Source organism: Triticum aestivum, chromosome 3B, assembly GCF_018294505.1.
Source record: "Triticum aestivum cultivar Chinese Spring chromosome 3B, IWGSC CS RefSeq v2.1, whole genome shotgun sequence".
NCBI classification, from domain to species: domain Eukaryota; kingdom Viridiplantae; phylum Streptophyta; class Magnoliopsida; order Poales; family Poaceae; genus Triticum; species Triticum aestivum.
Window position 1 is genome coordinate 157,890,465 of NC_057801.1, and position 72,089 is coordinate 157,962,553.

Genomic DNA, 72,089 nt, shown 5'->3' on the forward strand with positions numbered 1-72,089 from the left:
TGCACCCCCTTCTCTCAAAGGAGGTTGCTCGCCCGATTCCGGAGCCATATGGATCTCCGGAATAACATTCGGTTGGGGGCTGAATTGAGCATGGCCCCCGTCACTGGTCTCCATGGGGGTCGATTTCCCCCTCTTTTGGCAATAGAGGTATTACCCTCCGTCGCCACCGTCACGGCCTCCCGCACCTCCTCGTGACCTGGAGAGGTTCTTTGGGACAACACTTCGGTGTTGTCCATAGCGGTGGGTGGAGAGACCTGCGGAGGCGACTCGCTCTCCATCGCGTTTGGCCCTAGCGAGTTCCCAGATGACGATGATCGTTGGGGGAAATTGCAAGCCAGGCTGCAACACACAATTCAATATGTTAGAACCATAAGGCATGAAACTGGATATATGAACGGTGTCTTTGGATACTTACGATCCGGCCAGGGGCTTTGGCCTGGGGTGCCACTCGGGGATGGCATCAGCATCTGTTTCAGAATCATCCGAAAGGGAGAGTCTCCCCTTCTTGGACGCCTCCGCCTCTAGATCTGCGGAAGCTGACCTTTTCTTCTTTCCCCCCTTAAAGGGAGAGTTGCTCTCTTCCTCCTCTACATCTTCGCCATGAGAGGAGAGAGTCTTGGTGTCTTCAGACACGATGTCTGAAGCGCCCTTACAGCGGAGGCCACCTCTGGCCTCCTTGTTCTTCTTCTTGGCCTTCTTCTCCGGTGCCTGATACGGTGCCGGAACCGGAATCTTCGTCAACAAAGGGATGGCTGGGTCTTCGGGCAGCAAAGCCGGACATTGGATCTGCTCCGCCTTCTTTGTCCATCCCTGTGGGAGTAATGGAAAGTTCATTATACTCCTTGGATTTGCAAATTAAAGTTATCATAAAACTTACGGGAGTGGCCAGATGAGCGCAGTCAAGGCCGCGGTCTTCGGTCGTTTTTGGCCACGACTTCTAAGCCTTGAAAAGCAGCTTCCATATGTCTTCGTGCATCATGCCGAAGAACCGCTGCAGGGTCCAAGGATCGGCCGGGTCGAATTCCCACATATACTGATTCTGGTGTTGGCATGGGAGAATCCGGCCAAAGGGCATCACCTGGATCACGCTGGCAGGACTGGTGTTCTTGTTTATCATACCCTTGATGCGACTCTGCAGTGTCATCACCTCGTCGGGTGACGCCCAATCCAGGCCCTTGTTGAGCCATGAGGTAAACCGCATTGGAGGCCCGGACTTGAACTCCGGAGCGGCAGCCCATGTGGTGTCACGGGGTTCCATGATATAGAACCACCCCTGCTGCCATCCCTTGACAGTCTCCACAAAGGTCCCCTTTGGTCAGGTGACGTTGGGAAGTTTGCTCACCATGGCGCCGCATCACTCTGCGTGTTGACCTTCAACCACCTTCGGCTTCACATTGAAGACCTTGAGCCATAGGCCGAAGTGGGGAGGGATGCGGAGGAATGCCTCACACATGACGATAAACGCTGAAATGGTGAGGAAGGAATTTGGGGCTAGATCGTGGAAATCTAGCCCATAGTAAAACATGAGACCGTGGGCGAAAGGATGGAGGGGAAACCCTAGTCCGCGGAGGAAATGGGGAATGAACACTACCCTCTCATTAGGCTCCATGGTGGGAATGATCTGCTTCTTGGCAGGGAGCCAGTGGACTATGTCTGCGGCCAAGTACCCAGCTTCCCGGAGCTCCTTGATGTTCTCCTCTATAACAGAGGAAGACATCCACCTGCCCTACGCTCCAGATCAGGACATGGCTATGAGTGTTTGGTGGTGATGGAAAAGATTGGAACTTGGGTGCTGGAGCACGAAGGGCAGATGGGCTGAGGGGGAAGAAGGCGTGGGGGTAAGAATACGGATCCTTATCTTCTTATAAAGGCAGTGGATATCAAGCGTCCCCTCATAAGCCTTAAATCTCGCCTATTCCCAAGGGGATGTGTGAACGGCACGGTTGGATTACCCAAACCCCTATTGATGAGAATCCCGTGATAAGGGGACATGGTCTCTACTTTGACAAGACGTGTCAATGACCATGCCTTGAAACACGAAGCGGGGGTTGTAAAACGGTTCAGGATACTAACAAGGCCAGGACATAACGCCTCGCCGAAAAAATCGCCTAGGGACGTGACTTACTTTGTTTTGAGTATTTTTTCCCTTACAGCTCAAAGTTGTAATTATTAAACAGAGCCGGATACAACTATTATGTGTGGAAGACTGCTTTGGAGTATTCGGAGAAGGAACCCGCCTTGCAATGCCGAAGACACTCTACACGTCGGATACATCATCATTGAAGCCCGATTCAGGGGCTACTGAGGGAGTCCTGGACTGTGGGGTCCTTGGGGAGACGGTCTATGTGACATGGCCGGATTGATGGGCCGTGAAGATACGAGATAGAAGGCCTTCTGCCGTGTCTGGATGGGAGTCTCCTTTGCGTGGATGGCAAGCTTGGCATCCGGATGTATAGTTTCCTTCCTCTGTAAACTGACCTTGTACAATCCTAGTCCCCTCCGGTGCCTATATAAACCGGAGGGCGTAGTTCGTAGAGATCATCATAATCATACAGGCTAGACATCTAGGGTTTAGCCATTACGATCTTGAGGTAGATATACTCTTGTAACCCCTATACTCATCAAAGTCAATCAAGCAGGAAGTAGGGTATTACCTCCATTAAGAGGGCCCGAACCTGGGTAAACATCGTGTCCACTGCCTCCTGTTACCTTTGATCCTTAGACGCACAGTTCGGGACCCCCTACCCGAGATCTGCAGGTTTTGACACTGACAATGCCCCCCCCCCTCTTTCATTTTACCCCCTCTCTTCCCTTCTCCCCCTTCCAGTAAAAGGAAAGGGGGCAGGCTGACTTGGACTAGGAGCCCAAGTAGGATTCCTCCTACTTGGGTGCGCCTAGGATTGCCTCCCTCCCCCTCCCTCCTTTATATACATGGGGAGGGGGCACCTAGAACACACATCAACTATTCCTAGCCATGTGTGGAGCCCCCCCTCCATAGTTTATGCCTCCGGTCATATTCTCGCAGTGCTTAGGTGAAGCCCTGCGCAGATCACTTCACCATCATCGTCACCATGTCGTCGTGTTGACGGAACTCGTCTACTTCCTCGACACTCTGCTGGATCAAGAGCTCGAGGGACGTCATCGCGCTGAACATGTGCAGAACTTGGGTCGGAAGAAGAAGAAGTTCGACTACATCAACCGCGTTGGCAAACACTTCCGCTTTCGGTCTACGAGGGTACGTGGACGCACTCTCGTCCTCTTGTTGCTATGCATCTCCTAGATAGATCTTGCATGAGCGTAGGAATTTTTTTGAAATTGCTTGGTACGTTTCCCTACATCCAGTAGGAGAACCAGCCAACACTATGTAAACGGCAACTGCACACAAATAACAAATACTTGCAACCCAACGCGTAAGATGGGTTGTCAGTCCCTCCACGATATTGAGATAGATTAAATTGTATGAGATTGGATAAATAGATCTTGCAAAAACAAAAAATAAAATAAATAAATAAAAAGTGCAGCAAGGTATTTTTGGGTTTTTGGAATAACAGATCTGAAAACAATATGATAGAAAATAGACCTCGTGGTCGTAGATTTCACTAGTGGCTTCTCTCGAGAAAATAGCATACGGTGGGTAAAGAAGTTACTGTTGGGAAATTGATAGAAGAGCAAATAATTATGAAGATATCCAAGGCAATGATCACGTATATAGGCATCACGTCCAAGATTAGTAGACCAACTCCTGCCTGCATTTACTACTATTACTCTACACATCGACCGCTATCCAGCATGCGTATAGTGTATTAAGCTCATGGAGAAACGGAGCAATGCAATAAGAGTAATGGCATGATATAGACAAGATCTATTCATGTAGGAATAGACCCCATCTTTTTATCCTTAATAGAAATGATACATGCGTGCCTTGCTACCCCTTCTGTCACTGGGTGAGAACACTGCAAGATCAAACCCATCACAAAGCACCTCTTCACATTGCAAGAAAAATCAACCTAATTGGCCAAACCAAACCAAACTTTCGGAGAAGAAATACGAGGCTATAATAATCATGCATATAAGAGATCATAGGGACTCAAATAATATTCATAGATAGAACTGATCATAAACTCGCAATTCATTGGATCCCAACAAACACACCGCAAAAAAGTCATTACATCAAATAGATCTTATCGAGGAGAACATTGTATTGAAGATCAAAGAAAGAAGAAGCCATCTAGCTACTACCTACAGACCACGTAGGTCCGTGATAAAGTACTCACACATCATCAGAGGAGCACCAATGCGGATGATGAACCCCTCCGTGATCGTGTTCCCCTCTGGCAAGATGCCGGAATACGGCTCTAGATTGGATCTCATGGTTCTGGAACTTGCGGTGGCTGGAATTGTGTTTCGTCGACTCCCCTAGGGTTTCTGGAATATTTGGGTATTTATAGAGCTGAGAGGCGGTGGAAAGGACCTCCATGGGCCCCACCACCCATCAGGGCGCACCAGGGGCCTCTGGCGCGCCCAGGTGGGTGGTGGTCCCCACGGGCTTTCCCTCGTACACTTCCTGGGCTCCCAAGTTGTTTTCCAGGCAGAAAAAAATCTCAAAAAGTTTCGTGGCATTTGGACTTTGTTTGGTACTGATATTCTGCGAAGTAAAAAATAAACAAAAAATAGCAACTAGCACTAGGCACTAGGTCAATAGGTTAATCCCAAAAATTGATATAAAGTTGCTATAAAATGAATATAAAATATGTAAGAATGATAATATAACATCATGGAACAATCAAAAATTATAGATACGTTCCGGACGTATCAACAGGTTATCAGATCCAAAACCAGACCCGGTAGCTTAACGGCGACCCATTACGGTGGATGCCACATGTCGGTTACCCTTCACGAAAACACTTCCTTGATGCGACATTTATCTTCATGGAAGTGGACACTTCCGTGATGATAATTTGAGTATTGTCATGGAACACTTCTACGACAGCAAAGGTATGACTATGTTGATTCTGTCCTAGAATCATCGCGGATGTACATGCATGACAGAAAACATGGCCTACTGTGACAAACATGTATCATCACATAAGTGTTTTTTTGTAGTGAAGATGGCATTGCATAATTTACATATATGATATAGAAACCAAATAGGTGGCATTCGCGAAAAGCATGTCTAAACTAAGCTGATGACATATACGACGTATAAATTAAGCAATGCAAAGCGCCATATGCATGATATGGCCAACATCAGCATGCCAGGCTAGAGGAAACATCTCGGGGGGGGGGGTAAATAGGAGTGGCTTGCTCCCTTTAAATCCCCCTATGAATAGTAATCTTCCTCTGGGAGGGGGGCTGCCACTGTGTCGACCATGGAGCGACGTTTGCATGACATTATATTCCCATGTAACGCTCTTCTCTTTTTCTCTACATGTTCGGTACAATTGTGTAAAATAACTGACATGCATAATAAAAAACATAGTTAGATTATGTAAGGCTTAAGGGGTGCGTCCAGAAATCTAGACTAATGGTAGCAACCAGTGGATAGGTCCAAAACTAATGGTAGCAGTCAGATGATAGCTTCAGTTAAAAAAGACAAATGAGGGCGGAAAATACTTAGTAAAAAAAGCATCCTTTCACTAATCCCAAGAATCAATACTATTGCGAGGCAAAGAAGAAAACCAAATTTTTGCACGATCCCGCAAGGAGAAAGGAAATAATTCCAACTTCACAATATCATTGTCCACATTTTTTTTATTTTGCATATCACACAATTGTACAAAAATGTTTAGATGGGCGTGACATCCTCATTCGGAGTATCGAAAAATTGATCTTTCATAACAAGATTCAACAAAGCGGCATTAATATCACAAGACTCCGCACTAGTGGAGAGAGGAGCAATCGGAGTACTAAGAAAATCATTATTATTGGTATAGGAAAAATCACACGATTTGGTATTTTCTTGAGTCATCGTGACTATGCAAACAAAATTGTAAGCAAAAAGAGATCTGGCAAGAAAAAGGCGAAAGAAAAAAGGCGAGTAAAAAGAAAAAAAATTGTGAAGTGGGGGAGATGAAAACGAGAGGCAAATGAAAAATAATGTAAATTGCAAGGAGATGAGATTTGTGATTAGGAACCTGATAGATGTTGATGATGTCCCCCGGCAACGGCGCCAGAAATTCCTTTGACGTGGCTTGAAACTGCTTTGGTATTTCCCCAAAGAGGAAGGGATGATGCAGCACAGCTATGGTAAGTATTTTCCTAGTTATGAAACCAAGGTATCAATCTAGTAGGAGAACCAAGCAACACTATGTAAACGATAACTGCACACAAAGGAAAAATACTCACAACCTGACGTGTAAGAGAGGTTGTCAATCTCTCCACGGTAAAAAAGATAGATTGGTCTGTATGAGATTGGATAAATAAATCGCACAAGAACACAAAATAAAATATGCAAATAAAAAGTGCAGCAAGGTATTTTTGGGTTTTTGGAATAAGAGAACTGAAAACAAATAGGACAAAAGATAGATCGAAAAGCAATATGATAAAAGATAGACCCAGGGGCCATAGATTTCACTAGTGGCTTATCTCGAGAAAATAACGCATGGTGGGTAAATAAATTACTATTGGGGAATTGATAGAAGAACAAACAATTATGAGGATATGCAAGGCAATGATCAATATATAGGCATCACACCCAAGATTAGTAGACCGAAACGATTCTACATTGATACGTCTCCAACGTATCTATAATTTATGAAGCATTCATGCTATATTATTATCTGTTTTGCATGTTTATGGGCCTTATTATACACTTTTATATTATTTTTGGGACTAACCTATTAACCGGAGGCCCAGCCCATATTGTTGTTTTCTTGCCTATTTCAGTGTTTCGAAGAAAAGGGATATCAAACGGAGTCCAAACAGAATGAAACCTTCGAGAGCATTATTTTTGGAACGGAAGCAATCCAGGGGACTTGGAGGCACTACTAGGAAAAGGGCTATAGATGAAATGGATACTAATGGCGCAACTGTCATGTGGTGCGCCACTCCTATATAGCAGTGGCGCACCATGTGCAGGTGCGCCATTAGTGCGGAAGACACTAATGGCGCACCAGGCACATGGTGCGCCACTAGTAACAATTTATTTTTATTTTTCCAAACATACTAATGGCGCATCCTGGCATAGTGCGCCATTACTAGTGCTAACTAGTAATGGCGCACCGGACACACAGTGCGCCGCTACTATTTTTTTATTGTTATTTTTTGCAAAACTACTAATGGCGCACCGTGGCACAGTGCGCCATTAGTATATATATATATATTTTTATTATTTTTTGCAAAACTACTAATGGCGCACCACCAGCAGGTGCACCATTAGTAACCAGGGTTACTAATGGCGCATTTGCAGGTGCTGCGCCATTAGTAACCTGGGACCAACAAGATATTTTGGACAGCCACACCTACCCACTCACTTTCCCCACTTCATTCTCTCCACCTCCTCCTCCAAGCTTCTCTCGGCTGCCTCCTCCTCCTCACCTCATTTGCACCATAGATTCATTCAAATTAAGTGGTTAAATTACCTTTTTTGATAAGTAAGTAAGGGGGGAAGCTATCTTTATGGTGTTCTCCCTCTCCAACAATGTGCACATGCACTTTCTGTGGCCTAGCTAGATCTATGTATGTTCGTGGTGTTGCAAATGTTTGTGGTGTTGCATATATGTTTGTGTTTGCAGGTACCGGTATTTGAAATGCGATAGTTGCTAATATTTTGCCGGAATGTTGATTCATTTCCGTTTCAGCGTGAATTTTGGCACTATGTATTCTTTTTGGTCCTATTTTTAGGGAAAGTTATGCCAAAAAAGTTCTTGGTTCTAAAATATCATTTTGCTCTACCCTGCAGGCGACCATGGTCCGCACGATGACCGAAGGCATCGTGAATAGGTTTTTGAGCTCCACGAAGGCCGAGATGCTTCAAAAGAACGAGATGGAGATAAGATGTCCGTGTCGAAGATGCAAGCTGAAGAGCCTTATTGCGGACCCGGATTCCGGGCAGGTGCGGGACCACCTGCTCTTGCGTGGTTTCATGGATGGCTATCGGTGGCAAGGTGATGAAGATGACTATGAAGTCGTCCATGGGGGCCGGGAAAGAAATGAGCAAGACTCGGGCGGGCGAGAAGATGAAGAATCTCCAGGACATGATCATGACGGTGATGCTGTACACAGTCATCATGTAGAAGATGCAGGACATGATGATGAGGAAGATGCCGGAGCAGACAAAGGGCATGATCATGAAGATGAAGATGTCGGCGGAGCAGACGACGATGGACCATCGATGGGCTGGGTGCAGGACCCTCATATTCAAGAGCTGCTTCTCAAACAGACAGATAACGCAAGAGCTGTCGCCCGAGAGAAAGCCAAGCTGGATCAACTGGAGATAGACGCAGTTACTCCATTGTATGAAGGATGCAGGCCCAAGGATACCCGCCTGAAAGTAACGCTCATGGCTCTGGAGATGAAGATAAAAAATAAATGACCGACGCATGCTTCGACGAGAACATGTCATTCTGGCACGAACGTCTTCCCAAGGGGAACAAGTGCCCGACCAGTTTCGAGGAGGCGAAGAAAATCATGTGTCCTCTGGATTTACCGCACGTGAAATACCATGTGTGCATGAAAAATTGCATCATTTATCGGGACGAGCACGCGGAGTCTACCATATGTCCGGTGTGCGGCGTCACTCAATACAAGAAGAGGAAGAAAGCTCCTCGAAAAGTGGTGTGGTATTTTCTGATCACTCCTCGTCTGCAGCGGTATTTTGCGGACCCTAAGGTAGCAAAGCTCCTGCGTTGGCATGCGGATAGGGAGGAGAAGAAGCCAGAAGATGACGCAAATGATCCGGAGATAAATAAAAAAGACAAGATGCGGAGTCACCCTAGGGATGGGAGCCAGTGGCAAGCGTTGAACTTCGAACACCCAAAATTTGGGAAGGATCCAAGGAATCGTGCTGGGCTTGAGCACCGATGGAGTCAATCCGTTTGGCAGCCAGAGAAGCAGACATAGCACCTGGCATGTGTTTGTGTGGATGTACAACCTTCCCCCTGGTTGTGCATGAAGAGGAAGTACATTCACATGAGTATGCTAATTGAAGGGCCGAAACAACCAGGGAACGACATCAATCTGTATCTGGGGCTGCTGAAAGAGGAGCTAGACACACTATGGAAAATGCCAGCCAATACGTGGGACACCGCAGAGAAAGAATATTTCCCTATGAGAGCCGCACTGCTCATGACGGTGCACGACTATCTCGGTTACGGATATCTCACGGGGCAGGTGGTCCACGGATTTTCTGGATGCGTCAGGTGCATGGATGACACAACGTATCGCCAGCTAGATAGAGATCCCGGGTCTTCGAAAACCGTGTTCATGGGACATCTAAGGTGGCTTCGCGATGATGACCCGTGGAGGAAACGCAATGATCTGTTCAATGGTGAAACCGAACCCCGAAGACGCCCGCGTACGAGGAGCGGCAAGGAAATAGACCAGCTGTTGAAAAATTGGAAAGATTGCCCACTGCCGGGAAAGAAGCAAAAGGCGCCAGAGCCGGGAAAGAAGCGAAAGGCGCCAGAGCCGCTGCTGAAGGTATGGAAAACGAGGTCTGTTTTCTCGGACTTGTCGTACTGGAAGATCCACCGTGTGCCTCATAGCCTTGATATCATGCATATCACGAAGAACGTGTGCGAGAGTCTGCTTGGTACCCTGCTCAACATGCCAGAGAGGACCAAAGATGGGTTGGAAGCAAGGGCATACTTGAAATCAATGGGCATCAGGGAGGAGCTTCACGCTAATGATGATGATGATGAGGCGAAGCAGGACACAGAAAGTCGTCGCAAAGGCAAAAAGGCCAAGAAGACCGGAAATGACTACCCTCCCACGTGCTTCACTCTAAGTCAGGAGGAGATGATCATCTTTTCACCTGCCTCGTAGGAGTAAAACTTCCTTACGGTTCCGCGGGGAAGATAAGCAGATACCTACACCCAACAAAGCAGAAGTTCAGCGGGATGAAGTCTCGCGACTGTCACGTGCTGATGACGCAGATACTTCCAGTTGCAATCCGTGGCATCATGGACGCGCACGTCCGTGAAATGCTATTTGGCCTATGCAACTTTTTCGACGTCATCTCTCGGAAGTCGGTTGGCGTGAGGCAACTCAGAAGGCTACAGGAAGAGATCATGGTGATACTATGCAAGCTTGAGATGTACTTCCCGCCCGCATTCTTCGATGTTATGGTGCATCTGCTGGTCCATATCGTGGAGGATATCATCCAACTCGGGCCGACGTTCCTGCACAGCATGATGCCGTTCGAAAGGATGAATGGTGTCATCAAAGGATATGTTCGCAACATGTCACGCCCAGAGGGAAGCATAGCCAGGGGCTTTCTGACCGAAGAGTGCATCTCCTACTACACGAATTATCTAGGCATCGAGGACCCCGTTGGTCTGCCCGTCAACAGGCACCTCGACAGGCTCGCTGGATGGGGTCACCATGAGGGTCGCCACGAAATGCATGTCGACTTCGAGGGTCGACTCGCCGACTTTGAAAGAGCAAACCTAGTCACGCTACAACACATAGACGTGGTCGATCCTTGGGTGGTAGAGCACAAAACCTTTATTGAGAAGACGTACAATGACCGAGGCCAACAGAGGACGAACGAAGATATAATCAAAGAGCACAACTCATGTTTCACGCGTTGGTTCAAGCAGAAGCTTCTGTCGTACCCTTTACATGAGGATTCTTCCGCAGAAGAACAACTCATATTCGCCTTGTCACAGGGCGCCGAGCACAACCTGATGACCTATGAGGCGTACGATATCAACGACTACACATTCTACATCGAGGGAAAGGACATGAAGAGCGATGGTTATCAGAACTCCGGGGTAACGATGGACTCCTACACCGGTAACGACAAGGACAGATACTACGGAAGGATCGAGGAGATCTGGGAGCTGAGCTACGCTGGAGAGAAGGTCCCGATGTTCCGTGTCAGATGGGCCAAGAGCGTCCTAAAAGAAGACCGGTATTTCACCACCATGGTTATACCCGAAGCCAAATCCAAGACCGCGGGCGCAAACATCACCTCGAAAAATGAGCCATGGGTACTGGCTTCCCAAGTGGACCAATGCTTCTTCATTACCGACCCGTCAAATCCCAGTCGTGTTGTCGTGAGGAGAGGTAAAAGGAAGATCATCGGAATGGATGGAGTAGCCAATGAGCAAGACTTCGCCAAGTATGGCGACCCGAAGATTGAACATGACGACGACAATGAAGTAGCAGCATACACCACAAGAAGAAGCAGGACCACCCTACCTAAAGGACGTCTGTTCCACAAAAGAACTCCATTTGCGAAAAAGAAGGGCAAGAAGATTGTGAACAGATAGCTAGCTAAGATCGATTGTATTTAAATTGTAGTCTTCATTTCTCGATTGTATTTCGACATATTCATAAATGTTTTTTCATGGGCACTTTTTGAATTCATGAATATTTTTTCAAATTTGATGATATTTTTTCATATTCATAAATGTTTTACCAATTCACAAATGAATGCAACTAAAAATCCAAAAAAAGACTAGTTGTGCTTGGTTATATGTTACTCCCAAAAGCATATAAAGTTTGTCAAATTTGGAGCTATGGATATTTAGTTATAATTTAAACAAGTTTGAACATATTTAAACACAAATAAATATCAAACAACATTTTAAATATTGTTAACATGGCAACAAACTGCATATTATTTTTCTACATGAAATTCTAAGCATCTAGTATATGTGACATGTTATATTTGGATGCATGGATAAAAAGATATGTGCAAAGAAAAAAATGCATAAAACAAAAATTGGGGAGCCTGGGAATCGAACCCAGGACCTCCTAGTGTGTGTGCTGCGTGCTGACCAGTCGGGCTAGTGTGTGTGTTCTGATGGAGATATGGTTAGGTGGAATATAACCTAAGTGCTCGAACTGTAATCAATTTTTTTTACTAGTGGCGCACCAGGGGAGGTGCACCATCGCTGTCGTCGTACTTATGGCGCACTAGGGGGAGGTGCGCCATTGCTAACACTCCCCTCACTCCACCTATTCCCCTCTGGCCTCTCTCCCTCCCTCGCCAGATCCCCCACTCGACCTAACTCCGCCCCAACCGTATGCCGCCGCCCCGCCTTGCTCCGCTCCCTCCGTCTGCCGCGCTTGCACGCCGTCGGCAATGCCGCCGCCTCTCCTTCCCTGCCTTCTTCTCCCCTCTCCTTCCCTGCGACTGCGACTGCGACCAGCCGCGAAGAAGCCGCCTGTCCAGGCCTAGATCAAGCCCACCCCTGCCGCCCCCGCGCCCCCCACCACCGCAGCCCCCCACCATCGTTACGGCGCCGTCGCCGTTCTCTTCACCGATCTCATCGTCCGCGCGCGACTGCGCCTCCTGGCTATGGTCTTGGTCTGCGCCCCCCTCCACTGCCGACGACCCCGAGCTCCCCTGCTTCCTCTCTGCACCGTCCAAGGTGAGCTCCCCTGCCCCTTCTCCCTCTCTCTCCGTTACATTTCGGACACACCATTGAGGAAGCCCCGCTCGGGCAGCGAGCTCCGGCTGCCATGGCTTCCATGGAAGCAAGCTCCAAGCCGACCCTTTTCCCTGTATTTTTTCTCATCAACTAGTAACCGAGGTAGTATCTTTGTTACTAGAGTACATGCATGCAATGGGCTGAAGATAATAGTTTTTTTCTTAGATACTAATGTGTTGATGAAACATATCATGTGTATACAAATGATACAGTACCTATCTTTGTTATTAGGATTGTGATGCAACACTACAGTGCATGCATACAATGGTATTAAGATATCCAATTGTTAATGATGAGCTAACTTTTAATTAAGTTTTACCTGATTTATGTTCATATGGGCAGCAAAATGGTAAAAAGTAACTTAGAATTTTCCAGCAAAGCCTTGGTCTGGCATTGCTGGTGTTTTTTTATGTTCAGAGTTTAAGCATGTGTAGTGTAGTGTAGTGTAGTGAGCTTGTTCTAGTGTAGTGAGGTCTGAACCATTGCGCGATGTAGTGTAGTGTAGTGAGCTCTGAACCATGTTCAGTGTTGAGTACTTCAAGTTTACTGAACCAATTCATTTTTGTGGACTTAGTGTTGGAGTAAATTCAGTAAATGAGCCTCATCATTCATGAGACTCAAGTTTTGGAGTACTAACACTAACCTGCAAGTATTCATTTTACTGTTAGTGTAGCAACACATTGGCTGAACCTGCAAGTATTCATTTTACTCAAGTGTCATTTAGAGGCCTGTCGTTTCAAATATTCATGCTATTTTATAGTTCAGACTAATTGAACGCTGCAGAAGGGTGCCATGCAAGATTTTTCACTTAAACTTCACTGTAGCAACTTAAATTTTGTACATCTACTGTTTACTCCACTGTACAAACTTGAATTTGTGTGACATGATCTTCTGTTGGTTGATACTCCACTGGATATTCACTGAATAGACTAAACTGTAGGATAGTGGTGATGGTCCATCTAGAACACTACTCCCATTTTTGCTCTGCTCCCATTGTTGATCACAATTATTCAGATAAGGACTACTCCTAGTAACAAAATAGATCATTTACTGAAAATAGCTCTACATTTCTTCTTTCTAATGGTTGTTCCTTTAGCAATAGCTCTACATTTATTCGGAGCAGCAGTTCTCATCAACATGATAAGGCAAGCCAGATGCTCTATTTTTAATTAACAGTAATCCATGATCAGCAACAGTTTCTTTCACTAATTTTTAGTTAACAGCAATCCATGATTTTTTTCACAATGATCAGCAGCAGTTTTTGTATTAAAATTAATGTACTCAATGCATTTTAAGTTAACAACTGAATTTACTCCTTTATTGGCATTGTCATGATTCAGTTAACACTAAATCAACTTCATTAATTTTCAGGTACAGTACTCTGACGGAGTACCTTCTTCAGAGTGCAGAGGAGCAAAATTGTTCTAATCAGTAGCAGCACAGCACAGTCACTTGGATCAGCGGAAGAGGAGCATTAGCAGCACGGGCAGAGGAGCAGCAGCAGCTAGTTCTTCAGGTACAATGGAAAACAAGCAAGCTTATATCTAAAATATGAGTTATCTAGGCTCAGAATTTTGAGTTGGCCCCTTTACATAAGTTTTAGATAAAGTTTCAAGGTTTCTTTAGAGTATTTATTTGTGTCATTTGGATGTATGGTTTGAGAGCAGCTATCAGTTTAGTTTGCTGTCCCGAAATATATGTTCCTGGGTACAATATTTTGATATGGGAGATTAGGCCCTGTTAGAGGTGGTATTAAAATAAAGTTACAACATGAAAATTTTAGAGGTTGTTTTGTAGATACTTAAAACACATATCACTTGTGAGGTTTCGTTCGGTATATTAAATCCTCTGAAATTATCAAAGTGGTTTGTACTATGTTGGACATAATTTTATGTTTGGACTTGGGTGAATGTAACCAGACTTATACTCTCAGATTTTGTCATAGTTGATGGTGTGAGGACTTATAATGTGATAAAGTATATACGTTGTTGCAACACCTATATAATGTGATAAAGTATATACATTGTCATCTAAGTTGAGCTGATTTTGATTTCCGTATGTTATGGGGGGACAACAGATATTGCTATATGTTCATTCTTGAGGGTACAGACTTGCTAAACTATTGATGATTTTTTGTTGGGTGACCTATTAGATCTGGAATGGAAGCTCACATAAGTTGAGCTGATTTTTTTCCATATGAAAGCAGAGGACCATATGGTCTATGGCTTTTTCATACATATGAAAGTAGAGGCACATTGTGGTGCTAGTTTGCTGGGTTTTGTCTCCGACCAATGTGTCGTGATGAATTTGCAGGTACCCTGAGAGGCCCTTGAGTTTGCCGGAATGTCGATTAACTTCCGTTCCGGCAAATTCGGGTACTCCGTATGTCCTATTTTCAGCAAAGGTCATGCTGAAATTTTCCGTGAATTTTAGCATGACTTTGCTAAAAATAGAACATATGGGGTACTTGCGACTAATGCATGGGCTAGGGTATCTTAGTACTTAGTTAAGTAGGATCAACTACCCTGCCATTCTTGCTGCATTAAACCATAGGTGGCAATAGAGCCAAGTGATTAGGCCCAACTTAGAATTCTCCTTAGCATCGATAAACCCTAGATGATAAACCCAACATAGGTGGCAATAGAGCCAGGTGATTAGTGCCAAGTGATTAGGCCCAACCTAGGATGCCTCGGCATCGATAAACCCTAAATGATGAAAACTTAACTTAGCATTTAGGGTGCCTCGGCGTCGACAAACCCTAAATGATGAAACCTTGGCTTCTATAGGGTGCCTCGGTGTCGATGAGAACCTAAATGATGTACGCTTAGGCTTTTAGGGTGCCTCGGCATCGACAAACCCTAAATGATAAAAAGCTTAGCTTTTAGGATGCCTCGGTGTCGATAAACCCTAAATGATGAGACCATGATCTTGTTCCTTGACAATAACCAACTTTTTGACCAAACTTTTTTCCTATTTAGAGCGAAACATGGCCAACAACGATGAGGCCTGCGGTTCGGGCGGCAAGCAATTCTGGGAGCTATCCCAGGAGTTGGAGGAAGAACCTCACTGCTATGAGGACACCGCGGAAGACACCGATCCTCACTACACAACCCCTAGTGGCGTCGGGGATGACACCACTGATGGTGCCGCCGAGGATGCCACCACTGATGATGGTGGCGCACGCACAGATGACAGCCAACTGAAGAGGCAACGGAAGGACCGGCGCCCGAACGTGCTCGGCACCGTCAAGGAGGAATTTACTAAAGTGAACTCCGACGGGCATCCGACGGTGCCCAAAGAAGTAGTCAAGGGGTACTCGGTTCAGCTCGAGTGCATTCTCCGGAGCACCATCTCGATCAACACCGAGAACCTAAGGCATAAGGACCAAGGGAATTTGCGCAGCCTCCTCTTCACGAAGCTGCACGAATGATACAGGTTCCCCACTGAATTTGCAAACACACGCCTCTCAGGGAACAAAGTGAACAGTGCCACCCTCACGAAGATGAGCACGGCCCTGTCTACTTGGAGAAGCACAGTGAAGGCAATGATTGAAAAAGGTGATAGTTATGAGAAGATCAAGGAGAAATATCCTTTGATGAGCGAAGATGACTACAAGGAGTTCAAGATCAAGTGCGAGAGCAGCGCAACCTCCGAATCAAGTCAGTGGGGGAAAGAAATGCGGCAGTTGAACTTAGGGGTCCACCAACTCGGTCCCGACGGTTATAGAGTGGTGGAGCCTATATGGGACAAGGAGGACGAGGAGCGTGCCGAGCAAGGCCTACCACCCCGCTTCGAGAAATACCGTGACAAGCAGACCAGGAACTTTCTCATGGCCCGGTACAAGGAGGACCCGGTAACAAAGGAGCTTACCACGGATCCGAAGACCAGGGCGCTCGAGCTTGTTCTAGTAAGGAATACACCCCCGCGTAATTAGCTCCATATGGTTGCATTCTAATTAATCCCCAATATTTCTAAATGGTTCACGTTCCTTTCGCAGGACACTGAAAGCAGTAGCGCGGGGTCGTCTCAGAGCTCCCCTTTTGACACCACTTTAAACAGGGCGTTGAACGTAATGAAAAACAAGGATAAGCTCAGTAAGCCGACGTTAGCTGGTCGTCTGGCCGGCAAAGGCTTGTCCACAAAATGGTCGTCATACTATACCGCTGGTGGGCGAAAGGAGAAAAAGACCAGCTCGGAAAGCCAGTCGTGCGAGGTTGAAGCACTCAAGGCACAAGTGGCGCGGATTCCGGAGATTATCCAAGAGCAAGTGCAAGTACAACTGGGAACGACGCTCACCGCCATGGTGCCTACGTTGATTCAGGGGCTGACGACGTGGATTGCGGGCGGCCAACAGGGGCCTCCCCCGGTTCCCAGCTTCATGGCCAGCAACTCACACAACGCGCAGGCGGCGCCATTGGTGTCTCCGGCGGCGCCATTGGTGTCTCCGGCGGAGGCAGTATTCGTGTCTCCGGCGCCGGCACGGGCATTGGAGCTTAACGCACCCGGGTGTACGCCGGCCGGCACCTCGCCAGCAAGCGGCCCCTCCATCAGTTGCACGCCCGCCGTTGGTGGTGCCTCGACATTAGCCGAGCTCGACGGCGTCACGGTAACTAAGCCTCTCGGCCGATGACTTCATTTCCTTGCCTTTGACTAGGCATCCCTGACGCCCTACATGTTTTCGCAGGGCGCCGCCGATGTTCCTTGCACTCTCCTGCACTTCGTGGGTGGTGAGATGTCACCAAGGGCAGAATCGTTCAACCGGGCAACCCCGTGTTCGACGGTAATCCGATGCCACCCACAGTGTATAGGGTTGAACTGGTTCGGGTGCTGCCAGGCTGGGGCCGACGAAGAAGATGAGATGACCCTCAGCGCCTGCGTAAACTGGCCCCTGCTTTGGTCGAAGAGCCAGATTCGTTTGGGGGCGGGGGACACCACCCCACAGACAAGACCGCCAGTCGTGCCGGCGCTAAGCCATGGCAAGAATGCCGCAATGCTACCGGACATGCCGGACATCCCTATGGCATAGGATCCGGACATGCATATGGCACAGGATCCGGACGACGAAGACAAGGACGATGGTACATTTACCAACGTCGATAAGTACTTCGCCGAACATGGGTACGGTGACGAGTTTTACGGGCCTCCTTCTCAAGAACCCAACCAAGACGATCGCGATCTAGCTAGTACGGCGGAGAAATCCAATTGCAACAGGCGTCTTCTGGAGTTCAGTTCTCAGGAGATGCCTCCAGCTCCCGCCTTCACCGAGCCTCAGATAGCTAAGGTGCGAAATATTATCAGCCCCAACACGCTCAAGAAGGCGGTCTGTGAGCAGAATTCGGTCCCATTACAGTAGATCAAGAAGAAGGGATGGAAACGGAAAACTAACAAGGGCGCCGGTGCGAGCCAGCTGGCACCGAGTACGATTCGTGCTCAGGACGGGCCACCTTCACCTAAGGATATCTTGAGGAGGGTGCATGTGGCGAGTAGGGCGATGCTACCGACAAATATGCTCAATGCTGCAACCAGTGCTATGCGGAGTCTACATGACAGTGTTCTTTCTTTGGAGAAGCGGCGTCTCTCCCAGAATGATGTGGCATACCCGGTTTTCATGGACAAGGTGCCAGAGGGCAAGGGCTTTGTGGATGGTGCCATCGGGGGTATGATCGTCCTGCGGTTTGATGACATCTTTGCTATGTTTAACCTTCATCTGCTGCACTACACCTTGTTCGGCTGTTTTCGCTGAGTATGGAGATGCGGATCATTCGAGACAAGACCCCGGACATCGTGATAGTCGACCCCTTCTACATGCGTGCCAAGATCTTGGGCAGCGCTGGGGACCGGCAGGTCACGAGTTCACACCTCGAAGGCGTCATTCTGGCAAACCCAGATAAGGATAACTTCCTCGTACCTTACTATCCCGAGTAAGTCAACCCCTCACTACCCCGTAACATATGATTTCTTAGATTTTGATCGTTCTTTTTTTTCTAACATTCCGTGTTCTGTGCAGTGACACACATTGCACACTCATCCTCTTAAGCCCGAAATATTCCACGGCCACGTATTTCGACCCGGACCATGACTCCAAGATAGACTACACAAATATCAAGAAAGTTCTTGATGATGCTCTCCCCGGCTATGCCAAATCTGGAGGCACCTTTAAGAGGCCAGTTCGTAGGTACGGCAAGCACGTGTTCACCCACAATACGACGTTCCCCTGCATCAAGCAGCCTCCTGGTGGTCAGAAGGATGCCTACTACGCCCTCCATCACATGCGGGCGATCGTACGGGACCATAATCACCTTCTGCTACCAAATAATGTCAAAGATTGGGCCGCAAGCTTGGCGGGAATCCAGGATGCGGACCTCCGACAAGAATTCTTTTGCATCCAGTCGGAGTTTGCAGAAATCATCCATCAAGATGTCCTTCATACCTCGGGGCAGTTCTACCTCAGATATCAACCGTCCAACAGTGAGATAGACACAACGCTACAAATGCAGGCTGACAACGCCCGCGACTTCATGACCATCACGAAAGACGGCGGCTTCATCCACGCTCGGTCACATGAGTCGAGTCGAAAGTAGTGATGCTATTTGTAGTTCTGAAACATCGATTAGCTCATGTTGTAATTAAACTTTAATGAACTTGTATGTCTCTTTGGTTTGGACAGTCGTTCAACTTAGATGTAATCGATGCTATTTATTAGTAGGACCATGAATCATGCTATTAATGTCTTGCTTTTCTCTTCCGATCCTTTTGTTGCATACTTATATATTGCTTATGTATTGTCTGCTGTTTGGCTTGTGCATAGAGATGTCGTCGTATGTCGTGTACAAGGGTAAGGTTCCCGGAGTCTACGACGACTGGGAGGAGTGTCGGGGACAGGTTCACCGTTTCAGCGGTAACAGTTACAAAGGGTACACCACTAGGGTGGAGGCAGAATCTAGATACGCCCGCTATGTAGCGGGAGAGAGGAGGGAGCATTGGAGAAATCGGATGAATACCAGTTTCATCGCGATGATGCTCATCGTGATGACCGCAGCTCTCTTCTATGTGATGGTAGTTTAGATGATCGATATCGACTTGTAATGTGAAGACAAACTCGCTACTCGCGGTCTCCGAGACTTGTAATGTTCTATCTTTGTTTGGTCTTTTGAATTCGGAGACTAATATGATGAATTGTATTCGGAGACTAATCTTCTATTGTATTCGATGAATCTGCTGTTGTTGTGTGGTGCTGTCTATATTATGTCCAATAATACATTTTGTAACCTGTGCAAAAATCAGAAAAGTAAAAAAACAAATATTCATACTAATGGCGCATCACCACAAAGTGCGCCATTAGTATGCCTAAGGATACTAATGGCGCATCACCCTACAGTGCGCCATTAGTATGCCAAAGGATACTAATGGCGCATCATACCACAGTGCGCCATTAGTATGCCAAAGCACCTGGGTAAATATGGCCCCCTGGGAGGCATACTAATGGCGCACCATGGGCTATACTAATGGCACACCTATGGTGCGCCATTAGTATACCAGATACTAATGGCGCACCACTGCCATTAGTAAAATATACTAGTGGCGTGGTACTAGTGGTGCACCAGTAGTGCGCCATTAGTAGGCAAAACTGGTGCGCCACTAGTAGCCCTTTTCCTAGTAGTGAGGGCAAGTCAGGGAAGCTTCGAGGAGGCCATGAGGCAGAGGACGTGCCCTCCACCCTCGTGGGCCCCTCGTGGCTCCCCTGACCGACTTCTTTCGCCTATATATTCCCATATACCCTAAAAACATCAAAGACAACAACAGATCGGGAGTTCCGCCGCCGCAAGCCTCTGTAGCCACCAAAAACCTCTCGGGAGCCCGTTCCGGCACCCTGCCGGAGGGGGAACCCATCACCGGTGGCCATCTTCATCATCCCGGCGCTCTCCATGACGAGGACGGAGTAGTTCACCCTCGGGGCTGAGGGTATGTACCAGTAGCTATGTGTTTGATCTTTCTCTCTCGTGTTCCCTCTATGGCACGATCTTGATGTATCCCGAGCTTTGCTATTGTAGTTGGATCTTATGATGTTTCTCCCCCTCTACTCTCTTGTGATGAATTGAGTTTTCCCCTTGAAGTTGTCTTGTCAGATTGAGTCTTTAAGGATTTGAGAACACTTGATGTATGTCTTGTCATGCTTATCTGTGGTGACAATGGGATATTCACGTGATCTACTTGATGCATGTTTTGGTGATCAACTTGCGGGTTCAATGAACTTATGCATAGGGGTTGGCACACGTTTTCGTCTTGACTCTCCGGTAGAAACTTTTGGGCACTCTTTGAAGTTCTTTGTGTTGGTTGAATAGATGAATCTGAGATTGTGTGATGCATATCGTATAATCATGCCCACGGATACTAGAGGTGACAATGGAGTATCTAGGTGACATTAGGGTTTTGGTTGATTTGTGTCTTAAGGTGTTATTCTAGTATGAACTCTGTGATAGATTGAACGGAAAGAATAGCTTCATGTTATTTTACTATAGACTCCTGAATAGATAGAACATGAAGGATAACTTTGAGGTGGTTTCGTACCCTGCCATAATCTCTTCGTTTGTTCTCCGCTATTAGTGGCTTTGGAGTGACTCTTTTTTGCATGTTGAGGGATAGTTATATGATCCAGTTATGTTATTATTGTTGAGAGAACTTGCACTAGTGAAAGTATGAACCTTAGGCCTTGTTTCCTAGCATTGCAATACCGTTTATGCTTACTTTATCGCTTGCTACCTTGCTGTTTTTATATTTTCAGATTACAAATACCTATATCTACCATCCATATTGCACTTGTATCACCATCTCTTCGCCGAACTAGTGCACCTATACAATTCACTATTGTATTGGGTGTGTTGGGGACACAGGAGACTCTTTGTTATTTGGTTGCAGGGTTGTTTGAGAGAGACCATCTTCATCCTACGCCTCCCACGGGTTGATAAACCTTAGGTGGAAATTTGCTACTGTCCTACAAACCTCTGCACTTGGAGGCCCAACAATGTCTACAAGAAGAAGGTTGTGTAGTAGACATCAAGCTCTTTTCTGGCGCCGTTGCCGAGGAGGTGAGTGCTTGAAGGTATATCTTTAGATCTTGAAATCGAATCTTTTTGTTTCTTGTTTTACCACTAGTTTATTCTATAAAAGAAAACTACAAAAAATGGAATTGAGTTTGCCTCATACGCTTCATCTTTTTAATATCTTTCGTGAGAATGATGGAAAGAAAAATTGTGCTCAATTGCTAGAAGAAGAATGCGTTAAAATTTTTGGTACTAGATCTTTGTATGATGAGCATGATTGCAATGTTTTTAGTATGAACGCTTTGAATATCCATAGTACTAATGATGATTGCACTAGTTATGATGAAAATGTCTCCTATAAGCATGTCAATTTTTGTGGAGAGCATTGGGTTTGCATGGACACACCAAATAGAGAATATAGATATTGCAAGAGGCATGAACATGTAGAAACTAAATTGTTGCAAGAAAGGCTAAGGGTTAGTGCGGAAGAATTATATTTCCTTTGCCGTATGTGTGAACTTTGCAATGAAAGTGGTCATTTACATCTCCGATGCAAATTGTTTCATGATCGAATCGTGTCCAAAAATTGTGATGACTTGATTTCCCTTGCACATCATAATGAACTTAGTTTGCTTTTGGGTTATGAAGAATTGAAACGCGCAACTAAGCATATTCCATAATTTAATCTTGAGAATTTTCTTGATATTAATCTAGAGGAAATTTATTTGTATTGTGCGGTGAATTGCATTGAAAATCCTTATATTGCTAATTACCTAAAAAAGAAAGCAAATAGAAGATGAAGAGAATACTAATGAAAGGGAAGAGACTTCCCAATCTCCTCCTATTATTTCTTATGATGAATCAGGTAATGAGGAGGAGCTTTCTATTCAACCAATATCATCAATAAGGAGCTCAAAGAAGAAGGTTGAACCCACACATAATGTGAAGAAGAAAAAGAAAAGAAGGAGCAACAAAGGTAAAAAGGTATCTCTCTCAAATGATGTTGCTCCTACTACTCATTGTGATGATGATAATTTCTATACTATTGGTGCTATCCATACTATTAATGATGAGAGTGATTATGCTTATGATATGAAAAGGCCCAAGATTGGGGAAGCTATGTTTGATGAGGATGAAATATTTGAGAATATATTTGCTGAAATTAATGTTTGTCCCAAGCTTGGGGATGCTACATAATGAAGATGATATTTTTAGCCTCCCAAGTTTTGATTTGCCAAGTTGTTATGATGATAGCATGCCTTCTACCTATGATGATTATATTTATGAAAGTGGGTTTGGAAGAGTGTCAACTTTAGGAAGTAGTGATCCCACTATTTTGGAGGATGTTGAATCTTATAACATTTATGAAAGTGGATTTGTAAGAGTGTCAACTTTATTTAGTGATGATTCCACTATCTTGGAAGAGCTTTCAATCGATTATGATGAGAACAAAGTTGCTACTTATGATGTTTATTGTGATGAAACTTATGCTATAAAAAGTAGTGATGATTATATTTATAAAACTTTTCATGATTATGATTACCCTTTTTCTGAACATTACTCTTTTAATGTGGGAACAATTTATAGTATTTGAGTCTCCTATGATACTCCCACTATTCCGAATGAGAAGAATTTTGCTTATGTGGAAAGTAGTAAATTTTCTATGCTTGTAGATCATGAAAAGAATGCTTTAGGTGCTGGTTATATTGTTTCATTCATTCATGATGCTACTAAAAATTATTATGAAGGAGCAACATATGCTTGTAGGAATTGCAATAATATCAAGTTTCCTCTCTATGTGCTTAAAATCTTGAAGTTATGTTTTTTTTGCCTTCCTATGCTAGTTGATTATTGTTACCATAAGTTGTTTGCTCACAAAATCCCTATGCATAGGAAGTGGGTTAGACTTAAATATGCTAGTCATATGCTTCATGATGCTCCCGTTATGTTTCAATTCTTATCTTTTATGTGAGCATCATTGTCATCATCATGCCTAGCTAGAAAGGCATTAAAGAAAAGCGCTTGTTGGGAAACAACCCAATATTTACCCTTACTGTTTTTGTGTGTCCACATGATTATGCTACTGTAGTAATCATGTTTTATAGCTTTTGTTTCAATAAAGTGCCAAGTAAGACCTTTAGGATAGCTTACGGTGATAGTTGTGTTGATCCTGCTGAAAATCAGAAACTTTTGCACCCAGTAAATTAGTTTTGATAATTCACAGAAACTCGATTCTGATATGATTCTTTTCGCTATGGATTATACACAAATTTCTTAGGACTTCCTAATTCCGTAGGATTTTTGCAGTTCCAGAAGTATATGTTTGATACATATTACTATAGACTGTTCTGTTTTTGACAGATTCTGTTTTCTATGTGTTGTTTGCTTATTTTGATGAATCTATGAGTAGCATCGGAGGGTATGAACCATAGAAAAGTTGTAATACAGTATATATTACACCAATATGAATTTATAATGAGTTCACAACAGTACCTAAGTGGTGGTTTATTTTCTTATACTAACGGAGCTTATGAGTTTTCTGTTGAGTTTTGTGTTGTGAAGTTTTCAAGTTTTGGGTAAGGATTCGACGGACTATGGAATAAGGAATGACAAGAGCCTAATCTTGTGGATTGCCAAGTTACCTCAAGGCAATATTCAAGGACATCCAAGAGCCTCAGCTTGGGGATGCCTCGGATGGCATCCCCTCTTTCGTCTTCGTTCATCGGTAACTTTACTTGGAGCTATATTTTTATTCACCACATGATATGTGTTTTTCTTGGAGCATCATTTTATTTTGTTAGTATTTGCTTGTTGTTATTTAGAATAATGTTTTGCATCTATATTTTCAATAAAAATGTCAAGGATAGCCTTTACCATGCTTATTTTGCTAGTATACATGTTGCTGTTTGAAAACAGAAAGTTTACCGCTGTTGCAAAAATTCCCTAGAAAAGTAAGAGAATGATATAATGTTGAAACTTTTTTCATAATGAGATCTGATAAATCTTCTACAGCGTAGTATTTTTCTAATAACTTTTGGAGTTAGGGAAGTATGATGAATCTTGCATTCTTTACAGACTATACTGTTTTTGGCAGATTGTTGTTATGTTTGCATTGTTTGCATATGTTTGCTTGTTTAATGATTCTATTTGAGGATAGGAGTATTAAATATGCAGAGACATTTAGTATGCAATGTTGAATAATAATTTTTGTGATTTGTTACAATAGAAAATGGTAAGGTTTTGCATTGGTTTATACTAACCTATCTCACGAGTTCTTGTTGAGTTTGGTGTGGATGAAGCTTTCGAGATTTAGGAAACCGGTATATAAAAGGAATTAAGGAGACACAAAAGCTCAAGATTGGGGATGCCCAAGGCACCCCAAGATAATATTTCAAGAAGTCTCAAGCATCTAAGCTTGGGGATGCCCCGTTAGGTATCCCACCTTTCTTCTTCAACAACTATCGGTTAGTATCGGTTGAACCTAAGTTTTTGCTTCTTCACATGAGTTGTGCTAACATTGCAATGTCATTTTATTTTGATTTGCTTGCTTTTGAATAAAATACCAAGATCTAAAATTCTTAAATGAGAGAGAGTCTTCACATAGTTACACAATTATTTAGCTACTCATTGATCTTCACTTATACCGTTTTGGTTGATTTGTGTCTTAAGGTGTTATTCTAGTATGAACTCTATGATAGATTGAATGGAAAGAATAGCTTCATGTTATTTTACTATAGACTCCTGAATAGATAGACCACAAAGTATAACTTTGAGGTGGTTTCGTACCCTACCATAATCTCTTCGTTTGTTCTCCGCTATTAGTGGATTTGGAGTGACTCTTTTTTGCATCTTGAGGGATAGTTATATGATCCAGTTATGTTATTATTGTTGAGAGAACTTGCACTAGTGAAAGTATGAACCTTAGGCCTTGTTTCCTAGCATTGCAATACCATTTATGCTTACTTTTATCGCTTGCTACCTTGCTGTTTTTATATTTTCAGATTACAAATACCTATATCTACCATCCATATTGCACTTGTATCACCATCTCTTCGCCGACCTAGTGCACCTATACAATTCACCATTGTATTGGGTGTGTTGGGGACACAAGAGACTCTTTGTTATTTCGTTGTAGGGTTGTTTGAGAGAGACCATCTTCATCCTACGCCTCCCACGGATTGATAAACCTTAGGTCATCCACTTGAGGGAAATTTGCTACTGTCCTACAAACCTCTGCACTTGGAGTCCCAACAACGTCTACAAGAAGAAGGTTGTGTAGTAGACATCATGCATCTACTACTATTACTCCACACATCGACCGTTATCCAGCATGCATCTAGTATATTAAGTTCATGGAGAAACGGAGTAATGCAATAAGAACAATGACATGATGTAGACAAGATCTATTCATGTAGGAATAGACCCCATCTTGTTATCCTTAATAGCAATGATACATACGTGCCTCGCTACCCCTTCTGTCACTGGGTGAGAACACCGTAAGATCGAACCCATCACAAAGCACCTCTTCCCATGGCAAGAAAAATCAATCTAGTTGGCCTAACTAAACCAAAGATTCGAAGAAGAAATATGAGGCTATAAATAATCATGCATGTAAGAGATCAAAGAAGACTCAATAATATTCATGGATATAGACCTGATGATAAAGTGGAACTTCATCGAATCCCAACAAACACACCACGAAAAGTCATTGCATCAAATAGATCTCCAAGAGACCAGTGTATTGAGAATCAAAAAGAGAGAGGAAGTCATCTAGCTACTGCCTACGGACCCATAGATCTATGGTGGACTACTCACGCATCATCGGAGAGGCACCAATGAGGATGATGAACCCCTCCGCGATGGTGTTAGATTGAATCTTGTGGTTCTGCAACTTGCGGCGGCTGGAATTGTGTTTCAACTACTCTCCTAGGGTTTCTGGAATATTTGAGTATTTATAGAGCAAAGAGGCGATGGAGAGGACCTCTGTGGGGCCCATGATACATTAGGGTGCGCTAGGGGCCTTTGGTGCACCCTGGTGTATCATGGGCCCCACGATCCTCCCCTCATGTGCTTCCTTGGCTCCCAAGTTGTCTTCTGGTCCAAAAAAATCTCCAAAAAGATTCACTGCATTTGGACTCCGTTTGGTACTGATATTCTGCGAAGTAAAAAACAAGCAAAAAACAGCAACTGGCACTGGGCACTATGTCAATAGGTTAGTCCCAAAAAATGATATAAAGTTGCCATAATATGATTGTAAAACATCCAAGAATGGTAATATAATAGCATGGAACAATCAAAAATTACAGATATGTTGAAGACGTATCAGGTGGCTGCCAGCTATGGGGAAGAAGATCTGAGATGGCGAAAGATGGTCTGGAGGGGGGTTCTCTGCTGCGGTGGATGCTTCCGTCGATGGAGCAGCTCAGGTGGGGTGGACGATGACACGGCAGGAGCGGGACAAACCACATCAAGTTTTCTTTCACACCTATCTATAAATGAAGTAAATCTGTAAGGCCTCATTTGAATTGGAGAACTCTAAAAACGCAGGGATAGGAAAAACATAGGAATAGAATATGGATGCATGTGCAAAACAGGATGCAAACACATGATTCCTGTCAACCTGGTGTGACGCCCTCAATTCAATCGTACACTAATCATGCACGCAAATGTGTACGATCAAGATCAAGGACTCACGGGAAGATATCACAACACAACTCTAGACACAAATTAAAATAATACAAGCTTTATATTACAAGCCAGGGGCCTCGAGGGATCGAATACATAAGCTCGAATACACAAGAGTCAGCGGAAGCAACAATATCTGAGTACAGACATGAGTTAGACAAGTTTGCCTTAAGAAGGCTAGCACAAAAGCAACATCGATCGAAAAGGCAAGGCCTCCTGCCTGGGAGCCTCCTAACTACTCCCGGTCATCGGCGGTCTCCATGTAGTAGTAGGCATCGACGGTGGCATCTGGCTCCTGGGCTCCGACATCTGGTTGCATCAACCAGAAAGAAGAAGAAAGGGGGAAAAGGGGGAGCAAAGCAACCATGAGTACTCATCCAAAGTACTCGCAAGCAAGGATCTACACTACATATGCAACATTATCAAAGGAAGGTTGTATATGTGGACTGGGCTGCAGAAAAGCCAGAATAGAGGGAAGAACCTAGTCCTATCGAAGACTAGCATCTTCTGGAAACCACCATCTTGCAGCAAACAGGAGGGAGTAGAGTAGCATAAAGTAAAGTAGTAGTAGTGTTATCAACCTCGGCCAGAGATCCTTTCTCGACTCCCTGCGAGAAAGCAATCCCAGAGCCATACTATCCAGTTATCACCTCATCACAATCCAATTCTCATCACAAGTATCCAGTTCTAGTTGTATCGATCGGGATACAACTCCGAGTGTCCGTTACTGTAGGACAGGCTATCGATAGATGTTTTCTTCCCTGCAGGGGTGCACCAACTTACCCACCACGCTCGATTAACTCCGGCCGGACGCACTTTCCTGGGTCATGCCCGGCCTCGGCCAAACAATACGCCGCAACCCGACCTAGGCTTAATAGAGAGGCCAGCACGCCGGACTAAACCTATGCCCCCAGGGGTCATGGGCCATCTCCCCGGGAACTCCTACACGTTGCGTGGGCGGCCGGTGAGCAGACCTAGCTACCTCCTTCAACAAGGCAGGCGCTTACGCAGTCCAACCCGGCGCGCGCCGCTCAGTCGCTAACGTCTATTAAGCTTCGACTGATGTATACGACGCAGAACGCCCATACTATGCCCACGTGATGGTTAGTGCTATCAGGCCAAAGGCCCCTCGGATCAAATATCCAAATCGTAGTGGATTAGGAACGCGCGGTAACAAGCAGAGACTCACGAAAGATGTGACCCCGTTGCCCCATCTCGAGGACTTGTGGCAAGGGCTAGGAATGCCCGGCCACGCCTCGTAATTATCTCGCGGGCACCTTCCAGGTCAACCCATCTCCACATCACTCACAAATATGCTCGCGCGGGTACCCCTCAGGGTCAACCCGTCTTTAGTAACATGGTTCAGTGTAAAGTCATAGTAATCATAGTAACTGTGTGTCTAAACATCAAGGGGAAAACCCGAGGAATCACCCCCGGTGAATTCCACTCGATATAATCATCAAGGTGAACAAAAGAGGATTCACCCTCGAGGTCCACACTTGAGGGGTTGCACGACAGAGTCGTATCAGAAGTGGTTAAGGAGGAAATCACCCTCGATGACCACGACCGAATAGCTACATTACAGGGTTAACATCTGAAGTGATGTAGAGGTCTCACCCTCGGCACTCGATAGTAACCCAGTAGTGTCGAGCAACTAAGGGGAAGTGATGTGTGGTGTCGGGGCCTGGTCTTCGATCCCATTGATCGAGTCTTCGGTGATGAAGCAAGGGAAACAAGGGCAAGGTGGGGGTCACTGATGGATCTCTAACCAACCTATACTAAGCGGTTTAGGATAAGCAGGTAAGGTACAACAGTAGATACAAAAGCAGGCTATGCATCAGAATAGGTGCAAACAATAACAGTAGCAAATTCTAATGCAAGCATGAGAGAATGGAATGAGCGATATCGGGATGATCAAAGGGGGGGGGGGCTTGCCTGGTTGCTCTGGCAAGGAGGGGACGTCGTCGACGTAGTCGATCACAGGGGCGGCATCGGTCTCGGGGCCTACCGGAGAGAAGAAGGGGAAGAAACAGTAAATATAAAGCAAACATAACATCACAAAGCGTAACATGGCAATATGTTGTGCCGGGTGTGACCTAACATATGGCTACACGATATAGGTGCAGGGGGAAAACAACCGAGAATGTATTCCCGGTTCCGGACCTGTGTCACACATATGACCGGAGGGGAAATGTTCCATGTTCAGCATGCTAGAGGCATGTGACAGATGAACGGACCGCATATTCGGATTCGTTGGATTTTTCTGAGCAACTTTCATATAGAAAACATTTTCATCGGAGTTACGGTTTAATTTCTATGAATTTCTAAAGATTAAACCATTTTCTGGAATTATTAAATTAATAAAAAAGGAATATGACGTCAGCATGATGCCATGCTGACATCAGCAAGTCAACAGCGGCTGTACAGGTCAAACCTGACATGTGGGTCCAATGGGACCCACATGTCAGCCTCTATGACTTTAACAGTGTTAATTTAGACTAACAGGGGGTTAACTAGAGGGTGGGCCCCCATGTCAGTGTCTCATTTAGTTAACTAATTAGTTTCCATTTACTAAACGGTTTAGTTAACTAACTGGGCGGTGGGGCCCGCATGTCAGCGACATGGGGCGGCCACGTCAGCGTGTTGACTGGTCAAACTAGTCAATGGGGCCGGCGGGGCCCATTGGCAGCGTCACTGGGGTGGCCCCAGGCCTGTCCACGTCGGCTGGGTCGGGGGTTTCGCCGCCGGTGTCCAAAACAGCGGCGGGGGCTCGGGAGGTGGTCGGGATTCGGCTACAGGGCGTCTCCGGGCTTGTGTCCTAGCTCGATCGATCGAGCGGATGAAGCCGCATCGTCCTGCGGTGGTGGCCCGGGCGGGGAGTGGCCGGAGCCGTCGCCGGCGACATGGACGGCGGAGACCCGAGGCACGGCGAGCTCGCAAACGGCGCAACGGCGAGCAATACAAGCGGTGCTGAGCACCTACGGCGTCTACGCGTGCAGGCGAGCATGATGAACAAGCTTGCGCGGGCGTTCGGTCACCGGAACGTGGCCAGCGATGAGCTCGGCGGAGGCGAGCTCGGACACGTGGGGAACGGCACCTACGGGCGTGACAACGGCGGGAAGACGAAGGGGAGAGAGGCGAGGCTCACCGGGCGGCTACATAAAGCCCCTGGAAGGTTAGTAGCAGCAGCAGGCGTCGCCGGAGTCGAAGGGGATCGCCGGAGCAGAGGCGGAAGGAGGGCGGCTCGATTCGTTGCCTGCCGTGCTCCCCGGCTTGCGCTCGTGGACGAGGACGAGGAAGTCGACGACGGTGGAGCTGCTGGACAGGTCGGCGAGGCGAATGGGTCCCGGTGGCCGTGAGGACGGGCGAGGCACGGCGGCGACCGCGTCGGCCTCCTCTCCAGAACAAAGGAGAGGGAGAGGGAGAGGTGGAGAGGGTGAGGGGATTCTGGGCGTGGGTGGAGGTAGGTGGGGAGGAGGTCGAGGCGTCGAGGGGAGGGGTCGACCTTATCTTCCTCGTCGACGGCAAGGTGGTTCGGTGGTGACGCGCGGGCGCGCTCCCTCGGTCGGTTGAACAGGGGAAGGGGGGAGCGACCGGGGAGGTTGGGCCGGCTGGGCTGGTTGGGGTCCAAGGGGGGCAGGGGCTGTGGGCCGTCCGGCTGGCCGAGGCCCAAGGGGAGGCCAGGGCTCTCCCACCCCTTCTTCTTTTCCCTTTTTTTGCAGCTTTTCTTTTTTTCTTTTTCTGCATTGCCATTTTCTTCCTGATTGCAAATTGTTTGGCCACCAAAACATTTTTGGAAAATGTCCAATCTGGCCAAATAATTATGATGCAATATACTGCACTGCCACAACAAGTTTGGAAGCAATATAATTCCATTTGGATTTTTGCATTGCATTGAAAGAGTCGAGAAGGTGATGTTGGCTCTGTTTTCAATATGATAGAGTCATCCAGGTACTTTAGATGATGTTGCCACCCTGAACATAATTCACAATGGATTATTTACAAAATTATGAACTTTTTAGTTCCTGGATTTGGACAACTTATATTTCACCTCATAGTTGAATTTCAATTTGAGTTGGAATTTGAAATGAGATATTCCAATGTGATCAAGCACTGTTCAGTAAAATGATTATCTTAATCATAGAGGGTTACTGTAGCATGACACTGGGGGGTGTTACACCTGGGTGTTTGGTTCACAAGAATTGGAAAAACACAGAATGTAGAGAAACATGGTCAAATTAAAGTCAAGCCACGTGAAAATATAAAAGTAAAATCTTATTATATGCCACTAATGCACTTAGTCTTGTTCTTCATGCATGGGAATTTGAAAAGGACGTCAAAGTGGATATTAAAATTCCTACGTTTTTATTTGAAAGAGATACCAAAGGAAAAAAATCCATCAATTTTGCTTTGCTCCATTTGTTCTAATCAAATGCATGAATAGTAGTACCATAGGAAACTTTCCAGTTCCTATGTTTTCCTTCACTTTTTCTTTGAACCAGTGGTGATTCTCGTATGTAGTCTTCAACAGGCTGAAGCCTGCCCTCGAAAGATGTTTTTGTACTACCCAACCAACTAGCTCTACTTCGAGGCCCATCTACACATGCAAAGCTCCAACATGCAGAAATAAAAAATGATCGCTTCCAAGAGAGTCCAACAAGCTAACTTGTCTACTACATCACTCTTATTATATGGGAGAAACTATTTGTATTTCTCATTACTATGTGTTCTCAGTGGGTCTTCTTGCCTGCATGAACTGGATGTTTTTTTGAAAAAAACCTAAAGTTTTTCAATATATACTACATGTGCTCTATTGTACTCCAAAAAAATTTGAGCTTATATGGACAACATAATTAGGTCCATCATTCTGGTTAAAAAATTATATTTTTAAAACCCCAAACAATTCAGTAATAGTACATGTTCCCATTGTAATCTGAAATTTGGTGAGCTTATTTGGTCCGCATGATTATGAGATAATGGCCATCTTACTAAACCGATTCAAATTGTGCTTCAAAAGAGCATTTAGTTTTCTCCATGTTAATTTTGAGACCACTCTTCATTTCATTCTAGATTTGCAACTGTTTTGAATCAAAGGAACCCTAAGGGATCGACATAAATGTAGAGTAAAAAACGATGCGACGAGTATACAACCTCTTTGGCGTAGCTCTGTCGACCTTAGTGTCATTGGGTTGATCGTTGAGGATGGTGCGGTTGGTGTGACTGTCGGAGGCGGGGAAAAAGATCTGAGGTGTCTAGAGACGGCGCCGAGGGTACTGCTCCGCTGTGATGCTGTGATGGACGGTTCCATCATTGGAGCAGTCCGGTGAGGTGTACGTGTTGGAAATATGAGCAATTTACCGAATGATTTTATTAACAGAAATAGTAGATAAAGCATGACTAGTATAGCAGTGATAAAACAAGCCATGCGATTTGACAAAGAGAAGGTAAACAACATGTTCATATATGAACCGTAACTAAACATATCTAGAGCAGACAGTATAGCAGGTTGCATATATGAAATAGAGCCTAACGTGTCTAGGACAAACACTAGAACAAGGAACTGTTGCAAGACTTCTAATAGGAAAAATAAGAACACGTACTAGACAACAGCAAGAGCAGAGGCACTGGACTTGGGGTCGGGGTCTTCCATGTCGTCGAGGAGGTTGTCGACATCGGGGAAGTAGTCGTCGGAGTCCGGAGTGTCCGTGACGAAGAAGTCAGTAGTCGCGCAGAGCACTCCCCAAAAACCTTATCACCCTTCTCCCGTACATGACTTGAAAGGTGCGGTTTCGGAGGCCTACTGTCCCGACCTGCGGTGCACACCTCAAGCCGGGATGGGGAAGATCGTAGCAGCAGCGCAGTGCTCAGGAACCGGTGGCGATAGGAGGAAGTAGTTCTGGTGCGTCTCTCTGAGAGGAGCGACCTCTATTTTATAGGCGCGAGAGAAGGAGGCGAGAGGCTGCGCCGGGAGCTGAAGGGAACGCGGGAGACGAAATGAACAGGCAGCAGCTGAAGAGGCGCGCCGTTCGGATTCAGTGTCCATTACAGAAAAATGTTTCAGCTTCCGAGTGACCTTTCCTATACCCGTAGTGCATGGCAAAAATTTAGACATTGGCTCGGCTCATTCCCGCAACCCACGGCGCATCGTGATGAGGTGTGGCGAGGCGGGCGGAGGAGGAGGAGCGCGCGTGGATGTCCCTCTTGTTCTCATGCTCATACATGTGGGGAAAGAACCTCCCTTATAAAGAGGTCCAACTCCCTCTAAACTAGCAATGTGGGACTAAACTTTAGTTCCACCTCTTGCCTTGCACGAATGGGCTGCGTGGGCCTCTAGGATTTATTAGGAATTTCTAAAACTGCTATTGGGCTGGCCCATAATAGATAAAATTCCAGCAATCCCCCACCAGATCTCAGAGGCACACAAAATTTGCCTTTGGTTTCAAAACACTGTTTTATATACCGGTACTGCAATGGAGACTGCTAAGTTGAACTTCCACCTAAAACTCTATGCTACACTAGTAAGCAACTTGAATAGTGGACTGGGCCTTGAACTGCAAGTTTTCTGCGAATCTAGCTTCACATAGAGCCTTGACCGATACGTGGCTACCGTGGGTCTTCCCCGCGGGTGGAGCTTATGCGTCATACCCCGAGACCTTTCATGAGTTTACTAGAGAGAAGCCTACTCTCATAGATTGCGACGTTTAACAATCAGACTCATATAGGTGCGTTCTTCAAAAGATGTTCTGCAGGACAACATCTCTGCTTCAAAGAGCCACTTAGAACACATTAAGATATACATCAACCTGCCATGCAGATTAGGAGAGTATTGCATCTTCATGGAGTGGTATTTTTAACAGTAAGGGTACTCTCCTCCCAGTTGACCAACAGCTTGTCTTCCCCATCTAATTCACGGGATCTCCGATCACAAAGAACAGGTTACCACTATGAAGAACTCATATTGAGGGTCTCATATCCATCTCCCTCGATGCATTATCTATCACATTACGTGATAGACCCTTAGTGAAAGGATCTGCCAGATTTTTAGACATTTGGATATAATCCAATGCAATAACTCCGGAGTTTCTCATTTTCCTGACAGACTTTAACCTTCTCTGAACATGTCTTGATGACTTCATGTTATCCTTTGAGCTGTTCACTTTCGTGATCACAGTTTGATTGTCGCAGTTCATAAGGATACCCGGTACAGGTTTCTCAACAACCGGCAAGTCATTCAAGAGCCGACGAAGCCAATCTGCTTCGACCGTAGCTGTATCTAGTGTTGTGAGTTCTGCTTCCATTGTTGACCTCGTTAAGATGGTCTGCTTGCAAGACTTCCAAGAAACAACACCACCTCCATGAGTGAACACATAACCGCTCGTGGCCTTTATCTCATCAGCATCTGAGATCCAGTTTGAGTCACTATACCCTTCAAGCACCTTTGGCTGCCCAGTGTAGTGAATTCCATAATTTGCAGTGCCTTTCAAATAACACAAAACTCTCTCTAGAGCTTTCCAATGCACATCTCCTGGTTTTGAGACAAACCGGCTCAGTTTGCTAACAGCAAAAGAGATGTCAGGTCTTGTAGCACTGGCAAAGTACATAAGTGAACCAATAATCTGTGAATATTTCAATTGGTCTCTAGCAATTCTCCGATTCTTTCGAAGCAACACACTAGCATCATATGGTGTTGGAGAAGGCTTGCAGTCACTGTAGCCAAAGCGACTCAAGATCTTTTCCACATAGTGAGATTGAAGCAATGTAATCCCACCATCACCGTCTCTCAACAACTTGATGTTCAGAATGACATCAGCCACTCCTAAATCCTTCATCTCAAAACAGCGAGATAGGAAATCCTTGACCTCCTTAATAACATTCAGATTTGTTCCGAAAATCAGTATGTCATCAACATACAAGCAAAGCATAACTCCCTCGCCCCCACCATGGCGATAGTACACACATTTGTCAGCTTCGTTCACAACAAAGCCTGCAGCTGTTAAAGTTCTTTCGAACTTCTCATGCCACTATTTGGGTGCTTGCTTGAGTCCATACAAAGACTTCAGCAACTTGCACACTTTCCCTTCCTGACCATCTATTACAAACCCATCTGGTTGTTCCATATAAATTTCCTCGTCCAACTCTTCATTTAGGAAAGCAGTCTTAACATCCATTTGATGAACGAGAAGACCATGTGAGGTAGCTAGTGAAAGTAGAACTCGAATAGTAGTCAGTCGAGCCACAGGTGAGTAAGTATCAAAGAAGTCTTCACCTTCCTTTTGGGTATAACCCTTAGCCATGAGCGAAGCCTTGTACTTTTCGATAGTACCATCAGGCCTAAGCTTCTTCTTGAATACCCATTTGCATCCTATAGGTTTGCACCCATAAGGATGATCAGTTATCTCCCAAGTTTCATTCGCCAAGATGGAATCCATCTCGCTACGAACCGCTTCCTTCCAGTAGTCAGCATCTTCTGATGCATAGGCCTCTGAAATAGAACTGGGAGTATCATCTATGAGATACACAAGAAAATCATCACCAAAGGACTTTGCTGTCCTATGTCTCTTGCTCCTAGTAGGAACTTCATTGTTTTCCTCCACAGGACTTTCAAAGTGTTCCATCGAAATGGCAGGTTAGGTAATTGTAACTGATTCCCGATTCGATGAACTGGGCATCTCCTGATTAGATGAGGTAGCCATATCCTTCATGGGAAAGATATCTTCAAAGAAAGTCGCATCATTCGACTCCATGATCGTACCGATATGCATGTCAGGTACCTCAGATTTTACAACCAAGAATCTATAGCCAATGCTATGAAAAGCATATCCCAGGAAAACACAATCCACAGTCTTTGGTCCAAGCTTCCGCTTCTTTGGAATTGGAATATTGACTTTGGCCAAACAACCTCATGTTCGCAGATAAGAGAGTTTTAACCTTTTCTTCTCCCATTCCTCGAATGGAGTTATCTCTTTGTTCTTTGTGGGGACTCGATTTAGGACATGACATGCTGTCAATATCGCCTCCCCCCACCATGCCTTGGAGAGACCCGATGTGCCTAACATGGCATTAACCAAATCAGTTAGAGTACGGTTCTTTCTTTCGGCCATCCCATTTGACTAAGGTGAGTAGGGAGGCGTCCTCTCATGGATGATACCATGTTCCGCACAAAAAGCATCAAATTCATTGGAAAAATACTCTCCACCACGGTCGGACCTAAGCCTCTTGATTTTTCGATCAAGTTGGTTTTCCACTTTAGCTTTATAGATCTTGAAAAAGTTCAAAGCCTCATCCTTAGATTTCAGAAGATACACACGGCAATATCTAGTGGAGTCGCCAATTAACGTCATGAAATATTTCTTTCCACCTTTTGTCAAAACACCATTCATTTCACATAGATCTGAATGTATAAGTTCTAGTGGTGCAAGATTTCTCGTCTCCGCAGTCACGTGAGACTTACGAGGTTGCTTAGCTTGCACACACACTTGACACTTAGATCCCTTGACAGTGGTGAAACTAGGGATTAAGTTCAACTTCGCTAGTCGCGACATGCAACCAAAGTTAACATGACAAAGACGTGAATGCCACACATTTGATTCACTATTGTTGCAAATATGATTAACAACTTTATTGCAAACGTCTAATAAGGATAAACGAAACAGGCATCCTGACTCATAGCCTTTACCAACAAAGGTTCCATACTTGGATATTACAAATTTATTCGACTCAAAGACAAGCTTATAGCCATCTCTACACAGAAGAGATCCGCTAACAAGATTTTTATTGACGGAGGGGACATAATGCTCGTTCTTCAGCCGCACGATCTTCCCCGAAGTAAACTTCAGATCGATCATGCCAACACCACGAACAGAAGCACTTGAACCGTTGCCCATCAGCACGGTTGAAGTCCCTGCGGTCTGATAAGACGAAAACATGGAAATATCACTGCATACATGCACATTAGCACCCGTGTCAATCAACCAATCAGGAGAATGACATACTGAAAGAATAGTGGGAAATATACCATACCCAGCATCCTTCATGTCAATGTCTCCGATGACAACATTAGCGGTCTTGCCGCCTTTCCCAGGATGACGCTTGTCATAGCGATTAGGACAACTAGGAGCCCAACGATCAGGATCTCCACACACATGACAAACACCTTTCTTCTTGTCACTCTTCTTCTTGAAGTTCGTGTGTTGTACAACCTTGTTCTTCCCATCAAACTTTGCTTTACCATCAAGCTTGCCCTTGTTCTTGAACTTGTGGGACTGGAAGTTTTTCTTCTATACTAGATTGGCACTAGATCCTCCCTCAATACCTCGAGCACTTGTGTCCTTTGCTCTCGCCTTTTCTTCCACATCAAGAGTACCAATGAGATCCGGGACGAAAAATTCCTGTCTATTATGCTTCAGTAAGGTAGCAAAGTTCCTCCACGAAAGAGGAAGCTTAGTGATGATACCCCCGGCAACAAACTTGTCCGGTAGGATACAATTGAAGTGCTCAAGTTCTCTAGCAAATGACTGTATCTCATGAGCTTGCTCAACCATGGAGCGCTCTTCAGTCATCCTGTAGTCATAGAATTGCTCCATGATGTACAGCTCAGTGCCAGCATCCGAGACCCCAAACTTGGCCTCGAGTGCATCCCACATATCTTTTCCATTATCAATTGACGCATAAGCATCAACTATGTTCTCACCAAGAACACTCAAGAGAGCAGCCTTAAACAAAGTATCCATTTTCTGAAAAGCTTGTGCCTGTTGAGCATCAAGTTCTCCTTCAGGTCTACCAAGAGTGGCTTCATAGCAACTCATGGTTTGAAACCATAAGACTGCTCTCACGCGCCACCTCTTATATTGGATACCCTCAAACATAGGAGGTCTCATGGAAGCAGCAAAATCATTCGAGGTAAATTGCCTATAATAAGGTTTTTGGATTGTTGGAAATATGAACAATTTACCGAATGATTTTATTAACAGAAATAGTAGATAAAGCATGACTAGTATAACAGTGATAAAACAAGCCATGCGATTTGACAAAGAGAAGGTAAACAACATGTTCATATATGAACCGTAACTAAACATATCTAGAGCAGACAGTATAGCAGGTTGCATATATGAAATAGAGCCTAACGTGTCTAGGACAAACACTAGAACAAGGAACTGTTGCAGGACTTCTAATAGGAAAAATAAGAACACGTACTGGACAGCAGCAGGAGCAGAGGCACTGGACTTGGGGTCGGTGTCTTCCATGTCGTCGAGGAGGTTGTCGATGTCGGGGAAGTAGTCGTCGTTGGGGAAGTAGTCGTCGGAGTCCGGAGCATCCGTGACGAAGAAGTCAGTAGTCGCGCAGAGCGCTCCCCAAAAACCTTATCACCCTTCTCCCGTACAGGACTCAAAAGGTGCGGTTTCGGAGGCCTACTGTCCCGACCTGCGGTGCACGCCGCAAGCCGGGATGGGGAAGATCGTAGCAGCAGCGCAGTGCTCAAGAACCGGTGGCGATAGGAGGAAGTAGTTCTGGTGCGTCTCTCTGAGAGGAGCGACCTCTGTTTTATAGGCGCAAGAGAAGGAAGCGAGAGGCTGCGCCGGGAGCTGAAGGGAACGCGGGAGATGAAACGAACAGGCAGCAGCCGAAGAGGCGCGCCGTTCGGATTCAGTGTCCACTACAGAAAAAAGTTTTAGCTTCCGAGTGACCTTTCCTATACCCATAGTGCGTGGCAAAAATTTAGACATCGGCTTGGCTCATTCCCGCAACCCGCGGCGCGTCGTGGCGAGGAGTGGCGTGGCGGGCGGCGAAGGAGGAGCGCGCGTGGATGTCCCTCTTGTTCTCATGCTCATACATGTGGGGAAAGAACCTCCCTTATAACGAGGTCCAACTCCCTCTAAACTAGCAATGTGGGACTAAACTTTAGTTTCACCTTTTGCCTTGCACGAATGGGCTGCGTGGGCCTCTAGGATTTATTAGAAATTTCTGAAACTGCTATTGGGCTGGCCCATAATAGACAAAATTCCAGTAGTACGCCGGCATCCGAAGCAGGACAAGACAGACAACGTTATTCGGAAGTGGGATTCTAATAGAATCTGCAATAGATGATTAAAATACATCACCAAAAAATGCTAGATGTAAAATGAATCAACAGCGCGGCAGCCACTCCAACAAATGATGTAAAAACCGTTGACTCTGAACTTAACTGAATTTTACCGTCGAAACTAAATTTTACTGTCGAAACTGATTGCACTGGTAGCAGAGCACTGCACTAGTAGTTTAGGCCACTCAAGCACTAATAGCAAAGAAGCAATGATCTAAAATCAGCAACCACTTGAGCAAGGAACACACTAGTATAGAGTAGCCGAAGCAGTAGCTCGCACAGCAGCAGCAGCAGCGCCCGGAGCGACAGGTAGAATTCCTCGGAAGTTTGAGCTTTTTGTTGAACTGATTGGCGCGCGTAGTTCTACACGGTATCAAAGTCAAGAGGTCCGCCCCTCTTATACCTCGTCGGTCGCCGCTCGTGACTGCTATCGCTGCAACACTGCTGCTAGCCGCCATGGGAGAGGTGAGACGATGGGAGGCGAGGGACAGCCGATGGCGGAGATGAAGATACGCGGTTTGGCCTGACGACGCCTCAGATTGAGAGAGGGATTGTGTCGTGCAAGTATTGGGAGACCCGTAGGGATTGCCAAATGTTGGTGGCATGCCAACATATATTGGCTAGCCAAATTTTATCAGCCAGGCAGGCATGCCCTAGTGACGTAAGATTTTATGCCAGATAAATCGTACTACATTAACAAACCAAATATTAGTCAAAATCTCGTCTTAGCTAAACTATCATGCAATATGATTAGCCCACGCAGGCCATCCCAGCACATCGTCGTCAGTCCTCCCCGGGCCCACCAACACCTACCTCCGGAGAAAATGGACTGAAAACCGGGTGCCAAATCTTATCATGTCAAACTAACTACAGTAGCCAGACAACTAACTAATCGCCAGGTTAAGGTATCTACCAGTACCTCTTTCCAGTCCGTCCGCAACGCAGCGGCCGTCGACGAGTGACGCCGCCTACTCCTAGTTTAATCCGCAGGCCGATGACACGCACGCTAAAACTTGCCACGCGACCTGGCCTAACCCGTGCGCGCCTACGTGTGCACCTGACCTGTCCTCGTTTAGATCTCGCGACGTAAACAAAACTTAATCCAGGCTCAGCGTCGTGCCAGCTGAGGCAGGTCTTCCAAAGTTGTCACTTTCGAAAAGAATTAGTGTAATGTCAAAACGACCGTGTGATGCGAAATCGTGGGGCGGAAGGGGCAGTGCGACGACGTACGCGGCGCCTCCGGTTGGCCTGCCGAGATTGTTTAATCACGGGGCCGTTTTGAGCTCGTGGCTGTGAAATTTCGGAGCTGTGTTTAGTTTATCTAAAAATTATGGTCCATATATGAGATCAATAGAACATTGATACAACCGGCTGAACGGGCTCACGGACACAAAACCGACTCTAAACAAACGAGGGACTATAACTATGACTATATACCTCGTATTTTTTTTTCTAAAAGCCGTAACTAAACTTGTCATCGTCACGCGATCATTATGCTTCCCCCATAATGAACAACATCGAGAAATGCAATAACTGAGCTACCTATGAAGAATCTCGTTGCAATTGTGCTAAACGTATCGGTGTGGGGATCAACCCGATCTAGGCAAGCATCGACACTAGTATCGCCGGACCAAGCCGACAATTTATCTCGCAAACAGTTGAAAAAAGAGCTTGTTGAAGAAGGTGAAGTTATCGCCGATCAAACACATAGAACCACACCGTTCACGAAAGAATTGGGGCCGAAGAACCTTTATTACAGTGATATTGTCATCGCCTTAAACCAAGACAGAGGCAGTACTTAGGTAAGTCTAGGTGTACCCTATTTAACTAGCTGTCATAAAACTAGAAGCTATTTCAAGACAACTGGAATGGCTTTCTGGAGTTAAAACATCTCAATGTTTTTGGAACATATTGTCCTCGTTTGATTGCTATGAACTTCTTATAAATTGCGTATCATTCTCCTGGGCTAGACTGCTTCAGAACTTCAGATTATGTGCTCATTGAGTCATTGGAGAAAATATCTGGTGCTACGAGAGCACCTCACATTAGGTGCTCACGCGCGACCTCGGTCGTTGATATCACGGATGTGGACCAAAGTGTCATTTTGGAAATGTCTGGGGGATTTTCTGCAAAACATTCATGCTGGATTTGTCTTTCTTGTTTCTCAATGTGCATTTGAAATTTTGATTTGAAATTTTTAGGGATTGTACATTCATGTCATGGTAACATCCATAATTTTTTCAATTTTTTTGAAACATTTAAATGTGCATTTTGGAAACTGGGAGCACCTAATGTGAGGTGCTCCCGTGGCACCCGAATTCATTGGCCCGCCAATTCTCGTATAAGTATATCAACAATTGATGTATTCCTTTCTATCCATAGTAATTATCGTTTAAGCAAATGTATGTAACATTGAAATACATCTAGATACATCTGTTTGAACGGTAAATAATATGAATCGAAGGGAGGGAGTACTAGCACGTGCATCATGTATTCATCTATGTATGACACATCAGTTTGACAGTGATCAGTACATGAAGATTATGTGGCTGTGAGGGTTTGTACAAAAAGAAATCAATTGGTTTCATTAATTTCCTTCTCAAAATATACAGTGAATTCATACATCAACAACATCAAACATCTCACACTTAACAGTTAACACACATGACCCCCTAATAATTAATTAACAACCCTCCCATTTCCCCATTTTACCCTTTACACAGTGTCATGGATGGAATGGACCTTTCAAAATAGGCACCATCCATAGCCACTGCACCGCCCCAAAAAATGGTGTATGTATGTACATACATTTTTGGTACATACATACGTATGTATTTGTGTGCCAGATATGTACGTATGTACGCACAGCCCTACGGCCAACAGGCCAAGTATACGGACGCCGTGTAGACGACTAGTCAGACAGACGTGGGTGCGTGCCTGCATGCATGGACGGCACGATCACACGCTCCGAGTGAGCTCCTTGGAGCCGCCGCGTGGCGCCGGCTCCTCGGTCATGAGCTCCCGCAGGCTGGGCTTCAGGCGCGCCCGGTAGAACTCCTCGTACTCGGCCGCGCCGCCGGACTTGCGCCGCACCTCCACGACCACCAGCTCCGGCGTCAGCTCGTAGATCTCCGCGGCCACCGCCAGCGCGCCGTTAGCGCCCTCGCGTGTTCCCTCCATGATCACCGACCCGTCCTCCCGAGCCCGCACCGCCATGCCCGCCGCCGCGGCCGTCCGCTCCAGCGCGGCCAGGATCTGCTCCACCGGCGCCGCCGACACGAACCGCGCAGCGTTCTGCTGCTGCTCGCCCTCCCCGCTGCTCCCCTCGCCGCCGCCGTCCTCGAACAGACCCGAGAGGTCGAACCCCGGGGAGAAGGAGATGAGGTCGAACGCGTTCAGGCTCGACCGCCGCCGCGAGCTCCCGCCCAGCTGCCCGAACCTCCCTTCCAGCAGCGACGGCGCCGATCCGCACGACGTCATCCCACCCGAGATTTTTTGTTGCTGATCGGTCGCGTCACCGTAGTCGCTGCCGTCCGCCGTCCGCGGGGTGTCGGGCGGCGAGGTGGGCGCATAGGCATCGCCGTCGTCGAGGTCGAAGCAGGTGAAGGAGCGGTCGTCCTCGATGCGGAAGGAGAAGCGGCGGAATCCGACCTTGAACCATTCGTTGTCCATGATCTCGTCGATGGTGGCGCGGCGCAGCGGCTTGGTGTCGAGCACGCAGTGCATGAGGCGGAGGAGCTCCGGGGAGAACCACTTGGGGCAGCGGAAGTCGCCCCTGTGGATCTTGCGGTACATGCCGACGAGGTTTCGGTCCTGGAACGGTAGGTAACCGGCGCCTAGGACGAAGAGCACGACGCCGCATGACCAGAGGTCGGCCTTGGCGGCGTCGTAGCCGCGGCGGGAGAGCACCTCGGGGGCAACGTACGCCGGGGTGCCGCAGAAGGTGTGGAAGAGCCCGTCGTGGCGCATCTGCTCGGCGACGGCGGAGAGGCCGAAGTCGGAGACCTTGAGGTCGCCGGCGTCGTCAACGAGGAGGTTCTCAGGCTTGATGTCCCGGTGGTACACCCCGCGCGCGTGGCAGAAGGCGACGGCGGAGACCAGCTGCTGGAAGTAGCGCCGGGCCTCGCCCTCCGGCAGGGGGCCCTTGGCGACCTTCGCGAACAGCTCGCCGCCGCGCACGTACTCCATGACGAAGTAGATGCGGAGCTTGGTGGCCATGACCTCGTAGAGCTGCACGATGTGCGGGTGGCGCACGCGGCGGAGCGCGGCGATCTCGCGCTTGATGTGCGCCGTGAGGCCGGACTTGAAGACCTTCTCCTTCTCGATCACCTTGATGGCCACCTCCTCGCCGGTGGCCACGTTGCGCGCCTGGTACACCTTGGCGAAGTTGCCCTGCCCCAGCATCTTCCCCACCTCGAAGCGCCCCAGCAGCAGCGCCTTCTTCCCCTCGCGCTCGCGCCCGCTGGCCCCGCCGGCCATGGCCCTGCCGCTGCTCCCCTTGCTTGCCATCCGCGCCATTGATCCACGAGCAAGAATCAAATGAAAGAACTTCACTAGCTAGCTAACTGCAAAGAATGGAGCGAGAGGAGAGAATTTCCTTCAAAAAAATTTGAAAATTTCCCTTCGACAAAAGAATGCGGAGAACTGAATGGGGGGAGAGGAGAGAATAGAATGGAGACATGGGATGCCGTTTAAATAGATGCCCCGAGGAGTGTGGTGCTCCGCGCTGGACTCTAAAGGCAAAGAGTTTCAAAAAGAAAAAAACTCTTAAAGAAAAGATTGACTTTTTTGGTAATGTTCTCTTTTTTCATTAGTCTCCATGAACAATTCTTATTGGTGAGATTTTGCATTTCTTTACTCCATTGTATAGTGAATTAACGCGCAAATAAGTTTTCGTGTTCTCAAGTCAATTGATTTTCCTTTTTGCATTGTAGAATTTGCCTTCTTGCACAGTTAGAGTATCTGAATATGTGACAGCCTAGAGCTAATTTGGGCATACATGATGAGAGGCCGATCCAACTGTTCATTTGTGGATTATGATGCTATATTGGCCGTCGGTTCCGAGTAAGGATCTTGATCTGCAGATGATCAGTTCAGAGTTCTCTTTTCTGCTATGATGGTACTGTTATTTAGTCGGAAAATAGTTAGATGTCAAATCCTCATTTGACAATTGGATGGAAACTAATATGAGTCCAATTCTGATTGGACCAGATGGTCGGTGCAGTATGACATTTCAACATTTGACAGGCACATTGTTGCTATCCTCCACGTAGGAGGAAGGTTGGTGGGTCACCACTTAAACAACAACAATTTCTTGTGTTAGTCAAGAAACTTTGGCATAGCGTCCTTAGATGCCACCTGTTTGTCCTGGCAACTACTTAACTCTTCCGAGATCTGGAAAGGAAATAGAAACCAAAAATGCGTTAGTATTATTTTGATGAATATGAGCAGTCTTAACTCGGAGTTCATACATTTCTCACACGTTGCACTTGGAGGAAAAGGGGCAATGTACATGGGAAAGGATTCTTCGGAGCCTCAGAGGTTGTTTGAAAAATTCCTTTAAAAAGGTTAATATCAGATAACACTACACTCTCTACAAGATCTTTTCAGATAGAGAATAATGGCCTTTTTGTTGCTCCAAGGTCAGTTGGTCTCAAGAAGACAAGCAGAAGGAATGTCCCAGATTGTCGTCTAGTCGTAGCAGCCTCCCAAGGTACCAGGGGACAGTTTACGGTTGAGTCTGTTCCTTACCTCTCTCCTTCGCTCAAAACAACACAAGAAACTAGTACTTTTCCACAGTGCCCTTGTCCATGTTCATTATTTGACTTTGCGTTTCTTTTCACAAGTCACAAGGGCGCACTGCATGGTCGACACGATGAAACTTTCACGGGCTTTAACAAACGGAAGAAAAATCATTATGGCTACCTCTTGGAGCATAGAAAATGCCGAGAGAAAACTTCAAGAATGGATAAACATTTAGGGAAAATATTTTAAAAACGCAATAATATGGATATATAACTATGGATGGGGCGCCCGGGCCTGGCATTACACGTCAGATCCAACACACGGCCACGGGCAAGAAAATGATGTGACCACCACTAATAGCTGCCAGCCCAACAACACGGAAGGAGGCTACAGAAATTTTCCTGTCTGGCTTTTCTGCCATATATCAAAACTGGGTGCTTCTGTTCTGGTCAAATGCAATTTGCAGGTATGTTGTCGGTGCTTCTGTTCTGGCTACAAGCGTGCGTGAGGAGCTAGATTACTGAAATTCAGCCACAGGGTCAGGGCGCAGGGACAGTCCATTTGTCCATGCCCCGTAGCCTTTCTGTTATCCGCTTATTCTTTTCTCCAAATGCTAGTGCCCTAGTAGTACTATTACTATTTTGTGCATAGCCCTTTTAGGCTGGGCACTACTACCTACCTAGTATGCTCTGATGGAAGTTGAGAGTACTTGGATCTGAATGCTGGCAAAGTATATAGCCTGTCATAGTAGCATTAAGAAGGGGTACCAGTAGTAACTGAAATGTCCTGTTGAACTGTTAGTGCGGCAAGGCCAGTGGACCTGCATCATCAAAAGAAGCACATGATGAACAATGTAAGACGTAACAGCGGCATTTTGGATTTCCATCAGTACATCAAGATAAAGAAAATACGAGGCAATGTTTTCAACATTTATCGTAGGTAATTTACATTTTAGATCTGTAAATGTGGCAGTCCGACATCGTGCATTTCATACAGAATGACAGCAGCAAACCAGAAACCATACAATACCTAGCATGATCAACAGCTGACACAAACATCCACTATCACATTTCACCGGATGCAGCAGTGGCACACAACAGAACCAACAAAAATGTTTGTGCGTGATATACCAAGAAAAATACAACAACAACGAGAATTAACTACACATATTACCCTGCCAAAAAAAGATACATGTTGACACTTGTCAAACATAAGGCCTAAACAAATATATAGTCCCTCCGTCCGAAAAAACTTGTCCTTCAAATGGATGTATCTAGCACCAAGTTAGTGTTAGATACATCTATTTGAGGAACAAGCTTGGGGCAAGTTTCTTCGGACGGAGGGAGTACTGAAAAAGTTTGTTTGATGTCTGGCTCCACTGATGAGATGGGTTCAACCCGGTGGTGGCATATCTGCTCCTAACTCTACTTTCAGCCAAAAGTTACCCAGAAATGATATGATTATTTCTTCTGAAAGACACAGAGAACAATGGTAGCATATAGGCCAAGGAGATAAGTACAGATTTTGTCTATCAGAACCAACTGCTGATTTATACTGTAGGTACAAAGCAGCTACACTATTATAATTTGTCGGCAAGGATAGCATAGCACGGCACTTTAAAGGCCGACACGCTTCTCGACCTTCTGGATCTGATTCAAGAATATCCAAGTCATCTGCATACAAGATGTCATTAAGTAAGTTTGATAGACATGAAGTTGAAGAGTTGACTATTAAGTAGAGAAACACCGTGTATTAGTTGCATTACCATGACATGTGGAGCAATCCTGACACAGTAGACCGGAAAGCCAGTGTAGAACTTAAATGGACCACCACTCTTCAAGGTCTTCATTGCACAGTCAAGAGACCCAGTGTATGGATACTTTCCAGTAGCATCAGGTTGCATCTTCTGAACCTGTGTCTTAACATAGTCGAAGGGCAAACTGCAAGCAGACGCGAAGAATCCTGAAACAGCACTGGCCCCTACAAGAGAAATTCAATATATCATATAAGGAATGAGTAGAGCAAACATGAGGATAATGGGAGTATCAGGACCATGTAGTTTTAATAACAGAACGAAAAGACAAACATAACACGGTGAAAAACTACAACAAAAAAGACTGACATCAAAGTGTGTAATGAAAGGCATGTGAATGAACAGTTATTTCGGTAGCAGTGCACTGCTTATTTGACACATGTGATACAAATCTGTTTATATTTTTATGGAAAAATGGCAAGTAAGGTCCATGCAAATCTGTCAACCGGAGCACAAACTAAGCAAATGGAAGGCTAGTTTCAGCATGCCTATCATCATGCAGCTAGCTTCAACAGGTCAGCGGAGCATTGAAACCTATAGGTTTTCTTTTGAAATAAAATTGACTGAAATGCTGCCTCATCTATTAAGGAAGAGTGAGTTACGCATACAGATGGGAAGATGCACCTTGCGACATGAGGTCGGCTAACAAACAAAGCAAAGAACCCTGCTAGCAATCCAGAGATCTTAACTCAAGTTTAGAACATGGCGTGATAGTTGAGGTGTCCATGGTACTTCTACACTGAATCATTTCTCGGTTCTAACATTTTATTCTTTATTCTCCTCCAGACAATGCACTGAAGATGCCAGAGTCCAAGGCCTATAGATAGCATGACCAGCATACCACTCTGATTCACGTCTCAAAATGCACAGCTAATTCTCAGAAGAGAAATGATAAAACATAAATATTGCATCAAATTCAATGAAACTAAAATAACCTTACCAAGCATTGTAGAAAGTTCACCAGCACCAAGTTTGTCTCTAAGTACCTCAACACTCTGATCATAGGAGGCAAGCATGCCCATGTTTAGTGACATCGCTCTAGCTACAGTTGGACCTGCGCCCTTCCAAAGTGCCAGAACACCTTCATCAGCAATAATACGATAAAGTGCATGAAAAGCATTCTTATAGTGGCGGCGCTGGGCTGCTGGCAAGGTTGAATCAGCCTGCATCCTAATGAGTGCCAAATCCGCAGGACTACCAAAACACGCTCCAATCGCTCCAGCAGTGAGACCAATAGCAGCCTTCTGGACTAAGGGCAGTGGTTTTCCTTCGTTTGCTTCAACTGCTTTATTTGTGAGAACCCTGAGAAAATACAGCGTGAAGACATAAAATTGATTCAAACATTGAACAGCAGCTAGTGTAGTTAGGATCTAACTTCTAAGATAAAACAGAATCAAAATAGCTGACAGATTATGTGTAAGTGATTTTCCTGAATACTCTTTATAGTAATAACACGACAGATAACATATCATCTGCCTTGCAGTTAGTACAGAGTGATGTAAAAAACACAATGGTTGATGTTGTATGATGGCTTCAACTTAAATATTTTATTCCATCTCCAGGAGTGATGAGTCTTGCAGCTTCAACCTTACCTTAGTATCAGTATTTCCTCTTGGAAATCTTTTCAATAGAACTCTAAATCATGAATAAACCATTGTTGATTCAGAAGTTATCCTACAATTGATGGGTCATGCCAAAGTGCGCACTTAGATGGTAAAAAATGCTTATCTGTACAACGACCAACGATAGGTAGCAAGCATTACCATAAAATGTTATTAAAAATATCTAAACTACTGTTTATGCATGAGACATAATCATTTGATACAAAATGGTATTTCACGCCGTTTATGCATTTTCCATTCACCGGCTTAAAAATCAGACATACTATCAACGTCAAATTCACAAACCTTCATGTGCAAATTATTAGATCTTAAAAAAATGAAAGTTACTGATGAATTCAGTTAATGGTTTACATACAAACCTGAAGGATCCAAGTCGAGCGGTTGTGTATGTCGCTTGCCTTAGCAAGCCAGCAGATAATCCCTGCACAAATGAAATGCCAGTCATAACCGTAATAGACTAATTCTCTAGCAAATGGAGTAACACAGGTTTGTCACCAAATTGCAGTACATGCCACATTCACAAGATCAATAATTCAATCCTCAGCACGATGACCAGAATCTGTATGGCAGAAGACCTAAGAGGCCACACCTTGTAAAAGGAACCAACTCCCTCATTAGCAAGCATCTTCTTGGTGACAGAAGTTGCAGAGCCCTCGCCCAACTGGATCTTCACCTGAAACAAAATAGCAACCACCAACTAAGTGCCTGGATCCTAGAGTTAGATACCTAGACCAAAAAACACTCCATGAAAGAAAAAGACCTAAGAGCAGGCAGGTCTCATGGAAACCAAGGCTTTAACAACAATATTACAAGAAAAATCCCCTTAAGGTATAGTACAGATGGGCTACATCCTATGATCCTAAGCCATGAACAGAAAGCAGCATCTTCTCGGAACTTGGAAGTAAACTAAATACAAGAATGTGCAATATGAACTAGACCTGATTAACCGGTTCCCCCAAGCTCTACTGTCTTTTTTCTGTTTTTGGGTTTTATCTCGGTTCCCCTAATTAACTGGGATATGTTAGACTTTTGGTTCAGGTTTTCCTTATAAACTGGACCATCTCTATTCTTCTTAATGAACTGCAGGAACTCCTGCCCTCGCAATGAGGTTCTTCAAAAAAAAAAAAAAAAACTAGACCTGATTAATGTACTCATCAATACAAAAACCAATTAGAATCTTGTGAGCTCATATTCTGATGCAACACATCAGGAATAAATCAACAAAGCCTCAAATCCAGTAGGCAACATTTTTCTTTCTAAGGATAGTCAACTACAACCAAACTCCCAGACGGCCAGACCTGACTCCATAGTTTTGAAACAAACCTAGACCTGACTCCAGTTTCTCAAAATTCCAGTATACATAAGCTGCGATGCGACATTTCCAACCAAATGGAGCAACACTCTCCTTGGACGCAAAATATCAAACAGCTCGCCTACAAAGACACAACCCCGGCCCAAGCCTCAAACCCACTGTTCCGTCGGCATTCCGCAAATGAAAACGTAGAGCTAGAACTGCCCAACTCTCAAGCAGAGCGCGCAGCTCCACTAACCGGCCACCGTGCATGCATACCTTGACCATGTCGATGGGCTGGATGACGCAGGTGGCGAGCATGCCGGAGGCGCCGCCGTTCACGAAGGGCTTCACCGTCTTCCAGACGCCGCTGGCCGCCAACGCCGTCTGCGGCGGCTGCTGCTGCTTCGCATCCGCCATCTCCTCCGCCTCGTATCAACTCCCACCGATCCTGAGCTAGGAGGAGCTCCCGCGCTGCTGTCTGGGCTTCCGGAGAAGCAGAGGTGGTGGGAAACAGAGGAGGCGACGGGGACGTGTGGGAGTATCGTGGCTGGATACCTCGGCGTGAGCCACGAGCCCACGGGCAATTTTCCTCCTCTCGCCTCTCCCTTGGTGTGCGCGAATCATTTCCGGTGAAATGCGATAAGCCGCAGCGCCTCCGCCGTCCGCACCCGCTTCGCATCGGCAGCATGTGGCATGTGGCAATGGTGGGTGGGGCCATGGACTGGGAGGGTAGTGATATGTACTAGCGCGTTCAGGGCATCACTAAATTAGTAGCCGAGCTCCGACGCGACCCAAACAGACACTAGTTTGGTCTGAATTTTTGTTTTGTTTGGATAGGGCAATAGAACGGCGTCCGGCTGTTTTTTTTTAATGTGCTTGCCGTGGGTGGATGCATCTGGTCCGCGACAACTGCTGGATCCCATGTATTGTATACATTTTACGAACTATACACATTGTAAATAGCTTTTACAACCAAATACATTAAACATTGCAAATAGTTTTACAAACAAATCAAAATTATCTTCAATAGATGAAAAAAATGAATCGATACATTTACTGGTTGCCGATGTGATTCCACATGAGCTCAACCAAGTCAACTTGAAGTTGCATATGATATTTCATGATAGAATTGGGTGAACTGTTGAAACGTTTCCGGTTCTTGGCGCCCAGGCTCTAACATTTTGCACCCTGAAAATCCAACCCTTGGTCGTAAATGTTGTCATCACGCTCATACTCCACGATCATGTTGTGCATGATCAGACAAGCAGTCATTACCTCCCAAAGCTTCTCGGTGCTCCATGTCAGTGCAGGGTGTCAAACGACACCCCATCGAGATTGAGGCACACCAAAAGCACCCTCCACATCCTTCCTAGCACTCTTACATTTGGGCAAACTTCTATCTATTCTCTCCTTGTGGGTTGGGTATTGTCTTCACAAGAGTTGACCACTAAGGATAGATACCATCAGCTATGTAGTATCCCTTGTTGTAATGGTGGTCACTGATCTCAAAGTTGACCTCTGGGGATTGGCCTTCTGCAGACCTTGCGAACATTGGAGAACGCTGATGTACGTTGATATCATTGTGAGAACCAGCCATGCCGAAGAAAGAATGACATATTCAAAGATCTTGTGAAGCCACCACTGTCGGTGTCAAAAACGGCAGATCTCGGGTAGGGGGTCCCGAACTGTGCATCTAAGGATCGAAGGTAACAGGAGGCAGGGGACACGATGTTTAACCAGGTTCGGGCCCTCTTTATGGAGGTAATACCCTACTTCCTGCTTGATTGACTTTGATGAGTATAGGGGTTACAAGAGTTGATCTACCTCGAGATCGTAATGGCTAAACCCTAGATGTCTAGCCTGTATGATTGTCCTTGCCTCTACGGACTGAACCCTCCGGTTTATATAGACACCAGAGGGGACTAAGGTCGTACAAAGTCGGTTATAGATGAAGGAAACTACACATCCGGACGCCAAGCTTGCCATCCACGCAAAGGAGAGTCCCGTCCGAACATGGGGAAAGGTCTTTAATCTCACATCTTCATGGCCCATTAGTCCGGTCCATATCACATAGCCCGGACGCCCGAGGACCCCTTAGACCAGGACTCCCTCAATAGCCCCTGAACCGAGCTTCAATGACGATGTATCCGGCGCGCAGATTGTCTTCGGCATTGCAAGGCAGGTTCCTTCTCCGAATACTCCAAAGCAGTCCTCCGCACATGATAGTTGTATCCAACTCTGTTTAATAATTACAATCTTAAGCTGTAAGGGCAAAAATACTCAAAACAAAGTAAGTCACATCCATAGGCGATTTTTCTGGCGAGGCGTTATGTCCTGGTCTTGTTAGTATTCTGAACCATTTTACAGCCCCCGCTTCGTGTTTCGAGGCACGATCATAGGCACGTCTTGTCAAAGCAGAGATCGTGCCCCCTTATCACGGGGTCCTCATCAATGCGGGTTTGGGTAATCCAACCGTGCCGTTCGCACGTATCCTTGGGAATAGGCGAGGTTTAAGGCTTATGAGGGGGCACTTGATATTCACCACCTCTATAAGAGGACAAGGACCCATCTGTTCACCTCACGCCTTCTTCTTCCTCTGCCTTTCCGTCCCCGAGCTCCAGGGCCCAAGTTCTAAACTTTCCCTTTGCCCCAACTTCTCCAGCAATGGCCGGATCCGGTTCCCAGGGCAAGTGGATGGCCTCCTCCGTAACGGAGAAGGACATCAAAGATCTACGTGAGGCAAGGTACCTGACAGCAGAGATAAAACATAGGCTTCCAACCCCGTGGCAGATCATCCCCACCCTAGAGCCCAGTGAGAGGGTGGTTTTTATTCCCCACTTCCTCCGAGGACTTGGGTTCGCCCTCCATCCCTTCGTCGGAGGTCTCATGTACTACTACGGGCTGGATTTCCATGATCTGGCCCTGAATTCCTTCCTCCATATCTCGGCGTTTATCGTCGTGTGTGAGGCATTCCTCCGCGTCCCCCCACACTTTGGCTTATGGCTCAAGGTTTTTAGTGTGAAGCCGAAGGTGGTTGAAGGCCAACACGCCGAGTGCGGTGGCGCCATGGTGAGCAAGCTCAACCACGTTACCTGGCCCAAAGGGAGATTTGTGGATACTATCAAGGTGTGGCAGCAGGAGTGGTTCTACATCACTGAACCCCGCGGCACCAAGTGGGCTGCTGCTCCTACTTTCAGATCTGGACCTCCGTTGTGGCTCGCATCCTGGACCAACAAGGGTCTAGATTGGGGATCCCCTGATGAAGTGTCAACACTGCAGAAGCGTATCAAGAGTATGATAAAAAAAAGGACATCACCCTTGCTGATGTGATTCAGGTGATGCTCATCCGCCGAGCTCTCCCTTGCCAACGATGGCCTCTCAAAATGTGGGAGTTCAATCCGGAGGGGCCACAGACTCTGCAACGATTCTTTGGCATGACGCACAAAGGGATCTGAAAGCTGCTCTTCAAGAAGCAGAAGATGTGGCCAAAGACGTCCAACGATACCGGCCTCGACTGCAACAATCCGGTATCCCCAGTAAGTATCATATTTCCGAACATTACTTAGCTTGTTAATCTTAGGGAGGGGTCCTGAAAATTCCATCTCCTAAATAGGACTGGATAAAGAAGGCCGAGCGGATTAAATGTCCGTTCCCGCTCCTCGAAAACCCAGCCGAGCCTTTGTTAATGAAGATGTTGGTCCTGGCGCCCTACCAGGCGTCGGCAAAGAAGGACAAGAAGAAGAAGAGCAAAGTAGGCCGAAGGTGGCCTCCCTCACGAAGAAACTTCGGGTGCCGTGTCCGGAGGAACCGAGGCTCCTTCCTCTCATGAGGGAGACGAAGACGAGGACAAGGAGGAGGAGGAGGAGGAGGAGGAAGAAGAGAACCCTCCTCCCAAAGGGAAAAAGAGGGCGGCCTCCATAGATCTGGAGGAGGGGGCATCCAAGAGGGGAAATATATCCCTCTCGGATGATTCAAATCCGGGCACCAAAGCTGTCCCCAAGCACCGCCCCCCGAGCCAAGCCCCTTGCCGAATCGTAAGTACCTTAAGATGCCTTAGATACATCTAATCTTTTTATAGATTATAGGAATAATATCAAATTTCGCGTTCCAGTCCGGCCCGTGACATCCCTCGAGAATCATCGTCATCGGGGGATCTTTCGCCGGAGAAGATGGAGAGCAAGACACCCCCACAAGCTTCCCCGCCTCCTAGGGCGGACGACACCGAGGTGTCGTCCCAAAGGATTTCTCCAGGCTCCGGAGAAGTGTAGGAGGGGACCAAGACAGTGCCAGAGGGTAACGCCTTGGCTGCCGAGAACATGAGGGGCGCAACCCTCATGGAGACCGGCGACGGGGGTCCTGGATTATCCGACCCCCGGCCGGATACTCTTCCAGAGACACAAACAGCTCCGGAACCGAATCAGCAGCCCCCTCCGCGGGAGGGGGAGACGGCTATTCCGGCAGCGACCTCTATTAATGCAGAGGCGATGAACATGTTGATGGATGCTCTACAAAGTGCGTCCGTCTTGGAGGAGCGTCGTACCTTGATGGGTATGGTGGTTGAGAAGGTTCAGTCCGCTAAGAGCGGACTGAATGAAGCCTTCACAGTCCTGCTAACAAGCTTCAAGGTATGTGATGTAATGTTTTAGCCGCTTTCCATATAAAAGATCTGCATGTATATAGATAGTATCCCCTGAGACTCTGTTTGGCCAATGAAGGAGGGCGAGCAGAGGGTCTATAGATATCCGCAGGGAATAACATACTTATCTTTTTGATAAAACATGCTTCACTGTTAGCGGCGACCGCGCAGGCCGCCGAAGTTTCCAAACTGAAGCAGAAGCTGCAGCTGGTCGACGAGGACAATATCTGGATTAATAAGCGGCTCGACGAGGCGTAGGGTATGTTTCAAGTACTCCATATACAATTGAATTAGTTTGCAAATGCTAAGTTGAAGCTTACGTGCTGCTATATGCATAATTGCAGATGGCGTTGTTGAGGTCGAGACCCTCAGGAGTGACCTTGCCCGTGCGAAGGAGCAGGCAAGGGTGAGTGATGCGGCCGCTGAGAAAGCGGTTGCTGATTTGAAGGTCGAATAGGTCTCCCAGCGCCAGTTCGAGGAGCGGGTGTCCAAAGTTGAGCAAGAGCTCAAGGATGCCACTCGCAAGTGCGAGCTCCTCGAGGAGGAGAATAAAGCTAAGGTGGCCGAACTCGCCAAGGCCCTTCAGGAGGCCCAAGAGGCGAGGTCCGAGTCACGAGCGGCTCGCGAGGAGATTCGACAGGCCGGGCAGATAACGGCCGGTAAGCCCTTTCTTTTATAGTCTAAGTTTGGTGATCAGAGGTATGCCTTACTTAATCGACTATGGAGTTCTCCAGACACCTTTGTGGATCTTCCGAAGAGCACCGTCGATGCTGCGTAATTCTACCGAGCCCAGGAGGGGCATGCGACGGAGAAGCTATTCTGGTCACAGTTCGCGATGCAGGAGCGCTCGACGCTGTTGAACGACCAAATGGCACAGTGGGCCGAGTTGCATAAGATGTACGGAGCGGACATGAAGGAGATCATACTCTAGCCGTGGCCGGCCGAACCCGTTCTGAGCAGCTATTTTGGCCTAGTGCGGCGACTCATCGATGTCGTGCCCCGAATTGATGCAATCAAATGGTCAGTGTGCATAGAAGGTGCGCAGATGGCCTTCGCCTGCGTCAAGGTGCATTGGGCAAAGATGAAGGCCGCTGTTATCGCAGTGGAGGGTCCTCCCGAAGGCAAGGACCAGCGCACGCTGGAGCGTTATTTAGACGACGTCCTAGAGGGTGCTCGCTTGATAGAGGGTCAATGCTCAAAGGACATTATATTCGAATGAATGTATCCGAACGACCCGGGCGTGTTTATTATATACATTAAGGCTTTGTAATATATTTGTGCCATTATCTGAAAGTTCTTTCTTCCTGTGCATCCATTTTTGTACTCCTGAGAGTTTTCCATTCGTCGGCTTCGGCCCCCACGTAGATGCTACGGGGGTGTTCGAAATAGCACATGAGCACTCTTGACTCAACGTCTTGGTCCGTGACAGAGGTGTTAGTGCGGCGAACCAGGAAATTGGACTATACGGCTTTACCACTCTCACTTAGCCATAGGAGTTTGACGATGGGGCTATAAAATAGCCCTTGGTACGTATGCAGCCATCCGAATGTGGATGCATTACGTATATCACTAGAAAAACGATCCTTCATTTAATACGGAAAAATCGTTAAAGATTTAGTAAGTCACCGAGTGGCTGACCAACTCTCACCGCATCATGACAGTCAGTTTTCGGCTTTCTCTACTGAGGTGCTTGACCGGACGAACCAGAAACACAATCGCAGTAGTTCTCCCTTTACTAACCTAGCCGAACAAACGGAAGGTAAGGTAGCAAACACAGGAGCAGGGCAACCCAACTATTGACCAAAGACATGATTCGGAGCCCATGCATATAATGCCAAGTTCGGGACGCCAAAGTGTGCTACAAAGTTGTTCGGGCTTTTGTTTAGCGGCACATATGTGGCCGTATAGAGCCCCTGGCAATGGGTGTCGAGGTATGTGAGAAAACTGGGGAGACGGAGTACAGTTTTATGAATAAAGTTGATACCAGAAAATTGTCCCTACTAGGATCTGATTGATACGTCAAAACGTGATCTTACAGAGGGTACCATAAGCACCAAAGTCATTTTACATGCCAGGGGTCTAATAATAAGGAGAAAAGCTCAATATAGGTCCTTTAAATAAGGTTTGGTCCGAAGAGTCCTTTGGATATCCTACCGCACGTCTGCGCCGCTTTCGCCTTGTAGAGAGGGGTTCCTTGAAGGGAACGGTCTTTGGTTACCCGCACGAAACCGGGCTCGAAGAGAGTCCTTGCAAGTCCATAGGATATATGGGCTCGAATGCACCTGTGGTAGGAGAGAAAAGTAATCAAAGAAAGGTGGGAGGTCATACATGGTCGAACCATACTATAGACCTGTCTGTATTGTGCCTCAGTTGATGCCCAAGGTATTTTGAGTGTGTAGTGATGCATGCGTGGTACAAATTTTGTGGGTGTGCGCGGCGATCGACGGAGGCGAAACTACTAGTCTAGCTTTGGAAGTACCGAGCAGTTAGCTTGCGAGACTGACCGGACTCTTTTAACAAAGTCTAGCGGCTTGATGGCCGATGAGGTGTGCGGCTTGAGGGGGGTGTTCTATACTTCGGCTGCGAGAGCCGCGATGTGCTCCTCCATGCAGAGTGAGCGTTCTGTGTTTCCATTGACTGTTATGACGCCGCGTGGACTGATAACCCGCAAGTATAGGGGATTGCAACAGTTTTCGAGGATAGAGTATTCAACCCAAATTTATTGATTCGACACAAGGGGAGCCAAAGAATATTCTCAAGTATTAGTAGTTGAGTTGTCAATTCAACCACACCTGGATAACTTAGTATCTGCAGCAAAGTATTTAGTAGCAAAGTAGTATGGAAGTAACGGTAACAGTAGCAAAAGTAACAGTAGCAGTTTTGTAGTAATTGTAACAGTGGCAACGACAAAGTAAATAAGCAAAGAACAATATGTGAAAAGCTCGTAGGCATTGGATCAGTGATGGATAATTATGTCGGATGCGATTCCTCATGTAAGGGTTATAACATAGGGTGACACAGAACTAGCTCCAATTCATCAATGTAATGTAGGCATGTATTCCGTATATAGTCATACGTGCTTATGGAAAAGAACTTGCATGACATCTTTTGTCCTACCCTCCCATGGCAGCGGGGTCCTATTGGAAACTAAGGGATATTAAGGCCTCCTTTTAATAGAGTACCGGACCAAAGCATTAACACTTAGTGAATACATGAACTCCTCAAACTATGGCCTTCACCGGTTAGTATCCCGATTATTGTCACTTCGGGGTTAACGGATCATAACACATAATAGGTGACTATAGACTTGCAAGATAGGATCAAGAACTCACATATATTCATGAAAACATAATAGGTTCAGATCTGAAATCATGGCACTCTGGCCCTAGTGACAAGCATTAAGCATAGCAAAGTCATAACAACATCAATCTCAGAACATAGTGGATACTAGGGATCAAACCCTAACAAAACTAACTCGATTACATGGTAAATCTCATCCAACCCATCACCGTCTAGCAAGCCTATGATGGAATTACTCATGCACGGCGGTGAGCATCATGAAATTGGTGATGGAGGATGGTTGATGATGACGACGGCGACAGATCCCCCTCTACAGAGCCCCGAACAGACTCCAGATCAGCCCTCCCGGGAGAGTTTAGGGCTTGGCGGCGGCTCTGTATCGTAAAACGTGATGAAACTTTATCTCTGATTTTTTTTCTCCACGAACGTGAATATATGGAGTTGGAGTTGAGGTCGGTGGAGCTTCAGGGGGCCCACGAGGCAGGGGGCGCGCCCTAGGGGGAGGGGGCGCGCCCCCACCCTCGTGGACAGGGTGTGGCCCCCCTGACATTGATTCTTTTGCCAATATTTTTTATTAATTCCAAAAAGTTGCTCCATGGATTTTCCGGTCATTCCAAGAACTTTTATTTCTGCACAAAAATAACACCATGGCAGTTTTGCTGAAAACAGCGTCAGTCCGGGTTAGTTCCATTCAAATCATGCAAGTTAGAGTTCAAAACAAGGGCAAAAGTTTTTGGAAAAGTAGATACGATGGAGACATATCATGGACCGGGCATCTTGAGCTTTAAATAAGCATAGTGCGGGACCGCGTTGAGTCGAGAAAAAGCGGTCCGTCCGAGCAGTGTGAGATAGCCACTTCGTAAGGGTACGATATCGAAGATCAAGCCGTCACTATGGAAGTTGTCGGGCGAGCCGAAGACGACTTCCAATGTTATTGAGCCCGAGCAACGGGCCTCTACGCTGGGTATTACTCCTTTAAAGGTAGTTTTAGTGGGCTTGATTCTTGACGGATCAATACCCGTTTTGCAGACAGTGTCCTGGTAAAGTAGGTTAAGACTACTGCCACCGTCCATGAGGACTCATGTGAGGTGGAATCCGTCGATGATTGGGTCGAGGAACAAAGTTGCCGAACCTCCATGACGGATACTAGTTGGGTGGTCCTTTCGATCAAAGGTGATCGGACAAGCCGACCATGGGTTGAATTTTGGGGCGGCCGGCTCTACGGTGTAGACATCCCTTAATGCGTGCTTGCGCTCCCGTTTGGGGATGTGGGTGACATAGATCATATTCACCGTTTTGACCTCAGGGGGAAATTTCTTCTGCCCCCCTGTGTTCGGTGGGCGAGGCTCTTCGTCGTCGTCCTTGCTGGGCGGCCTTTTCCCCGTGTGTTCGGTGTTGAGCTTGCCGGCCTGTTTAAAGACCCAACAATTTCTGTTGGTGTGATTGGCAGGTTTATCGGGGGTGCCATGAATCTGGCAAGGCCGATCAAGTATTCTGTCCAAACTGGATGGACCATCTTTGTTTCCTTTGAATGGCTTCTTCCGCTGACCGGATTTGGAGCCATTGAATCCGGCGTTGACCGCCGTGTCTTTGTTATTGTTTCGACGCTTGTGCTTGTCGCATCGTGGCTTGCCATTGCCGTCCCTAGCTTCAGATGTGCCTGGGTTGCTAGTGCTATTGCTTCTACGAGCTAGCCAGCTATCTTCTCCCGTGCAAAAGCGGGTCATAAGTGTGGTAAGGGCTGCCATGGACTTCGGCTTCTCTTGGCCGAGGTGTCGAGTGAGCCACTCATCTTAGACGTTGTGTTTGAAGGCCGCGAGGGCTTCGACGTCTAGACAATCCACAATCTGGTTCTTTTTGATTAAGAACCTGGTCCAGAGCTTTCGGGCTGATTCGCTGGGTTGCTGGATTATGTGACTAAGGTCATCGGTGTTCGGGGCCGAACATAGGTACCTTGGAAGTTGTCTCTGAAGGCATCCTCCAAGTCTTCCCAGCTACCAATAGAGTTTTCTAGGAGGCTGTTCAGCCAATGCCGTGCTGGTCCCTTAAGTTTTAGAGGGAGGTATTTGATGGCATGTAAGTCGTCTCCGCGGGCCATGTGGATGTGGAGAAGAAAATCTTCAATACATACTACGGGATCTGTTGTGTCATTGTATGATTCAATGTTCACGGGTTTAAACCCTTCTGGGAACTGGTGCTCCATTACCTCATAGGTGAAGCATAGGGGGTGTGCGGCGCCTCTGTATCGGGAGGCATCACCACACAGTTCGGATGAAGTCTGTATGCGGTTTTCAACTCTGGTGAGGTTGTGGTTGTCGCGCCAGTCTTGATGGCCGTCTTCTCGCGCTGGTGCACGCCCCCTTGATCCATAGATTGATCTGGTATGACCGGCTCTATTGTCCAGGTCATGTCGCAGGTCGTACATGTATTTTGCAGCCGCTGTCTCTCTGCCTTGAAGGCGAGGTGGTGTCGTCCGGTGTTCGGCTTGAGTTGCCGCTCTATCCCTGCCATGAGGTGGTCGGTCAGGTCCGTCCATGGTGTTACGTGTTGTCGGTATAGGTTTCGGGACCTCATCGTTAAATTGGGATAGCAGCATGCACTTTGGGTAACTCTTAGTTGGGCGCTCGAGGTCGTATTCCTCGGCTGCCAGGACATTAGTCCATTTGTCATTGAGTAAATCTTGGTCAGCTTGAAGTTGTTGTCGCTTCTTTTTCAGGCTTCTTCCCATGGCTATTAGCCGGCACTTAAAGCGCTCTTGTTCAAGGGGTTCCTTTGGCACGATGAAATCTTCATCGCCAAGGCTCTCGTCTTCTTCGGAGATCGATAAATAGTTAATGTCCTCCAAGCCCTCGTTCCCGATAGGATCATCGGGGTTGAATTGCCCATCCTCCCAATCATCATGCTCAGATGTTGGTTTGATAGGGGCTTCTTGGTCTTCGGTGTTATCCGGAGTATTATTGTCTCCGGTGCCGGTATTGCTGTCTTTTTCGTGACGCAATTTCGAGCGGCACCGCTGACATCGACGCTTTGGTGGTGCCACGGGAGGCTTGTCCTCGACTGGATCCTTCCCACCTTCGTCATCATCCTCTTTGGGTGTGTCCAACATGTACATGTCATATGTGGAAGTGGTCGTCCAATGTCCGATAAACGGCAGGTTCTGGCTTTGCTCTTCTCCGACATCGTGGTCCATGCCGTCGATGTCTTCAGAAGCGTAATCAAGCATGTCGGTTAAGTCCTCGACAATGTCTATGAAGTGGGTGATGGGTGAGACGTAAAATTCCCCGCTCTTAGCCCTAGTGTGGGTTGGGCGTAGTTTGGCAACGATTCTTCTGCAATGGTGAGAGATCGCATTACGTCCAGGGCCTCATTTAAGAATGAGGTTTGGAAAGGGAAGCGAGAGTCCATGGAGCAGGGCGGGACAGAAGTTCCCTGGCCAAGCTCATATAACATGGATCTCGAGAGTTCGGAGTTGGTGTTCGGAGGCGAGTCCGGCTCGATGAGGGTAGAGGGAGCCTGGCGTGACTCCAGGCCTGTCGGTGATGCAATTCCCTCCGATTCTCTGGTGTCAGGCTCTATAGCTGCAGGGAGTCCGGCGGGCTTTAAACTCCCGTCTTCGGACCTGGTAGTGCGCTCTGGATCTAAGGCCAGAGCGGTGATTGGGGCCGCGAACCCTTGGAAGATCAAGTCTCCTCGGATATCAGCGACGTAGTTCTGATTTCCAAAACTGATCTGATGACCAGGGCGTAGCTGTCGATCTGCTCCAGATGGACAATCGAGTTGGCGCGCAGTGTGAAGCCGCTGAATACAAAGATTTGGCCGGGGAGAAAGGGCTCCCTCAAGGCGGTGTTTTTGTAGATGATCGATGGAGCCATCGAGCCTTCTAGCGACGGCACAATGGAACTCTCAATTAAAGCACCAATGTCGGTGTCAAAACCGGCAGATCTCGGGTAGGGGGTCCCGAACGGTGCGTCTAAGGATTGAAGGTAACAGGAGGCAGGGGACACAATGTTTACCCAGGTTCGGGCCCTCTTTATGGAGGTAATACCCTACTTCCTGCTTGATTTACTTTGATGAGTATAGGGGTTACAAGAGTTGATCTACCTCGAAATCATAATGGCTACACCCTAGATGTTTAGCTTGTATGATTGTCCTTGCCTCTACAGACTAAACCCTCCGGTTTATATAGACATCGAAGGGGATTAAGGTCGTACAAAGTCAGTTACAGATGAAGGAAACTACACATCCGGATGCCAAAGCTTGCCATCCACGCAAAGGAGAGTCCCGTCCGGACACAGTGAAAGGTCTTTAATCTCATATCTTCACGGCCCATTAGTCCGACCCATATCACATAGCCTAGACGCCCGAGGACCCCTTAGTCCAGGACTCCCTCAACCGCTTCTAGCATGACAGTGGCACCTTTCTGGATAATTTTTCCACTTCTAGTGCATACAGTCTATATTACCAAGCATGCCCGCCCCTATAGGCATTGATCGCCAACAACAGTTCTGTATCAGCGACAGTTAGCTCTCTCGGTTACTTAGAACCAAACCCTGCCACCACAGCCTTCTAGAAACTGTACATTGATTGTAGACATGTGGACTCACTCATATGTACCTACTCATCCACAAGGTCGCACGGATTTCCATATGCAAGCATGCGAATAGTCGCTGTGCATTTCTAGTAAGAGGAGAATCCAAGCTTGCCAAGGGCATCCTCTTTGCACTTAAAGTATGAGTCATATGCTAATACTCCCTCCCGAATACGGCTGAACACATGTCTCGCCATACGAAAGTGGCGGCATTATTGATGTGGTTTGAAGAGCGCGACATTATCAAAGTAATTAACATAGAGTAGGGCATGGCCGCTCTCCCTATTGCGGTTCAAGGCTGGAGCAGCCCCGAGATTGATCCCCTGAACTAAGGCCACTACCTAGCAATGTGGTCATTGATGACCAATGCAGCCATCACAAGCTCTTCATCATCCGATGAACAAATGAAGTTGTGGAAAAACTACTCGTACCCACTATCCATGGTACCTTGTGAGTGAAGTGTAGAACACCTTGCGGTCGTAGTGGAGACACGACCGGAAGAGCACCTCGGTCTTCCCTCACCGGAAACAGGCAAGGTTGGTGTTGGCGGTCGGCGACCGGTGGCTATGCAACGCATGCCGAAAGGTGTTGGGGTCGATGGTCGTCGCCGGCGGCCGTAGCTTCCCTGGTTTCGGATGCGGCGACAAAGAGCCACAAACGCTGGCAAATACTCCTCTGAAAGGCGGGCGTGGGCGGCTATGGTGAGGGGTGGCCGTGGTTTGGGCGGCCGGGCTGAAAAGCGAGGAGGCAACTGTCATGGCAGGGGGTGGCAGGAGGGATAGGGTAATGGAAAAGGGGGCTTGTGTCCCCAGCGAGCGGGCCAGGGGAGGACATGGGCGTGCATCTTGCCCGTCCGCGCGCTATCCATTTCGGCGCAAACGCGGCCCAAATTTGGGTCGAAAATGGATCGAAAGCGGATAAAAAAATGAACATTTGTCCCTTTGCTCCCGCATGTTGGGACCTGATTTCTGTCTATTTAGCCCCAACGGACACGGCCATATCATTTGGGGTCGTGCGTTGGAGTTGGCCTTAGACACGACATCCGTCCAGAGACAGTGTTACAGGAACCTACTATCCAAATGTGTATCTTAAATGTCCACACACATTTCAAACTAAATTTAAACAAACCACACAATTTTATTTAAACCAGACCTAAATCATTATATTTTCAACATATTTCATCCAAACAAATGGAGAACACTCTTTTAACCTAGGCTAAATCTTTGCCGACCATGGCGGTGTCCATGTTCCACGTCTTGTCTTCCCCGTGTCTGACAAGCTCAACGGTCGAAGCTCTGGGAAGTGACTGATGACCCACAAGTATAGGGGATCAACCGTAGTCCCTTTGATAAGTAAGAGTGTCAAACCCAATGAGGAGCAGAAGGAAATGACAAGCGGTTTTCAGCAAGGTATTTTCTGCAAGCACTGAAATTATCGGTAACGAGTAGTTTGATAACAAGGTAATCTGTAACGAGAAACAAGTTGCGATTGTAAGAAAGGTGCAGCAAGGTAGCCCAATCCTTTTTGTAGCAAAGAACGGGCTGGGACGGTCTCTTATAATAAGCAAAGCGTTCCTTAGGACACACGGGAATTTCATCGAATCACTTTCATCATGTTTGTTTGATTCGCTTTCGCTACTTTGATATTTGATATGTGGGTGGACCGGTGCTTGGGTGTTGTTCTTACTTGAACAAGCCTCCCACTTATGATTACCCCCTCTCACAAGCATCTGCAGCTACGAAAGAAGAATTAAGATAAATCTAACCATAGCATGATGTTGGGAAACGTAGCATGCAATTTAAAAAAAATTCCTACGCTCACGCAAGATCTATCTAGGACATGCATAGCAATGAGAGGGGGAGAGTGTGTCTACGTACCTGATGTTTGCTTGAACTACGTCGGTATTTCCCCAAAGAGGAAGGGATGATGCAGCGCAACAACGATAGGTATTTCCCTCAGTGATGATACCAAGGTTATCGAACCAGTAGGAGAACCACGCAATACCACATAAACAACTCCTGCACACAAAGAACAAATACTTGCAACCCACGTAAGAGAGGGGTTGTCAATCCCTCACGGGTAAAAACATAGATAAAATTGTAGTAGACCAGATAAATAGATCTCGTGGGGACGCAACATAAAATAAATTACTAAAAATTGCGGCAAGGTATTTTTGTATTTTTGGTTTAATAGATCCGAAAATAAAAGCAAATAAAATAGATCGCGAAGGCAAATATATTAAAGAAGAGACCCGGGGGCCGTATGTTTCACTAGTGGCTTCTCTCGAGAAAAATAGCAAACGGTGGGAAAACAATTACTATTGGGCAATTGATAGAACTTCAAATAGTCATGATGATATCCAGGCAATGATCATTATATAGGCATCACGTCCAAGATTAGTAGACCGACTCCTTCCTGCATCTACTACTATTACTCCACACATCGACCACTATCTAGCATGCATCTAGTGTATTAAGTTCATGGAAAAACTGAGTAATGCAATAAGAACGATGACATGATGTAGACAAGACCTATTCATGTAGAAATAGACCCCTAGCCACAAAGAAAAGAATATGTGATGAACATGTTAGGCAACATTGCACATCAAAAATTCTGTTTTTATCATTTACCTACTTGAGGACGAGTAAGAATTACCTACTTGAGGACGAGTAGAAATAGCCATCCAAAACAAGACCTATTTCTACATGAACCGCCTATGAAGACTTTAATACTCAAGCATATCAACAAGCAACCATGTCTTTCAAAATATGGACACTAAAGCAAGTTATCCCTAGCCCATTATGCTCAACCATTGATCCATTCATGAAACACACTTGAATACTAGCTATACCCAATGCTCAAGTACGATCATAGTGCCCCTTAGTTGGTGCTTTATAAGATAAGATGGAGAATCAAGAAATAAAAATAACATAAAGTAAAAGAAAGGCACTTCACAGAGGGAAGTAGGGATTTGTAGAGGTGCCAGAGCTCGAGTGAAAATTGAGAGATAAAAACATTTTGGGAGGCATACTTTTCCCACCAATGAAAATGACTTAGAGTTTCCAACACTTTCCAAGCTAGATATATCATAGGCGGTTCAACATACTTTCACTTTCCATGGCTAACCGTATCCACGGGTGCCCTCCGTACCAACACTCTCCAAGAAATTTATTATTTGACAACATAAAGTAAATTCACTTTTCATTTCTGGACTAGGCATCCCTAATACCTTTGCCATACTCTCGTGCAATGACAAGTGAATAAACACTCATCGTGAGAATAACACATCTAGCATGGAAAACATCGGCCACCCCTCACCGCCTCGCGAGCGGTACGAGGACACAAAAGAGAAATTTATTTTGAACATTAGAGATGGCACATACAAATTTGCTTAGAACGGCACGGAAATACCACATATAGGTCGATATAGTGGACTCATATGGCAAAATTGGTTTAAAGGGTTTTGGATGCACAAGTAGTGATCATACTTAGTGCAAATGAAGGCTAGCAAAAAGACTGAGAAGCGTCCAACCAAGAAACGAAAAATCTCGTAAGCAAGCATTAAGCATAACTAACACCGAATAATGCACCACAAGTAGGATGTAATTTTCATTGCATAACTATTGACTTTCATGCTTGCATAGGGAATCACAAACCTTAGCACCAATATTCTTACTAAAGCATAATTACTCATCAACACGACTCACATATCATATCGTCATATCTCAAAACCATTACAAAGAACCAAGTTTATTTTGTCCGATGATCTTCATGAAAGTTTTTATTATATCCTCCTTGGATATCTATCACTTTGGGACTAATTTCATATGTTGCTTTTAATAAGCTCAAACAAATATAAGTGAAGAACATGAGCATAACATTTCTTTCTCTCAAAATAATTTAAGTGAAGAAAGAGAGAATTTCTATAAAAAATACTAACTCCCAAATAAATTTAAGTGAAGCATGAGAGAATTTCTTCAAAAATAACAAAGCACACCCTGCTCAAAAATATATAAGTGAAGCACTAGGGCAATTCCATGGTTCTAAAAATTTAAGTGAAGCATAGGAGCAAGCACATCATAATTTTTGGCTCTCTCAAAAAGGTGTGTCCAGCAAGGATTCAAGACTTAAAACACAAAGCAAAACAACCAAAGACTCATATCATACAAGACGCTCCAAGCAAAACTCATAATATCTGACGAATAAAAATATAGCTCCAAGTAAAATACCGATGGTTGTTAGAAGAAAGAGGGGATGCCACTTGGGGGCATCTCCAAGCTTAGTTGCTTGCTACTTCTTAAATATTATCCTGGGGTGCCTCGGGCATCCCCAAGCTTAGCTTTTTGCTAATCCTTATTCCTTCATCCATCGTAATATCACCCAAAACTTGAAAACTTCAATCACACAAAACTCAACAAAACCGTCGTGAGATCCATTAGTATAAGAAAGCAAACCACTACTATAAGTACTATTGAAAACCCATTCATATTTTATTCTTGCATTATATCTACTCTATTCAAAATTTTCTAAGGCAAAAACTCTTCAAAGAAAACCATAGAATCATCAAAACAAGCACACAACGCAAAGAAAACAGAATCTGTCAAAAACAGACCAGTCTGTAGCAATCTGGAAACTTCTAATACTTATGTAAATCCATAAATTCTGAAAAATAGGACAACATGAGAAATTTGTTTATTAATCTTCTGCAAAAAGAATTAGCCCAAAAGCACTCTTCTGTTAAAAATGGGAATTAGTTTCGTGAGCGCAAGAGTTTCTGTTTTTCAGCAAGATCAAATCAAGTCTCACCCAAATCATCCCAAAGGCCTTGCTTGGCACAAACACTAATTTAAACTACAAAAACACATCTAATCAGAGGCATAATTGGGTATTTTATTGAAAACATCAATAAAACAAAAAAGCAAAAAGATACAAGTTGGGTTGGCTCCCAACGAACGCTATCATTTTACGCCCCTAGCTAGGCATAATGCGAAGGATCTAAGTGTTGTCATTTTTAGTTCTAGATCCATAAGATGCCCTCATGATTGATTCATATGGTGGCCTAATTCTTGTTCTAGGGAAGTGTTTCATACCCTTCTTTTGTGGAAATTGAATTTTAATATCGCCTTCTTTCATATCAATCACGACACCAATAGTACGTAAAAACAGTCTACCAATTATAATTGGACAAGATGGATTGCAATCAATATCAATAACAATAAAAATCTATGGGCACATAATTCATATTTGCAAGAATAAGAACATCGTTAATTCTTCCCATATGCCTTTTATTAGTAGAATCTGCCAAGTGTAAATTTAAAGAGCATTCTTCAATATCGGTAAGACCAAGCACATCACATAAAGATTTCAGAATTGTAGAAACACTAGCACCCAAGTCACATAAAGCAAACCACTCATAATTTTTAATATTGACTTTGATAGTAGGTTCCCATTCATCATGTAATTTTCTAGGAATTGAAACTTCTAATTCCAACTTTTCTTGAAAAGCTTTCATCATAGCATCAACAATATGTTTAGTAAAAGCTTTGTTTTGTTCATAAGCATGGGGTGAATCTATCATGGGTTGCAACAAAGAAATACAATCAGAACAACTATCATAATTGAAGTCTTTGTAATACAAAATAGTGGGCACATCACTAGTTAAAGTTTTGACCTCTTCAAACCCACTTTTATCAATTTTCTCAACAAGATTTTCACCCTCCAAATTATCGTGACACATTCTAGCTAAAGTTGACTCTTCTCCAGTCCCTTTTTAATCAATCTTAATTTTACTAAACAAAGAATAGAAGGAACATCAATTATTTTAAGATCTTCATCACTTTTATGAAAGCAATCCCTAGAAAATGCTTTTTCTAAAAATTCTCTTTTAGCTCTAAGCATTGCGGTTCTTTTCTTACTTTCATCCCTAGAAACATAAAGAGCTTTAATTGATTCTTCAACCTTAGGCAAAAAAAAATCATCTTGAGAGTTTCTACATCATGAGAAATTCTATCAATACTCCTAGACATATCATCAACTTTATTCAAGTTTTCTTCTATCATAGCATTGAAAACTTTTTGAGCATTGATAATTTATTTAATATTATTCTCAAGATCAGAGGTGTTCCTATTATTATTATATGAAGGACTACCATATGAATTACCATAATTATTAGAGTAATTAATAGGAAAAGGCCTAGGATTAAAATTGCCTCTATAAGCATTGTTTTTGAAAGTGTTTCGCGCAATAAAATTCACATCTATGGCATCACTATTTTGCTCAATTAAAGTAGACAAAGGCACATCATTAAAATCAATAGGAGAACTTTTATTAGCAACCAACTTCATAAGAGCATCAACTTTTTCACTCAAAGAATTTATTTTTTTCTATTGAATTGACTTTTTTACTAGTAGGAGCTTTTTTGGTATGCCATTGTGAGCAATTTAGTAGCTTCACCAAAAGTAATTTCCATAAAAGTACCCCCCCGCGGCTGAATCTAAAAGATTACGAGAAACAAAATTCAACCCCGCCTAAATTTTTTGTATGATCATGCAAAGATTTAACCCATGATTTGGGCAAATCCTTAGCATCAATTTCATCCTTTTCCAAGATTGTGCAACATGCTCATGTTCAAGTTGCTTGAAATTCATGATCTGGGTTCTAAGGGAAATGATTTTTGCGGGCGGAAAATACTTATTAATAAAAGCATCCTTGCACTTGTTCCAAGAATCGATACTATTGCGAGGCAAAGAAGAAAACCAAATTTTTGCGCGATCTCGTAAAGAAAACGGAAATAATTTCAACTTCACAACATCATTGTCCACATCTTTTTTCTTTTGCATATCGCATGGTTGCATGAATGTTTTAAGATGGGACGCGACATCCTCATTAGGAGTACCGGAAAATTGATCTTTCATGACAAGATTAAGCAAAGCAGTACTAATATCACAAGACTCCACATTAGTGGCGGGAGGAGAAATTGGAGTGCTAATAAAATCATTGTTGTTGGTATTTGAGAAATCACACAACTTGGTGTTCTATTGAGTCATGATAACTAATTACACAACAAGATTGCACTCAAAAACATATCTGACAAGAAAACGGCGAACAAAAAAGAGGGGGCGAATAAAACGACAAATTTTTGTGAAGTAGGGAGAGGAAAATGAGAAGCAAATGGCAAATAATGTAAATTGCAAGGAGATGAGATTTGCGATTAGGAACCTAGTTGATGTTGATGACGTATCCCCAGCAATGGCGCCAGAAATTTCTTTTGATGTTTGCTTGAACTACGTCAGTATTTCCCCAAAGAGGAAGGAATGATGTGATATGTCTCCAATGTATCTATAATCTTTTATTGTTCCATGCTATTATATTATCTGTTTTGGATGTTTTATATGCATTTATATGCTATTTTATATTATTTTCGGAACTAACCTATTAACCTAGAGCCCAGTGCCAGTTTTTGTTTTTTTGCCTGTTTTAGAGTTTCGCAGAAAAGGAATACCAAACGGAGTCCAAATGAATAAAACTTCCGCGATGATCTTTCTTGGACCAGAAGCAAACCAGGAGACTTGGAGATGAAGTCGGAGACGCAACAAGGCGGCCACGAGGGTGGAGGGAGCGCCCCCTACCTCGTGGGCCCCTCGGAGCTCTCCTGGCCTAATTATTTTGCCTATATATAATCTTATACCCCAAAACCATTAGGGGGAGCCACTAAAACACTTATCCACTGCCGCAACCTTCTGTACCCGTGAGATCCCATCTAGGGACCTTTTTCAGCGTCCTGTAGGAGGGGGATTCAATCATAGAGGGCTTCTACATCAACACCATTGCCCTTATGATGAAGCGTGAGTAGTTTACCACAAACCTATGGGTCCATAGCTAGTAGCTAGATTGCTTCTTCTCTCTCTTTGATTCTCAATACCATGTTCTCCTCGTTGTTCTTGGAGATCTATTCGATGTAATGTTCTTTTGCGGTGTGTTTGCCGAGATCCGATGAATTATGGATTTATGATCAGATTATCTATGAATATTATTTGAGTCTTCTCTAAATTCTTATATGCATGATTTGATATCTTTGCAAGTCTCTTCGAATTATCGGTTTAGTTTGGCCTACTATATTGGTTTTTCTTGCAATGGGAGAAGTGCTTAGCTTTGGGTTCAATCTTGCGGTGTCGTTTCCAAGTGACAGTAGGGGCAGCAAGGCACATATTGTATTGTTGCCATCGAGGATAAAAAGATGGGGTTTTCATCATATTGCTTGAGTTAATTCCTCTACATCATGTCATCTTACTTAATGCGTTACTCTGTTCTTCATGAACTTAATACTCTAGATGTAGGCAGGAGTCGGTCGACGTGTGGAGTAATAGTAGTAGATGTAGAATCATTTTGGTCTACTTGACACAGACGTGATGCCTATGTACATGATCATTGCCTTAGATATTGTCATAATTATGCACTCTTCTATCAATTGCTCGGCAGTAGTTTGTTCACACACCGTATTATTTGCTATCTTGAGAGAAGCCACGAGTTAAACCTATGCCCCCGGGTCTCTTTTACATCATACAAGTTCTATTTTCCATCATACTAGTTTCCGATCTACTATTTTGCAATCTTTTACTTTCCGATCTATAAACCAAAAATACCAAAAATATTTACTTTACCGCTTATCTATCTCTATCAGATCTCATTTTTGCAAGTAACCGCGAAGGGATTGACAACACCTATATCGCGTTGGGTGCAAGTTGTTGATTGTTTGTGCAGGTATTCAGTGACTTGTGTGTTGTCTCCTATTAGATTGATACCTTGGTTCTCAAACTGAGGGAAATACTTACTCTAGTTTGCTGCATCACCCTTTCCTCTTCAAGGGAAAAACCAACGCAAGCTCAAGAGGTAGCAGGAAGAATTTTTGACGCCGTTGCCAGGGAGATTTACGCCAACTCAAGTCAAGATTTGTCTCCCATCTACTTGCCAATTTCTGGCGCCGTTGCCGCGGAGATCTACGTCAAGTCAAGCCTTATCTAGTACCCATCATAAACTCTCCTCTCTTGCATTACATTATTCGCCATTTGCCTCTCGTTTTCCTCTCTCCCACCTCTAAAACAATTTTTGAAAAGATTTGCCTTTTATTTGCCTTCCTCCCGTACGTCTTTTTGTGTGTGTTTCCATGTGCCTTCTATTTGCTTGCATCTTTGCTTGCTAAAAATCTATTGATATGGATCCACTAAAAGTGTTCTACTTGGATCATCTTCGATCTATATGTGCTCGTGCTAAAACCCCAACTAGTTTAGTTGAGGGAAAACCTTTAGATGAGCATGCTCATTTTGTGCGTCACCATTTGTCTGAAAAAGGGAGACTCTTATGGAATCAAATAAATAGTTTGTTGTGTTATGCTTGGAATCTTTGTGAAATTTATGATTTTACTTGTTGCTCTAAGAACCCTAAAAAACACCTTCCCTACCTATGTGAGTTGATAATGAAATCTTATCTTCTTATGCAAAGGGTGTTTATAGTTACTATGATATCGAACAAATTGAAGAATTTGTTGCTTTTAAGGGTGCTTAAGAAGTTTCTTCTTTGATTGAAAAGTATGATATTACTCTCTAAAAATCTGAAAATTTTGACATACTTAAATATTGCTATGAAAACTATGCTCATAATGTCTATGCCAAAGAATTTATTGAGAGA

At 45.4% G+C, this 72,089-nt stretch overlaps 2 protein-coding genes across 2 annotated transcripts; both read right to left on the minus strand.

Annotated features, from left to right (window-relative positions):
- Window positions 1-42,090: 42,090 nt before the first annotated feature.
- Window positions 42,091-44,041, minus strand: LOC123065102 (putative CBL-interacting protein kinase 13). Its single transcript, XM_044488462.1, has one exon. It carries the CDS (start codon window positions 43,923-43,925, stop codon window positions 42,366-42,368), a length of 1,560 nt encoding a protein of 519 aa, XP_044344397.1. The 5' UTR covers window positions 43,926-44,041; the 3' UTR covers window positions 42,091-42,365.
- A 2,552-nt stretch (window positions 44,042-46,593) lies between these two features.
- On the minus strand, window positions 46,594-50,503 carry LOC123069146 (mitochondrial dicarboxylate/tricarboxylate transporter DTC). The gene is made up of 6 exons (XM_044491929.1): window positions 50,158-50,503; window positions 49,177-49,260; window positions 48,947-49,008; window positions 47,906-48,267; window positions 46,918-47,132; window positions 46,594-46,825 (listed from the first exon to the last, which is right to left on the minus strand). The coding sequence occupies exons 1-6, from the start codon at window positions 50,296-50,298 to the stop codon at window positions 46,769-46,771; spliced, it is 921 nt and encodes a 306-aa protein (XP_044347864.1). The 5' UTR covers window positions 50,299-50,503; the 3' UTR covers window positions 46,594-46,768.
- Between the last annotated feature and the right edge of the window lie 21,586 nt (window positions 50,504-72,089).

Coding starts and splice junctions, on each gene's coding strand:
- LOC123065102 (XM_044488462.1), bottom strand. CDS start 43,925: ATGGCGCGGATGGCAAGCAAGGGGAGCAGCGGCAGGGCCATGGCCGGC.
- LOC123069146 (XM_044491929.1), bottom strand. CDS start 50,298: ATGGCGGATGCGAAGCAGCAGCAGCCGCCGCAGACGGCGTTGGCGGCC. Junction 49,261..50,157: donor AGCCCATCGACATGGTCAAG/GTATGCATGCAC, acceptor ATTTTGTTTCAG/GTGAAGATCCAGTTGGGCGA. Junction 49,009..49,176: donor GAGTTGGTTCCTTTTACAAG/GTGTGGCCTCTT, acceptor TCATTTGTGCAG/GGATTATCTGCTGGCTTGCT.